The following is a 70,553-nucleotide window of genomic DNA, read 5'->3' as shown; positions in this document are numbered from 1 at the left end:
ATGTACATTGCAATAATTAAAAATACAAATGATAAGCATTATATCAAAATATAATCAAAATTACAATCAGATAACTAAAATCACAGCAGCAGTGACTTAAAACCACATTGTTTGTTTTGACTTATTTATGTTTTCCATCTCTGGGTGGCCCACAATAAAATTCAATTTACAACAAAATAAAAAGGCTAAAACCACAATAATTTCAAAACAGTATCTAACAGTATTTAATTTAAGAGCCAGTGTGGTATAGTGGTTAGAGTGCTGTACTAGGACCAAGGAGACCCGAGTTCAAATCCCCATTCAGCCATGAAACTAGCTGGGTGACTCTGGGCCAGTCACTTCTCTCTCAGCCTAACCTACTTCACAGGGTTGTTGTAAGGAGAAACTCAAGTATGTAGTACACTGCTCTGGGCTCCTTGGAGGAACAGCGGGATATAAATGTTATTATTATTATTAAAAAGCTGGGTTAACAAATCTGCCTTGGCCGCCTTTTAAAAAGTTGTCAGAGATGTGGAGGCTCTTATTTCTCACTAGTGTTTTTTAGCCCGTTACAATAATGGGCGCTAGCGTTTCTCCCCCCCCCACCTCCCATTCCCTCCGTCTCTGGCCAGCGGGCCAGGCCCAGTCCTCTCCCGCCTCCGCCGCCATTGGCCCCAGTCGCCCTGCAAGCGGCCACCGCTGCCAGCAGGGCCAGTCTTCCCGCCGGCGGCCGCCAGCGGGCTCAGTTTCCCCGCCGCCAGCGGGCCCAGTCTCGCGGCCGCTCGGCCGTAGGCTTCCCCCGCCGCCGCCTCCTCCCCCCCGGCCCAAACAATTGCCTCCGCGGCCGCCACCGCCTGCCCGCCCTCCCAGCTGCCCGAGACCTCCTCTGCCCTCGCCCGCATCAGTCGGGCGATCTAAAAGCATATTTTGAGAAGGAGAGAGGAGCTCACCAACAGAGCTCCTCTCTCTGCAAAGGCTCTTCCCGAACTGGTGCTTTGGGCGCAAAGGACGCCTATTGTGTCCTTTACGTCCATAGCGCCAGTTCGGGCAGAGCCTTTGCACAGAGAGGAGCATTGTTGGTGAGCTCCTCTCTCCTCCTCAAAATATGCTTTTAGATCAGCCGACTGTCTTGCGGGCCTAATCGGGTAAGGAGGTCTCGGGCAGCTGGGACGGCGGGCAGGTGGGCGGCGGCGGCGGCCGCGGAGGCAATTGCATGGGCCATTTTGGCCCTTAATCATGGGGGGGGAGCGGGGAAGGAGGAATTGGACAGCTGGGAGGGTGGGTGGACGGTCGGTGGCAGTGGCTGCGGCGACAATTGTTTGGGCCCTTAAAAGGGGGGGAGTTGAGGCAGACTTGGGCAGCTGGGAGGGCGGGAGGGCTGTTTGGGGAAACATGGCCGCATGTGTCTGGGCGGCCGTATCTTTCACAGCAGTTCTGGGCATGCGCTTTGCACATGCCCAGAACTGCCGAGAAAGACATGGGCAGCACGGGCGCACACTTTACCTCTTTATTATAGAGGATGTACAGGTGAAACTCAGAAAATTAGAATATCGTGCAAAAGTCCATTAATTTCAGTAATGCAAATTAAAAGATGAAACTGATATATGAGACAGACGCATTACATGCAAAGTGAGATAAGTCAAGCCTTAATTTGTTATAATTGTGATGATCATGGCGTACAGCTCATGAAAACCCCAAATCCACAATCCCAGAAAATTAGAATATTACATGGAACCAAGAAGACAAGGATTGTAGAATAGAACAATATCGGACCTCTGAAAAGTATAAGCATGCATATGTATTCAGTACTTGGGTTGGGCCCCTTTTGCAGCAATTACTGCCTCAATGTGGCGTGGCATGGATGCTATCAGCCTGTGGCACTGATGAGGTATTATGGAAGACCAGGATGCTTCATTAGCGGCCTACAGCTCTTCTGCATTGTTTGGTCTCATGTCTCTCATCCTTCTCTTGGCAATGCCCCATAGATTCTCTATGGGGTCAGGTCAGGCGGGTTTGCTGGCCAATCAAGCACAGTACACTGTATACTTTTCAGAGGTCCGATATTGTTCTATTCTACAATCCTTGTCTTCTTGGTTCCATGTAATATTCTAATTTTCTGGGATTGTGGATTTGGGGTTTTCATGAGCTGTACGCCATGATCATCACAATTATAACAAATTAAGGATTGACTTATCTTGCTTTGCATGTAATGCGTCTGTCTCATATATCAGTTTCACCTTTTAATTTGCATTTCTGAAATTAATGGACTTTTGCACGATATTCTAATTTTCCGAGTTTCACCTGGCAAGTTAAAAGGTTGCTTACAAAGCATTCAAAGTTATTTTTCCTGTCACTGCTGCAGTGTTAACCTTTTTGTACGATATAGTAGAGCACATGAGTTATTATAACAGCATGGACTGTGGTGTCAGGATGACTCAGAAGGTACTTCTTGACTCAAGCATTGGAAAGAAACTTTGCTGTGGCAGGACAAAAGCTAAAAGTCTGGTAAAATATGTGCTTGCCCCCAAAGCTGTAAAATGTGTTGTAAACACCTTATCATGCAGTAGGAAGCCTCTACCATTTGCTATACAAATAGATGTTTCAAACAAAGGGAACAGAAAAATGTTCCCTTTTGCAGTCCAATACTTTACTGCTGAGGATGGTTTAGTAAATAGATAGAATGCTAGATTTTGTGGAAAGTCCTGATGAAACAGTTGATGGGATAGCAAAACACTTAATTCACCCAAGCTTTTTCAGTTCTTTAAAATTTTAAGGTTTTAATTTGTGGGTGATCTTTAAATTGTTAAATTGTTTTAAGTTTTTGTATATATTTTAACTTGTTTTATGCTATTGTTAACTGCCCAGAGATGAAAGTTTGGGGCAGTGTCCAAATATGATAGATAGATAGATAGATAGATAGATAGATAGATAGATAAGTTCACTGGAGAGCTTAGAATTGTCCTCAGATTCAGTATCAGCTTTCAGTGCAGACAATGTAAATGTCAACTATGGGGTCCATCACTCTGTGTACATTGACTTACATAAACAAAATCCTCATCTTCTGCATGGAAATTGCCCTGAACATATAGTACATAATGCTGTCAAGCATGCTATAGATTAGCTCTCAGTAGACACTGAAAACATAGTTCTGAAAGTACATTTTTTTCACAATATCTGCACAGAGAAGAGAAAATTTAAAGACATTTTAGCCTACTTTCCAGTAGGCTTATGAGATCATCTGGCATTCTGTGTGTGTGTCCCCACTATCAACTTTGCAATGCCTAGACCAATATGAACCAAATTGAGTACAGTAATAGGGACACCTCGACAGAGTTGTTTGTGATGATGTCATCCACCCCAGTTCAGGATGGTGGAATGTAAACATATGAGGCACAAGTGGGCTAACTTGTGGACCGTCTAACTGATTTGAACCAAATTTGGTAAAGTTGTAGTGCGTGACACATAGGGACACCTCAATGGTGTAGTTTGTAATGAAGTCATCCACTCTGATCCAAGATGGCGGATGCCTGAACTTTGTGGTGCAAGAGGGCTAACATGGGCTGCCTAAACAATTTGAACTAAATTTGGTACTATGTGATTGACACATAGGGACACCTCAGTGGTGTGGTGTGAGATGATGTCATCCACCCCAATTCAAGATGGTGGACACGAATAACATTTGAGGTGCAAGTGAACTAACTTGTGAACTGTCTAACCGATTTGAACCAAATTTGCTACAGCTGTAGGAAAACATAGGGACAGCTGAAGGGCATAGTTTGTAATGATGTCATCCACCCTGATTCAAGATGGTGGACATGTGAACGTTTGGACTAAATTTGGTCCAAATCTGTTCCCACTTGCACCTCAATTGTAGTGAAAGGAAAGTAGGCAGATTAGTTCTTACTAGAACAACTTGTTTGATTATGTGGAATGGAAAGAAATTATTTGGTATATCACCACCAGATGGCAATCTCTAAACCCTGCTATCACTAGAATGTTGCAGAATTGGACAGCCAACGTCTTATTTCATCAGTATTGATTGTTGTCCATAGCAGATCAAGAAACTTCTGAAACTGCCTGACAATGCACATAGAGTGCAAGAAGATGACTCACAAGATGCTGTGGAAGTGTACCTGTTTTTTGCAACAACATTCTGCTTATTTTTGAGGAGGCAGTTAAAAACCTTGAAAGAAATCACATAAATGCACCTGAAATATATTCCACAATGCAATCTCTATGAGAAGATCTGATCCAAAGAAATGAGGAAGCATTCCATGGATACTTTACAAATGCGAAAATAAAAGGCCTTTTAAAATCGAATGCTGCAACAGCAAAGAGAGATTTTCAAGCATTCCTAAACTGTGTACAATTGCATACCTGGAAAAATGGTTCAAATTTTCAAAAGTAAATTCCCCCACTCCCCTTCAGCCTCTGTCACTTCAGACTACTGGTTTGATGTGACAGAGGCTGAAAAGAAAAAAGCCCATTTTCTTTTGAAAATTTTAACCATTTTTCCAGATTCAGATATGGAAATGGTGGTTGAAAAACTTAATATTTTCAACAAGTTACAGCTGGATATGGATCTACTGTATGATGAGATTGCAGTACTCAGAGCAATTCTGACAAATTAAAAATGATTGAGGACTGGAAATGTAGGAGCATATTTCAAGCCTCTGATGTTCTTCCTAACATGTTTTCTGTGGTCTCTTCCATACTGAGCCTCCCTGCATCAACTGGATATGTTGAACACAGATTTCCCTACATTAAAAACAAGTGGAATGAAAACTGCAGTCGGAGTTCTGTAGAACTGATAAAGAGTGAGCGGCTTGTAAGTATGAATTTTGATCTGTCATGTGCTGACTTCCACATGATGGTCATGAATGACAGGCCTCTTCTCACTGCTGCAAGGAGTAACCAAAAATACACATGGAAGAGATGCACTCTAAGAGCAAAAAGCAACTTTAACCTGCTATCTGTTTAAATGGGTTGAGATTGCATTGTTATCAACTATGTTGTTTTCTTTTAATGCTGCTTTTAAAAATTGCTATTGTTTGTCATGGGGTTGCATTCCAAAGTTACTCATGACAAGCACCATTGAAATCACTGAGTTATCTTTAACTCAGGCCCATAAATTTCAATGGAACTAGGGATGTGCATGAATATCTTCGGCGCTGGCAGGAGTAGTACTTTAAGGGTGGGGGAGGATGTACTCACCCCTTCTGCCACATTTCCCCCACCGGCGCTCTGTTATTTTTAAGCCCCTCAGGGCGGCAGCGTTCCTCCCTGCCATCCCGTTTCCCCCATCGGCTGGAAGTGGCCGGAAGTAGCGAGCGCGTGTGTGCCTGTTGCGTGCGCACACCCGTCTGCCATGCATGACGGGTGCACGCGCGCTCACTACTTCCAGCCACTTCCAGCCGATGAGGGAAACGGGGTGGCAGGGAGGAATGCTGCCGCCCCGAGGGACTTAAAAATAACAGAGTGCCGGCAGGGGGAATGCGGCGGGAGGGGTGAGTACACCCTCCCCCACCCTTAAAGAACCACCCCCTCCAGCACCGAAATGCCAACCCCCGCCCCCCAACATGGTGTAGCGTAGTGGTGTAGTGGTTAGAGTGCTGGAATAGGGTCAGGGAGACCTGAGTTCAAATCCCCATTCAGCCATGATACTAGCTGGGTGACTCTGGGCCAGTCACTTCTCTCTCAGCCTAACCTACTTCACAGGGTTGTTGTGAGGAGAAACTCAAGAAGGTAGTACACCGCTCTGGGCTCCTTGGAGGAAGAGCGGGATATAAAATGTAATAAATAAATAAATAAATAAATAAAACTTTTCGGAGGCCTTTATAATGGCCTCCGAAACATTTCGGGCACATGCCTAAATGGAACTATGGTTAACTTAGTGTGAATGCTACCCATAAATTCTAGAACAACTGGCTTAGAAAAGCAGCATGTAAATATATTAGATAAATTTAATACATTACACTACTAGTAATTTATTGTTTATGTTCTGACAGACACATAATGTCATTGCATTGAGGTCTTAAAATATGTTCTTTATTTCGGAGCTCTTCAGGTGGCAAGCTAGAGATATGAGAAGGTTTGTGTGGAGTTTGAAATAATTCGTCAAATATTTTACTGCGACATTAACACACTTTTTCACAATAAAAATGGTGAATATATTGCAAGGAGAAAACAAGGGAAAGTGTAGACATCATGATAAATTCCTTTAGAATGGAAACATGTGGCTGTTTCTATGAGAATTACCAGATCTGCATCCTGAGATCTGCACCTTTAAGAGCTGCAAAGAATGCAGAATTTCACAAGGTGATACTTCTCATATTGCTGCCACATTTTTAAAAAAGATAGATGAAATTGTGCTCTGTGTGCGCCAGGAGTCAAAATCAACTTGACGGCACACTTTACCTTTATGCAACTCTGGATCTGGCAACCTTGCTTTATAGAAGTCATCAAATAGAGAGAGTAATGCAGCATCTATCCAGCAGGTGGTGGTCTCAACCATATAAAGTCCAGAACTCTATGGTCTCTCCCCTCCATGCATTTGGCTAGCCACTATATAACCTTGACATTACTTATCCTGTGACTCATGTATCTTTTTTCACTGAAAAGCAGCAATGTGACAGACATGCTTCCCATGTTTCATACTTCATGATATATGCTGGACACTGTGGTTTTGTTGAGACTCCATACTTAGAACATTTAGCTTTTACCTGTACAATTAAGGAGGGGCCCAGTCTTAGCATGCTCTCTGCTCACATTTTAAAAGGTAAAGCTGTGCTTTATACATAAGTGTGCCTTTCAAAAATGATGTGTGTGTGTGTGTGTTATACCCTGGAATCTGTAAAACACCTCCTAAGAAGTTGCCAGTGCCACTTAGGCTACTCATTTCCTTAAAATGCTGTTGTTTTTATTATTAATTATTATCACCATCATCATTATCAACTAGGATGACAGAACCAACAAAGTACATTCACGCTAAAGATGTTTTAGTGCTTTTAAATGGCGTGTATTGTCATTACATCAATATACTCACTCTTATTGAGGTTTTTTTGTTGTTGTTTTTTAATTATTCAGAGTGATTGGATTTGGTCTTCTGAGGGTATATGTCCTGTTAATTACATCATTAATATGCACAAGTAAGTACATGAAGTTATTTAGGAGCACTATGATCTAAAATGTTATAAAAGCACAGCATGAAGGAACTTGTAGAAATCAGAAGAGCATTGCAATTATTCTGTCTCAGACCTGTACTATGATTGATGATTGAATAAGTGCCATCAAGTTAGTGTCAACTCTTAGCAACCACATAGAGAGCCAGTGTGGTGTAGTGGCTAGAGTGCTGGACTAGCACCGGGGAGACCTGAGTTCAAATCCCCATTCAGCCATGAAACTAGCTGGGTGACTCTGGGCCAGTCACTTCTCTCTCAGCCTAACCTACTTCACAGGGTTGTTGTGAAAGAGAAACTCAAGTATGTAGTGCACCGCTCTGGGCTCCTTGGAAGGAAGTTGAAGCTCCTTCTTCATCTTGGCCTTTAAGGTCTCTCAGTGGTGCATTCATTCCTGTTGTAATTGAGTCCATCCACCTTGCTGCTGGTTGTCCTCTTCTTCTCTTTCCTTCAACTTTCCCCAGCATTATAGACTTCTCAAGGGAGCTGGATCTTTGCATAATGTGTCCAAAGTATGATAGTCTGAGCCTGGTCATTTGTGCCTTGAGTGAAAATTCTCGATTGATTTGTTCTATGATCCATTTGTTTGTTTTCCTGGCTGTCCATGGTATCCTCAAAAGTCTTCTCCAGCACCAAAGTTCAAAAGCATAAATGCTTTTTCTATCTTGCTTCTTCAAAGTCCAGCTTTCACATCCATAGAGTGTCACAGGAAAAACCATTGTCCAAACGATTCTAATCTTTGTAGGTATATACACGTCACGGCATCTAAATATCCTTTCCAAGGCCTTCATTGCAACCCTACCAAATGCTAGTCTGCAGCATTTTTCTTGACTGCTGGATCCTTTACTGTTGAAGGTCAATCCTAAAAGGCAGAAGCTATGCACCACTTCAATATCTTCATTGTCAATTCTGAGGCTGGTAGCTGCTGTACCCGTTGTCATTAGTTTAGTCTTCTTAACATTTCGTTGTAGTCCTATCTTTTCACTGTGCGCCTTGACTTTCATTACTAGAGCTTGCAGATCATCCACATTCTCAGCTATCAGAGTGGTGTCATCAGCGTAACACAAGTTATTGATGTTTCTTCCTCCAAGTTTAAAACCACGCTCATCTTCTTCCAATCCATCTTCTCTTAGTATATGTTCAGCATATAAATGGAATAAAGAGGGAGAAAGTAGACAGCCATGTCTTACTCCTTTGCCCATCTGGAACCAGTCTGTTTCACCATGTTCTGTCTGGACTGTGGCTTCCTGTCCTGTGTATAGGTTTCTCATGAGAAAATGAGATGTTCTGGGACACCCATTTTCCTAAGGATATTCCACAACTTGACATGGTTGATGCAATCAAAGGCTTTTCTGTAGTCAATAAAGCACATATTGACTTCTTTCTGGTATTCTTTGGCTTTCTCAACTATACAGTGTGCATCAGCAACGATGTCTCTTGTTCCTCTGCCTTTTCTGAAACCAGATTGAAAATCCGGCATTTCCCTCTCCACGTAAGGCTCTTATCTGTGTTGGGTGATCCTGAGCATTATCTTGCTAGCATGTGAAATTAAGGATACTGTGCGATGGTTTGCACAATCTGTTAAGTCTCCTTTCTTTGGTATAAGTATGTAGACTGAGCTCTTCCAATCTGTTGGCCACTCTGTCGTTCTCCAAATTTGCTGGCATAGTTTGGTTAGAGCTTTGACTGATTCTTCTTCTGTTGCCTGCCAAATTTCTGTAGCTATACCATCAATTCCTGTAGCCTTCCAACTTGGTAATGACCGGAGTGCTATCTAACTTCATCTTCCCGTACTAGAGGTTTTTGCAAGTAGGTAATATCTTCTAGAGCAGGGATTCTCAATGCTGGGTCCCCAGATGCTACTGGACTTCAACTCCCATAATCCCCAGCCCCCATGTCATTTGGTTGGGGATTATGGGAGTTGAAGTCCAGTAACATCTGGGGACCCACCATTGAGAATCCCTGTTCTAGACTAGAGTATCTTGGATGTTGATGTCCCTGTTGTACAGATTTTCAGTATACTCCTTCAATCTCTGTTTGATCTTCTCTGAATCAGTTACTATCTGTCCTTTGGCATCCCTTAACATACCAATTGGAGGTTGGAACTTCCCTCTGAGTTCAGAGATCTTTTGGAAAACTTTCCTTGTTTTTCCATGTCTATTTCCATCCTCAAGGTCTTTACAGGTGTGATTGTAGTACTGCTCCTTGTCTCTTCTAACAGCTTTCTGAAACTCCCTGTTGTTCCTTCTTGAGGCCTTTATCTTTCTTGACTTTGGCTTCTCTCCTCCTCTTGGCAATTTCCACTGACTGTTCTGACATCCATTTTGCTTTCTTCTGTTTCTTGGTCTTGTATTCTCGTTTCACATTCATGCTTAACAACTTCTTTGATTTCATTCCACAGTTCCTCTGGTTCCCTATCAATGAGGTTCAGAACTTCAAAGCGGTTCCTGATGTTCTCCTTGAAAGTGGTGGGTACATTCTCAAGATCATATCGTGGAAGCTGGATAGCTTTGTTTTTTCGCTTTAGCTTGACTTGGAACTTGCACATGAGCAGTTCATGATTGGTTCCACAGTCGGCCCCTGCCACATCTTTGCTGTTATAACTGAGCTCTTCCACCTCATTGCACCAATAATGTAATCAATTTGATTTCTGTGTACTCCATCTGGTGATGTCCATGTGTATAGGTGCCGCTTTGGTTGTTTGAAGAATGTGTTAATCTTTTGATCATTGGCTTGGCAGAAACTTATAAGTTGTTCTCCTGCTTCGTTTCTGTTTCCTAGGCCATATAAGCTGACTGTGTTTTCCTCGTTACCTTTTCCAACTTTGGCATTCCAGTCTCCAACCACCAGCATCACATCTTGCTTGCATGTTCTGTCAATTTCAGACTAGACTTGAGCATAAAACTCATCAACTTCTTCTTCTGCATCAGTCATTTGGGCATAGATTTGAAGAACTGTCATGTTAAAAGGGTTGCCCGTGAAATCTAATTGATATTAGTCGGTCACTGAACACATTGTACCCAAGTACTGTCATTGCTATATCCTTCCTGACTATGAAAGCAACACCGTTCCTTGTTTCTTGTTTCCCGAGTAGTAAATGGTATGATTTTCTGATTGAAAGTGTCCCATTCCAGTCCATTTTAATTCACTGGTGCCCAAGATGTCAATCTGTAGTCCAGGGGCGTAGCAAGGTTGAAGTGGGCCCGGAGACAAGATTTTAAAATGCCCCCCCCCACTGAAGCTCAGCTCATGAAGTAAAGAAATCTTAAATGAGGCTGAATAGTGGTGAATATATATATATATATATATATATATATATATATACACACACATATACACACACACACAATCTTCTATGTACCACAATAGAAAATCATCCTAAACTATTTTAAAGGTTTTGTAAATTGTGGACGATGCAAGTCATTTAATGGTTCTAGAGAAAGACATGCTGTTCTGGTAGCTCCAGGTCTTAACACTCACATCAATTTCAGAGGATGAATACAACTGAAGGAAGCCCTGGAGGGGGCATGGCTGGGAGAGTCAGTCCTGTGACTTGCCTCTTGGGGCCCCCCAAAGCAGTGGGCCTCCAGACAACTGTCTCCCCTTGCCCTATTATAGTTACGCCCCTGCTGTAGTCAATTCATTTCATCTTTCTCTGTGTCAAGCTTTCCCATATTCATGCTTCTTACGTTCCACGTTCCCATTATAATTCTGTCTTTGCAGCTTCAGATTTTCTTTTCCCACACAGCAACATCAGCTGCTAGATGTCCAAAAGGCTTTAGTCTAACCGCGTCATAAATTGGTACTCTGGGAGATCCTCAGCTCGTCCTCAGTAGCATGTTGAGTACCATCCAACCTGAGGGGCCCATCATCTGGCACTACATCGACAATCATTCCATGTGGTTTTCTTGGTAAAATACAGGAGTGGTTTACCTGTGCCTTCTCCCACGCAGTATGAAATGATACCTTTGTCGTTGTCACTGAAGTGATCGTCTGCCTCCAGCATCTTCCTATACCGCTGCTGCCCAATATAGATGCCTGCTTGCTTTAGCTGGGATGACCTTTGCGCTTTGGGTGACCCTACTGGGAGAATACCTCCCAGCATACTTCGCTCATTCCTCCCAGGAACACCCCCCCCCCACACACACACACTGCCACGATGAGGCAGCATATCAGGACTTGCGGGCAGGGAGGGGGGAGATTTGTACCATACCATACCATGCTTTTAATTCAGTTGTAAATGTGCTATTAATGACACAATAAATGGGTGTTTATTGTAATTAGTAATTCAATGTGCAATATATTTGTAGCTCAGTACCACATCCCACTCTTGCAGCATCACTTATATATTTGCCTGGGGAAAAACCAGGACTTGCTGGGTTTCAACATTGTTCTGAGAATGCAGGACATCCCACTTGTTCTAAACTGGGACTGGCAATTTAATATATCCTTTACTAAACTGTGCATGAGGGGAAATGGAGCGCATGATGTAAGCCCAAAGCTTGTAAATTTTGCAAGGCATCAGGATTAAACCAGGGTTCCACATGAACCACACCATAGACTCCAAGGCATTTACTGTTTAAAAAACTCCGTCCAAATTATGTACGTGTAACCTCTGTATTAAAACCAAAGGCAGGGTACAAGGGGCGAGGGGTTGCCTTCTTTCTTCTAACCCTTATTTCCTCAATCCCCACCCAGGAAACATGGGGCCCTCGTTGGTTCGCCTGGATAAATGCTTCGTCCGGACAACTGAGTCACCTCTCAGCACAACAATTTAAAGTCTGCTGCGTGACACAGTATTTATCGGGGTGGGACTCCATGTACTCTAGTATGGTCTTAGATACGTGGTGCTGCAGCACAACGCTCTACATCTTTATGCTGAAATTAAGAGCCACTAAGTTAAAGGAGACCGCCTCCGCATCAGCTGCAAGGTAACATTCATCTTAGGCAACGCTGTGAGGTCCCACGCCCTTTGCCCCCTTCCTTTCTCCTACGTGCCTTAAGCCCATACTCGATGGATTGAGTAACGAGCTCGTTCCACTTCTGGGGAACTGTATTCCGCTCCTCAAACTCGCCAGCGCCGCCCGCCCGCCTTGGAAGCTGGGAGTTGTGGTCTGAACGTCTCCCGGCAGCGACACGCGTGGCTGACGAGGGGACTACATTTCCCAACAGCCTTTGCCCTGCACTGCCCCGCCATCTGTCGCGGCTGCGGCGAGGGGGTGTGTGTGAGCTGCTGCTCTGTCAGAACCGGCGGCGGCGGTGTGGGTGCCCGCTCGCCGGTGGCCGCTCTTGTTATGTCCCGTCTGCTGCGCGGGGTTTGCGCCGTGGGCCCGCGGGGAATGCCGCAAGGCCCCGGGCCCCGCTGCTGCAGGAGTTTCTCCTCAGGCGAGTGGGAGCCGCCACCTCCGGGAAGAGGCGACTGGGCTGGCCGTCGGCGGTGGTCGGCGCTAGCCTGGGCTGCGGGCGGCGCGGTGGCGGCGGTCGTGGCGGGGCTGGGGCTGGCCCGGCAGGCGGAGATGAAACAGCAGCAGGCGCACTGGCAGCCCCGGGGAGAGCCCGCCGTGGCGGCGGCAGAGGACGAGCTGGCGCGCCGCTGCGAGCGCTTCATGGCGCCCCCGGTGAGCGGGCTGCGCGAGCTGCGGGAGCAGCGCGGGGAAATGCGGGGCCGCATGGAGCTGCTCATCATGGAGACGCAGAGCCAGGTGTGCCGCGCCCTGGCCCAGGTCGACCGCGGGGCCGCCTTCACCGTGGACCGCTGGGAGAGGAAGGAAGGTAGGTAACCGAGGGAGGGGAAGGCGAGTCCTCCTCCCCGCCTAGCGCCATCACCTTTGTCCTCCGTCCGGGGTCGTGAGACCGGGCTGCGCCTTTCCTGGCTGCCCTCCAGGACTGGAGTCTATTAGGTTTGTAATCCGCTCGTGTGCGCCCTTCCCGAGCAGTAGTGGCTCCCACACTGTGGGTGGGCTGCCTTCGGAATGGAGATGCACACTGTGCATCTTCATTCTGATTCATTAATAAGAAGACCCACGGCGGGGTACACTGCTCGGTGAGGCCGCGCTGGATCGCGAACACCTTGAATGTATCTCTCTCCACTATACCTTGGAAAACTCTAGGCGGCTCACACACACCAAAACAAAACCATAGAGGGGCTAGCTTGGATTAGAAACTCCCCCTACACCCCCGCCCCGTTTCACCTGTCAGCACATGCTGACAGGGTTGAAGGACTTGGAGTGGGCTCTTATGGTAGGTTGGTTTAAAAGTACTGAGCTGTGCTAAGAGTCCCGGAGTATGTGCCCTGTATGTATAATTGGCCGAACTGGTGTATGGTGCAACAGTGACAGGGGGGTAGGCTGTATATGCATTGGAGCTGCCACAGTATAGGAATGTGTAAGGGTGGAAAGTTTCAAGCTGAAGATTAGTTGCTCCTTCATGCCCCTCAATAGGCTTGTCATACTTAACAGTTTGGGAAGTTAGAGTGCCCCCCCCCCAACCTTCCAACTCTTTGCTGTGTGTTTGGGAGTGAATTCTAATCCGTTTGCAATTGTGACTGCTGAGCCAGGATGCAGTAGCTATTATGTAGTACAAAGACAGCACTTTAAAGACTGCCATAAGTTTTGGTGGACTACAGTCCTGTTCACCAAATGCATGAAGTGTCATCCTCAGTAGGCAGATCACAAGGCCGGCCCCTAGCATTTCCACTGGCTTGATACCTGGTTGGAATTTCTCTTGATTCTCCCCCCCCCCCGCCCCCCGCTTTGTATATATCCCTGTCTGCCTATTGGGAAGAACACTTGGTGCATCAGAAATGGAATGTTGATCATTAAGGTTCATGCTACAGTACATTTGTTAGTTTCTAAGGTGCAACAAGACTCCTCATAATTTGCTGCTATAGACTAACATGGTTATCCCACTAGAGTATAAGAACACAGTCTTTGTGTATATGTGGTGAAAAATGTAAAATAAGGACATCACAAGTGGGAAGCAGGCTCAAAATAACTTATATTTAGCACCCATGTAGTTCATGTTCTCTATGTGAGATAAGGACTGGGCATTTATAAGAGTCTGTGAACAAGATGACTCAGCCTTCCATCCTTCCGAGGTCGGTAAAATGAGTACCCAGAATGTTGGGGGCAATATGCTAAATCATTGTAAACCGCTTAGAGAGCTTCCAGCTATAGAGCAGTATATAAATGTAAGTGCTATTGCTATTGCTAAGATGGAAATCCCATAGGAATCTGTGTGAGTGCTATATAGTACTGGAGCTGTTGAGTGATGTCCCCTATAGTAGTACAGAGAATGTATTAACTCCCTAAAGGAATGCACGCAGGGGCAGAAGATTAACAAAAGGGTCAGCAGGATGCCTTGCCCAATGGAGGTCCAATCCAGACTTCTCCCAAAGCACTGTGGAAAATCATCTGGGAAGTATGTGCATTTAGAATATTTTGGATAATATTTCTAATAGATACCATAACGTTAGCTATATAATATACAATTTTCTATTGGTGTGTGTAGACCCCACAAAAGTTAACTTGCACTTCCACATATCTTAGTAATATTTATCTGGGAGTACTGGAGTGGAGATGTTGCCAAACCTGTAACATGTGGTGATTAAGTAATGGGAGCAGAAGGGTTATGGAGGTTATGATTGTTTCAATTTGCTGTTTCTAGAGGCAAAATATCCTGAAATGATTCTGCATCAGTTCAACAACTGGGTGTTGACTTTCATGATAAGAATTCCTCTGCTCATGGCAGGACTTTGTGTGACAGCCCTGTTTTGTGTGCATGTGTGAGGCAGGAAGGATAAGTAAGGAGGATCCCGCTTTGAGGTCCTATCTATTCATAACAGATAATGGAGAGCTCCACCTCTTTAAAGAAGAAATGTGGAAGTGCAGGTTAACTTTTGTGGGGTCTACACACACCAATAGAACATTGTATATTATATAGCTAACGTTATGGTATCTATTAGAAATATTATCCAAAATATTCTAAATGCACATACTTCCCAGATGGTTTTCCACAGTGCTTTGGGAGAAGTCTGGATTGGACCTCCATTGGGCAAGGCATCCTGCTGACCCTTTTGTTAATCTTCTGTACTACTATAGGGGACATCACTCAACAGCTCCAGTACTATATAGCACTCACACAGATTCCTATGGGATTTTCATCTTGTACACAGACTCCTATAAATGCCATAATAAATGTATTAACTCCCTAAAGGAATGCACACAGGGGCAGAAGATACACATTTATTATGGGAGGAAGATAGATGAAACCGTGTGTGTGTGTGTGTGTGTGTGTGTGTACACACACACACACACACATATTTATTTATTTATTTATTTCCTGAAATCAAGAGAGCTGACCATTTGAATGTTTCTGCTTACATGAGTAGCAGGTGACTCTGAATACAGTCTTGCAGTAAATGTCTGAAACCTCCAGGGTTTCAAACCAGTTTATTTCCCATCTCTTCCGGGAGATACCAGGGACTGAACCTGGCACTCACTGCATGTGCTCTAGTATCACCGTGCTACACTCCTTCCCTGCCATCATCATCAAATCCTTTCTTCTTCTTCTTCCTCCATGAGCAATTCTACCAATTGTCTAGGCTTATTACTGGAGATACAAGACTCTGGGTAACTATCTTTATGAGCAGGTTTTATTCGAATAGCAGGTGCTACTATTTAAAACCTGGCTAACAGCAGGAAAAAACTCTAATTCTGGTATTTAACAGGTGGTGGAGGCATTAGCTGTGTACTTCAGGATGGTGAAATCTTTGAGAAGGCTGGAGTCAATGTTTCTGTAGTTTTTGGGAACCTTTCTGAAGAAGCAGCACAGCAGATGAGAAGCAGGGGAAAAGTTCTGAAGGCTAAAAATGGTAAGGCTTCTTTCTTGAAATGTGCTGAATCAAAACAATAATCGAACAAATGTCCAGCTTCCTGTTTCTCACACTAGCCAGCCAAGTGCTTCCAGGAAGTTCACAATCAGTGCTTTACAGCTTTAGGAACATATATTGTATATCTTCTAAAAAAAATTCAGCCCACAGTTGCTCTGACCAGAGGCATATCTAGGGAAAATAGCGCCTAGGGCAAGCACTGAATTGTGCCCCCTGTCCAAACATCTGACACCCATCTTTCAGATAACTTTACCATAATAATAGCTCAAAAATACAAGGCAAGCTTGTTAATCTTTTAGTATTTCAAAAACTATTTAGCAGTGGACGTAACCAGACCAAAAAAATGCTGGAAAACTACAAATTTCAGTATGCTGGGGCTCATGAAATACCCAAAAACTATGTAGAGGTATACATGGAAAACTAAACAGAAGTGCCTGTCTAATTCTTTACTATGCATTGTAGCATCACTATTACATAAGCTGTAAAAATAAATGGAGATTTTGACTTTTCCCAGATACTCTGAAAATAATTAAAGTATATGCAGAGTAAACTGTGTCACTGCTTGGAATATATTCTAGTATTTCAGAAAGACAGTTAAAATGAGAGAAAGAGAGCAAGAAACTCCCAGTGGGCCTTAATACTAAGGATTTCACACTGATTCAAAGACAAACTCACCATTAATAGTCATATTATTAAGACATCACATTTAACTCACTTATAACAAGAAGCAAAGTAAGAGGAAATGAATACAATCCTAGCTCATAAGCTTCAGCTCACTATTCACAAGCCCTGATTCTCTGTACATAGTGCCAAACTAAATATGTGTACAATGACTTATATTATATTGTATTAATTTTTTGTAACTTGTAGCCCCTTCGGGGGGCTTCCTAAAGGCCGTGGGGGGGGGTCTGCAAAGGTCCCCCCTCCCCCTGCTGGCCTCTAGGGCCTCACAGGGACCATTTGAGCATGTGTGGTGGCCATTTTTTATTTTTATTTCTTTTAATGGACGCTGAAAACAAAATGACCACTGTGCATGCTCAAATGGCCTCTGTGAATCCTGGCATGGCCTAGGGCCTCACAGATGCCATTTGAACATGTGTGGTGGCCATTTTGTTTTCAGCAGCCATTAAAAAAAAAACAAATTTTAGAGAATGGCACCCCCTTCAAGTGCTGCCCGGGGCATGTGCCCTGCCTGCCCCACCCTAGATACACCCCTGGCTCTGACTGTGTAGAGAGCCAGTTGTTTGTAGCCTCTAGGACACAGTGAGCCAAGTGGTGTTGTGCTGCTGCAAATGCTTGGGAATCCATAGTGTAGCCACAACATTTGGCTCACTCTGGCTGCAGTTTGCAAACAACCAGTACTCTGCATGACTAGAACTGCTATAAGATGAGGGTGTTAACTGGTTCCCGAGAAGCTGTTTATGAGAACCCACCCATGTGGGTTAGAGAGTGTGGACCCACTAATGTTGTCGGACTGAAAGCTGTGAGGTTTCCTACTGCAGCCACCAGAATTAGGTTTCTGCCTACTCTCTAAAAAGCTATGCATCTTGGTCTCTTTCCAAAATCGAAACTCCTTACTGTCAGCAAGGAAAAGACATGAAATCCAGAATGCTTGCATTCTTTAGTCCAGTTCTCCATTTGTCTAATGTCTTTTGATAGGTATATCATAAATCCCTTTAGTTTGGTTTCTCCAGCTCTCTGTGTAACATGTTCTTTTATTATTAAGTAAGCCAATACTATCTTACCAATACAACTTAAGTAAGAATTCATTTTTTAATTAGGAGGTCGCAGGTTCAGGTGCATTGCTTTGTGAGATGCAAGTTACTGAATCGGAGGCACAGTTAGGGCGCTTTTAGCCTTAAAAAAACATGCATAATGTTCCTATTACTAAGATTTCTCTTTTTCTTTTTTCTTTGGTCATTTAGGAAAGCTACCTTTTTGTGCAATGGGAGTAAGTTCTGTAATTCATCCAAAGAACCCTTATGTTCCTACTATACACTTCAACTACAGATACTTTGAAATTGAGGAGGCAGATGGTAAGAGCTGTAATGATCCAGAATAGAGGAGAGTGTGTGTCTGAATTATTCTTACACAAACATTAGAAAGAGATGATCTTGTGCCGCAACCGTGGATTAAGAATTGTTCTAGGGTTCTCTGCGATCTGTCAAAACCCTTTATGTAGCATTTCTCAAGGTAATCAGTAGTACTATGAATCTCTACAGTATTAGGCTGTCATCTGTCCCATAAATTTGAGGAAAGCTAACCCAGATAGCCATTTGGAGAGGCAATAAAGAGGGGACTAATATCTGTAAAATCCCTTTTACGGGATTTTACGGGAGCCCTTTTATGGCTCTCCAAACAGGTTCGAACACCAGTGGGGGTTCAAAGTCCGAGGCCTGGGGGTAGGGTGCCACTTTAAGGCAGTGGAGGGTGTACTTCCAGTCTGGCCACTTCTGGCCGAAGAGGGGGAAGGGGCGGTAGGGAGTACACTGCCGCCCCGAAGGCTTTTACAGGCAACAAGTGCTGGCGGGGGGAAAGTGGGGGGAGGGCTAAGTGCACCCTCCCCTGTCCTTAAAGTGGCACCCCCTCCTGGCCTCAAGCCACCCCCTCCCGGTTCCGTGCATATCCTTAATAGCCATCAAGATGATCAAGCATTTTGGTTCCACTGCGTGTTCTGGCATGTATGCATCCGCTGAAACTGTGGCATGCCTTGGTGACATGCCTTTTATCTGAAGTTAAGTTTTTTACCTCCTCCCAACAGATTGTGAGAAATTTGCAGAGATAGGTTTCTGTGCCTTTTGGGTTAGGGTTTATCTAAATTCTCAGTATTGTTTCAGTTCCTGGTTAGCTGTTGGGTGGTGGCTGCTGGGTGGTAAAGATGTTTAAGGTGTTTCCTCTGATACAAAGACAGCATATTGTTGATTAAAAGGTACATGAGGTACATCCCTGACAACTCTATGTAAAGCTTAGAATGTATCTATGATGAGCACAGTGGCTATTTAAAGCAGTAACTGATGATGTAAACTTCTTAGCCTCTCTAAATACCAATAGAATAAGAAGAAAAGTTATTTTAAGTCTGAATTGATACATTCAGACTTGCTCAAATTCTAAGCCAGCAGTTTGATGCTAGACTAGTCTCTCTCTGAAGTTCCTTTGTTGAAGAATGGAGACTTTAAGATCAGCAGCAGAATGCCCTCGTTTCATAAGTAATAGGCAAATGCTTTGTTTTCTGTAGGTACAAAACATTGGTGGTTTGGTGGTGGAACAGACCTCACTCCAACTTACTTGAACAAAGAGGATGCTGTTCACTTTCACAAAACTCTGAAGGAAGCGTGTGATGAGCATAATCCAGAGCTGTACCCTAAGTTTAAGAAATGGTATGCAGCAAGCCTTAATCAAAACTTTGCTAAGGAAAGATGCAATTGTCATAAAACATCTTGGAATTTTTATCCTGTATTTTTAAGCCTGCCTCTTATTTCACAAATCGGTATTGTGAATGAGGATAGTCCTTCAGAACTAACTTACACGTGAGAGTTCTCGGTGAATATCAGCTATGGATTTGTCTTGGTCCAGTGAAGAAAATACCTGAAGTATCTATGAAAGTCTAAGATTTGTTGCTTAAATCTGCCCTGTGTTTCAGCAATTGCTTTAAAATCAGGGGACCAAATCATGCAGTGCCATGTTAATAAGGAATTCATGTAATCTAGCTTCCCTCCATATATATTAGCCTCTGTAAAAAGGGGATAGGTGCTGTTCACTGGTAACACAAGTGGTAGTGGCTGGAAACAGTTTCCAAGCACAATTGCTGTGCCTTTGTCTTGTCTAGCGCTGCTGGCATGGATAACTTTTCGGCTACTATTATGCCTGCTTGTTCATCATGAACTTAGTTCCATTCGTTTCCTATTCATTGTGGCAATGGCTGCTCTTCCCTAAGCAAATGTGTGAGTGCTTCTCCCAAAAGCTTGTGAGAAGCTTCTTGCAGAGACAGCTTTCTGCATTGTTTGCCTTCTCTAGATTCTCAGCATTATTTCAGTTTCTGGTTAACTGAGAGGTATGGTGGCTAAAGTTTTCAGTTATGTTTCTGAGGCATCTGCTCTGAGATTAAATCACTATTAAAATATAGTGACAGAAAATCAACTAAGAATTCTTATTCTCCATAGAAGGGACTTTACTTGTTGTAGAAGCTTGTGATATCAAACTATTAGTGCTTTCTCTGAAACATATTTTATGCTCAGTTTCCCAGGTTCCAGAACACATGACTTAAAATTTATTCCTTATAACGTTTTTTTAAAAAGCATAGTTTGTATGTCCACCATGGCTAGCATGTGCAGTCGCTTGCTTGTTGCTGTGCAGCATTTCCCTGTTGGAATTGACCGGAGAGATTTTACTTAAAAATGAAAAAGACCTTCCTGTAACATAGAAGGTGAAAGTTGTGGGCCTGTGCTCTTTAAAATATTTTTGTTTTAAAGAGTGCATAGCAGTGTATTTCAAAGCCTGGGCAAAAGGTTTCTGTTTTGCCTAAACGCTGGTTTTACACCTAAGGCTTTTTACCAAAGGAAGAAGCATTTGCCACTTGATGATGTCTGATTCTTTGTGTTTTATTAGCATAATATCCTCTCCAATATACATTTTGGGGATTTTAGACTTCTGTATTTGTGTCAAATATACGACTTGGGTTGTTGGTGTTCCAGGTGTGATGATTATTTCTACATCAAGCACCGTGGAGAACGGCGAGGGATTGGAGGCATATTTTTTGACGATCTAGACTCTCCTTCGAAAGAAGAAGTCTTTCAGTTTGTCCAGAGCTGTGCCAAAGCCATTGTGCCTTGCTACATTCCCATTGTAAAGAAACACTGCCATGATAAGTTCACACCAGAGGAAAAGTTGTGGCAGCAGATTCGTAGAGGGAGGTGAGTGATGAGGTACAAAGCCTTCAAAGTATCTGGGAAGTTGGGAGGTTTGTCAGAGGGCAATGCCACAGAAGAAAAGAGGATGGTTAGTGGGAAAGGCATCCTGAGGAAAAGTCCCCTTCACTAGAAAACTGTGAAAGTAATCTAGTATAAGTGAAAATTTCCTCTGTGGTATAAGGATGCTATTTTAGTGCAGAGGAGGCCTTTGTAGCTGTCTTGGATGTTGAAATGACAAAATTAAGCCAAGAGCTCAAAGTAGTTTTCAGTCTATTGTAGCTAGGCTTTTAAGTGCGTGCTTAAGTCCATTCAGTCTACATGTTTGGAAACCCTCCTTTTGCAAGCTGAATGCTTTTTTGTGCTTCCTTTTGTTTCATTCATTATTGTGCAGATGCTGGAGTCAGTCACAGACTGTTGTTCTCTGATCTAAAACAAATGAAAATCCACTTTCATTTGCAACAGTCTTTTTTGGGGCAGTTCTTTATGTTGCTGGTGTATTCCAGGATTCTGTGCAAGCATCGAAATCTGATATTGGGTGCAGAATTCAGTTGTTTGAGAGCCTTGGCTAAAAATGACTGCCTGTGAAGACAGGCTTAAAAATGTGTGAGTGGTGCCTAGAACAGGGACTGATCAAGATTTTCATGTTCCTCCAGGACTGGGCTTCAGTGATCTGTGTAGCTCGTGGCCATTCTCTGTGATTAATAAAACTGAAAAAAATTAGACAGATTAAGGAAACCAGTGAAAATATATGTAATTGTTCCTAGTTGTTATATTTAATAACAGCTCTGTTGGAAAAACTAACATACTAGCTGGGAATTCTCCAGCAGGAGCTAGAATGTTAATTACAAAATATTGGAGAAAAGCAGAACTATAGCCTGTAGATGTATTTTGTAGGAAAAGACAAGTCATGTTTATGATGAAATTGACAGTAATTTTGAAAGGGATTATGGGCCAACACTAAACTCTTGTTTAAACAACATGGGGAAAGTTTGGTACTTGATATCTCACAGAATTGTTGCATACAGAAATTTCTGTTACTATCTTGACTCAAGCAATTGTATTGGTTTAACACATTTATATACCACCTGCAATTAGGTCTCAAGCCAGTTTACAATTGATTACAAACCCTAAACATTAAAACCAACAGTTAAAACAAATGAAATCTGACAAGTCTATATTAGTATTTATATGTGTGTATTTGTATTTTTAAAATAAAAAGAATGTACCTAGTTATCCAAGTTTAAGATAGTAACTTCCTTTTCACAAAGACCTGGGTTTCCATGGCTCAGTGTCTTGGTTTTTAGGGCAGGATATAAGTACCCCTGATGCTATGATAGTAAACTGCTTCTGTTTCTAGCCTATTCCCCCACACTGTGTTCTCCCAACAGGTATGTAGAATTCAATCTTGTATATGACAGAGGTACAAAGTTTGGTCTTGCGACACCAGGATCTAGAATTGAAAGTATACTTATGTCTCTGCCACTCACTGCTAGGTAAGAGCATAACGGATCTCTCCGGTGTTCCTTGGTAGGTTCTGTTGGTTTTTGTTGTAATTGACACCATTACGGTGGCATTAAAAGCAGGGGTCTGATCCAACTCTAAATGCATGCAACTAATCTTGTGAAGTGAGTAGTGGCTTTGATGGGAGGATGCACCTTCCCATCCATACAAGCGGCATATTTTGCTAGTTTAATTGACCCAGTTGAGCATTGCAATATGGTTTGCTTTGACATCTGTTAGCATAAACATGATTCTACATATGAATCATTTTTGCTGAATTGGGGTGAACAATATATTGTGTTAGCTCTGAGGGCTTTTTAGTTACACACACAAGTCATTGTGATGACTAGTGCAAGGATGCTGTGCAAAGTCAATCACCTCTGTTCTTGTGCTAACAGAAGATGTTGCACTGCCTGTAACACAACGTGGGGCAATAGCTAATTATTGCACAGCACATTTCATAATCTCATATTTGCCCTGGTAAAGATCTTCCACTAGTAGTTGTACAACAGAGTGGAATAGTACAAGCCACTTAGAGGCACGTATTTTCTTGCATTTTACAAGTGCAACACTAATCTGGATCCTGCCCATTGTTCCTAAGAAAAAGGACACATTATTATTGATATGATTGTTATAGAAAAATTGGTATTGGCAACAGTTTGGAAGTGGAACAAGACAAATCGGGGTATGCCGAGAAATGGGGGGGAAGAGATAGAAATTCTCTTTCCCAGCACAGTAGCATGAAACTACTGAGCTCAGAGGCTAAATATGTCACTTTTTGCTCACCTAATTCACTGCTGTAGCACATTTGCCTCATGGCTCATGTCCCAGACCCAATCAATCAATCTTTTATTATGGTCCTTGACCAGCACATATCCCAGACCCTAATTTCACTACTTATTCCAGGAACATTAGGGGCTGTGCCTCCTTTACTGCTTAAAGAGTCAGTTATTTAGTGCTTTTCCCCAATCCTGTTAAAGCCCCATCCCAGACTTTTAGCTTCAAAGAGGTGGGAGCCTCTGAAAGCTCATAGAATCTTGAAAGCAGTAGAGTCGATCACTTCCAAATGACTGAGGCTCATGGTGTGGGGCTTGATCCAGAGTACCAGAAACTGTCTAGTATGGACAGTGCCTCCTTAAAGTAATATCTGAGTAAAAGAGAAAATGAGAGAAGAAATCATCCATGGATCCTATTCATGAATAGGACAAACAAAACATAACAGTAAATGTTTGGTAAGTTATCAAAATAATGAAACTGTATTGTCTAGTTCATACCTTCTGTTTGATATGTGGAAGTAAGTGTTATAGTTTTCAGTTTTAAAATACTGAAGTGAGAAAAAACTGACAGCTGTTTTTCTGCTGCTGTTGTATACAGATGGGAATATATGCACGCGCCTCCAGTGGATTCCAGAGAAGCAGAAATCCTAGAAGTCTTACGCAATCCAAAAGACTGGGTACACTGACAGAGTATGGCTGTGCCCTATCAGCCATGATGGAAGAATATGAACTCCTGCTTGCTCTTCAAACTGTCGTCATGTGACAGTTGACTTCTGTCTACTTACTCTCTTATCATGTGCCTTAGAAATAGTGTTACATTTTGTCATATGTACATGTTCACTATAAAAGCCACAAGCTGCCACATTTACAGTTTCTTTGTGGGGGATTCACTGGCCATTTGTATCGGTATGTTACTGCTGACGTGTAAAGGGCTTGGTGAAAGTGACAACAGGACTAGCTGAGGTGTACTCAAAACATTGTCAGTGCAGATTGATAGCAAATGCCGTGAGCTGCTTAGATGCAAAGCCTTTTTTCAGATCTAGCAGTTATTCTGGGGACCTATCCTTATTTACCCTGCTAACTGATGCAATATTTACAGGATGTTTTCACCTGTTTCAGCAAATAAACTGCCTGTTGGTCATTGTCACACCTCTTCAAATTCAGTTTCTGATCTGTTGAATCATGTATTAAATTGAGTTGGTCACCTATTTCACCTGTGATAATTTGAATATATTGTGTGACAAAATTCTGCAGTAAAGACATTGTAAAGGAAATTCTTCAGCTTGTTGAGCATCTTGCTGGGTAATTTATCTCTGTGAACCATGGTAGCACAGTTCAGCCTCAGAAAGCTTAGGAACAGGAGTCTGTAACCATTCACAAATTGTCTTGACTCTGTATGAGATATTTTGATCTGAGGTGGTCCTTTCCAGTTTTCTTGGCTTGGAGCACTTTCAGTATCTGGCACAGAATTGTTTTGCACCTGCAGAATTAGCTTTTGTTAGAAGTAGTTTTCTATTGGCCTGGAAAGTCCTGGCAAAGTAAAGTAGCCGGGATGTGCATGAAATGGATTTTGTGTTTTGTTCCAAGCTCGAAACAAAGACAGCTGAAACATTTTGTCGAAACAGTGTTCGACTTGGTTGTTTCAACAGAACAAAACTTGAAATGTTTTGGGTGTTTCAGCCATAGGGAACAATGGGGAAACTCAAAACAACCCATTGTTCCCCATGGTAACTCCTGGGAACATCAAATTGGGTTGGGTGGTAGGACATAATGGGTGCTACCTACCACACAAACCACAAAAGAAATGGGCAAGCAGGTGATTTTTAACAAATTTTTAACTTTTCCTCAAAACCTCCCTAGCATTGGCCAAAAAAGAATTGCTGACCCACAATCCACTGCCAGCCGCAGTGCTTGAAACAGCCCCTTTATTAAAAGGGTATTTTGTTTCGAGCTCAAAACACGCCAAATGGCGCATTTCAAGTCAAAATGTTTTGCATATCCCTATAAAGTAGGCCTGGAAAGTAAATGCTGTACTTGTTAACACTCCAGCTTTATTACGCAGTTTAACTGAATATATAGGGAGAATATTCCAAACCTGCACCTTCAGAGATAGCACTTCTGACACCTCGCCACTGACTGTCGGCACAATATCTATGGATAAAGGCAAGTTTAGCTGCTTGTAAGATGTCTTCATTGCTACTGCAGTGAATTTACATCTAAACTATATATGCACAAATGCATGGTGTGTTTCCACAAATACAAGTAGAATGGGAGCTTATTTAACCACTAAGGCCTGCACTGTCCTGATTAAATGTTTGAGCCCTGTCACCTATGAATCTTTAATCTAGAACAGGCTTTCCTGCAGTGGTGGATTTCTTGGCTTTCAAGACCTGAAGTGCACAAATGTTGGGAGTGCAGGACAGGGAAAACTTGGACCAGTTTCACAAGCTACAGGGTTTTTTAAAATTCCACCTGTAAATCAAATGAAAAAGCTGCATTGACTAGAATGAGCACATTCAATTTTAAGATTCTTTTTAATTTTCTGATCTTTTTTTAACATTCACAAGTGATTCCTTCAAAATCAAAAGGAATTTTTAATGATGCTTTGTAAGCACCCATAGAAATGTGAGGTGGGGGAAATAAACTGATCTATGTGAGTGGTCAAAATGCACTGTAAGGATTGTATGGTAGAGCTCTCTCCAGGGAAACGGAACTTCTGAAGAAGTGTCAAACATTTAGGAATCTAGCACAAGGGCAAAAACAAAAAAACAACCCTTTGACAAAGCACACTTATGAGCAAAGGATTCTCTGATTTTTATCTCAGGTTTATTGAAATTATAATTTTCAGTTGCAGCTCTTTCATCATGAATGGTTTATTCAAAACCTTGGAGTCTACATATGGAAATACCCTGTGGTATATTCTAGCACTTATTGGGTTGTACTGAAGATAACTGAGGTTGGCTGTCTTTTAAAATCAGAAATTCTAGATAGGTGACATTAACTTTTTCATAGGTATTCAGAATATCAAAACAGCTTTCAACTCTCCTCTGTAGAATCCAGGAGTAAAAGTTAAGATTTCTGGAAATTTTGAAGCCATTTGCACCTGGGGGGCGGGTGGGGGAGGTTCTCCCCCACCCAACCTGGAAATTTTGGGAAAACTGAAATATATACAATATGGTTGATAAATACTGCATAGATTTCCGATTTTACATTGGCACATGAGGTTTTTTTGTACTGTTTGGTATATGTACAACATTGACAATTATAAATGCCTTAATTTATTCCTACAATAGTTACAAATCCAGTGCTAGAGATGGATCTGCAAGCTACTGCACAGATTTATGTAACTGTCAGTAGCCCCACTGAACTCAAGTGTGACACTTCTGAGTAAATATGCATACGATATTTCTCTCTGAGCTTCATTGATTAAGAAAATTAAGCATTTACATGAAGCGAGCTTTTAAAATCTTGCACATTTTAGTTTGTTCCTTAACTGTATCTGTGTGTATCTTCAAACATTCCTCCCTTTCTTTCACTGGAGAGCATGGGGGAGTCTGAAGCAAGGAAGAAGCAAGAAGAGCTGGAAGACTGTGTTAGTTAAAAGAGGAAGTTGGTGGCAAGACCTCTTCATGATTTGTCTGAAGATGTCTCAACAGCTGATTTCCCGCCTGCCACCCAGTATTGTGTCCTAAGAGTGGCTGCATTAATTCAAATGCAGTAACAGTGCTATTAGCACTGGCATTGACTGTCTTTTTAATCCGAGAGATTTGCAGCAGCATTGATTGGCTATGACCGTTTAAAAACACTTAAAAAAAATTTCATCATGCTGAAATTTTCCCAAGTTTTCCATTTTGTTTTTTCTCATGCAAGGCCTGACACATTATGGCAGATCCAGATCCCTTGAAAAGTCCATAATGCTGGGGAAAACTGAAGGAAAGAGAAGAGGATGACCAGCAGCAAGGTGGATAGACTTGATTACGACAGCAATGAATGTACCACTGAGAGACCTTAAAGGCCAAGTTGAAGACAGATCATCCTGGAGATAATCTATGCTATGCGGTCGCTAAGAGTCCACACCAACTTGATGGCACTTAATCAATCAAAGGCCTGCTAGCAAGGGAATGGGTTTTCTACTCGGAACTTCTTTTTCCTGGGCCTTCTAAACTCTACCAGAAGGCTGAAAAACAACATTTATTCTGTGCGATTGCAAAGTGCTGTTGACTTGTATGTTCTGTTTGCTAGTGGGGCTTATTCTTCTCAACTGTGAAATGGAAACTGAATAAAGTGGCTGGGGCTACAAATTAGTCTTGTGGTGTTTAATTTTCCTTCAGGCTGCAGGAATCTGCAGCCTGGTAATTATTTCTGGTAATTATTATGGCAATCAATGCAAAACTAGTTTTTCTTGTGGGAGTCACATTCCATTTATAAAATGAATTTTGTTTTTGTAGCTGCTGAATTCCAAAGAGTTAGATGTATAGTGCTCTCAGTCACAAAGGCTTGGGATGGGTAAACGGGCAGAAAAATGCCACTATTAAGTGTCCTTAATCTTGACATCTGAAAGCCAGCCCAACAGCCCACTCCAAAAGGGTTTGGCCTTTGAATCTGCAGGGGGTGGGAAGAAGCACTTGTGAAAGCTCTTAGTACTCTTATTGTTTGAACTTGATACCAGAGGTTTAGGTTTATTTTCTCATCTGAAAATGAAATTACTGAATACTGTAGTGTGCCTCTCTACCCTTTTGTGTTCTAAACTGCAGTGGACAAATTGTGTGAGAGAAATGTATGAGGAGAGCTCAAAATGCCACTTCCCATGTTACTGCTTCTTATCTTGGAACAGTATCTCCATGTGATAAAATATTAATATGGGAAAGAGTTCTATATCTGTCCAGTCCCTCACCTGCTGGCTGTGCCCAAAAATCTTCCTCTGTCTAAAGGTCCAGAACTTGACGGATATTTCAGAGTACACGGAAAACTGTGACCTAGGAAGCAGCCCTTTGTAACGCCAAGGACTCGATTCTGTTGCAGGGAGGAGGAGGAGACGGGGGTGTGGATACAGTTGAGCAAAGGGGTACAAATAGCGGGGAGCGGGGGGCTGCTAGTCGAGTGACAGTTTGCCTTTTGCTCCCTCTTGCACTTCTTCTGGGGCGGGGCCCATCTTCACTATTCGCCTCAGGGCTCACTCCAGCCTTGCTGCAGCACCCCTGGGAGGAAACTATTTTTTCTTGAAGATGATCCATATTAATCGAATTTCAGTGAATGGACCTGCTTTTTTACGATCCCTGACTGGGCTGAGGAAGCAAGTGGCTAGAACAAATATATGATTGGAAGTGGGGGGGGGGGACCCGTGGCGCCTTAAAGACGAATATCTATTGCAGCCGAGTTTTCCGGGGACGACAATCGGCTGCATCAGATACGCGATCTGAACAGGAGAGTTTCCACTCAGATGGGAAGTGTATGTATGGCGGGGTGGCTGGGTTTCGCTCAGCATTAACTTGCTCAAAAGAATGCATTCAGACCTGCGTGTGATGTGTGTGATTCTGTAGGCTGTTACCCGGCGAGAGACTGATACAAATCTCTCTGCCTGGTTAATAGTAATTAAATTTAAAGTAACTCCTGCAAAAGCTCAAGGTTTTGAAAGTCCTGAATGGTGGATGAGGCAGTTTTTCTGGCAATAAATTAAGCTAAGTTAAACGGGGTAGTCTGCAGTCTTTCTCTGATTCTTTGTCTCATACACATTTACCCTGAGCCAGGCTTTGGTAGAGTAATTGATCACAGTGAATCGAGCAAGAACTGAGCTGTAAGCAGATGGGTGAACTTGTACTTACATTTACATTTGTTTTTTCTTTTTTCCGTGCTCTCTCTTTAAGATGCATGACAGTTACCAGGACCAAAATTAATTACAGAGAAGACTATGTTTAAGTAGAGCATCAGAGCTGATTTCTTTTTTCCCAGAAGGATCAAGGCATTCAAATAAAACGTTTAAATAATTTCTGGATAGAAACAGTATGATCATTTTCAAAAGTTTTCTTACTGCTAGGTGGTGGCGTGCCGTGATCGTATAGTGGTTAGTACTCTGCGTTGTGGCCGCAGCAACCTCGGTTCGAATCCGAGTCACGGCAAGTTCTTTTTGAATGATTAATTTTCTAGATCAAATTTAAGCAAATTAAAAGGAAAAAAAATGTAGAGTCACATTTTAATGTCAATAATATGGACAATTTCAAGATAATTTTCATCCTTCAATGGTGGCGTGCCGTGATCGTATAGTGGTTAGTACTCTGCGTTGTGGCCGCAGCAACCTCGGTTCGAATCCGAGTCACGGCAGGTTTTTCCCATCGTTTTTCTGAATCTAATTTAATTAGAAACAAAGAAAAATTATGTCACTTTTTGTTTACTGTCTTTCCTTTAGAGGTATAATTTTCAGAAGATATATTGGAAGCTAATCCATTTTACCACCGATATTTTGTCACACACTTCCAGGATCAGCAACAGACATTAAATTAAAGGACTCATATAAAACATTCAGTACATAAAGACAGGATGAAGACGAGGGTTTACTTTTACTATTTAGAAATTTTTATTTTATTTATTTATTTTTGCATTTATATACCGCCTTTCGTTAAAAAGATAACCCCAAGGCGGTTTACAAAAGTTAAAAACATACAATAAAGACAATAAAAACATCATGTTAAAAATATAAAAACATAAAAACAGGCATAAAAACAATACAACAAATACAACAAATAAAAACACAAAGAAGCTGCAGTAGAAAACGATCATGTAAAAGCCTGGGTAAAAGCCAAGTCTTTAAAAGCTTTCTAAAAGCCGTGATGGAGTCCGAGGAACGAATGGCCACTGGGAGAGCATTCCAGAGTCTGGGGGCAGCCGCAATACACAATTGCAATACACAATTAGTCTTGCAAAGTATCAGCTGCAATACACAATTAGTCTTGCAAAGTAAAGCAGAAAACCCGGGGGGGGGGGAATCCCCGAAACCAACTTGTCTGTCCTCAATTTTTGTCTAAAGAGAGACAAAAATATCAACTTGACTTTACATTCGGGACTTACTTGTTCAAAAAATATTTGGCCCGTACGGGGATCGAACCCGCGACCTTGGCGTTATTAGCACCACGCTCTAACCAACTGAGCTAACCGGCCATTTCTGTAAAAGGGCTTTGTATTTCCCCCCTTCGAGAAAATCAGTTTCAAATGACTGTCATTTTCGATTCCGAGACGTATATTTGTTTAATTTTAACGACGTTTTCAAACCGAAAATAATAGGGGCCCCGTCCCCCCGCGGTTAAAGAAAACTGACACTGTTGTCCAGGTGGTCTGGACGGTGAGCTCCACAAGAGAGAGGAAGAAACGTCCTAGTAGCTGCGTGGCTGAGACGTCGCTTTCTGCTAATAAGGGCCCCTTTGGCCAGCGGCGTCACTCAGGGAGGTGGCGAACAGGACGAGGACGAGCTTCCTTCCCCTGGCTTAAGCGGAGGGCGAGTGTCACCATCCCATTATTTACTTATTTATTTGTACTGTCTTCAAGGTACGGCTCAGATGAGCATTACACTGGAGACAAAACCGGCAGCATCCCACTTCCTGCAAGATCTGCGAGAGAGCCAGCAGGGATGGTCTTCTCTTTGGAATCTGGCGAAGGGGCTGTGCAAGAGAGAGCCTGAGCGGTAATAGACCCAACCGAATCCTATAGAGTCTTGTCATAGAGGGAGGGAGCCGCATGTGTGTTGTGTACGCGCGCGCGCGCACACACACACATGCATGCAGCAAAAATGAAAAAGAAAAAAAGCAACAAAAGCCCAGATATGCGAACGTATGTTTTATAGTGCATCCACCACCAGTACTAGGATGTTTCACAGTGGAGAAAACAAAACCCTTTCGGGCCTACGATGGGGGCACCGGCCAAAATCTGAGAGTAAAAACTTAAAAAGTACTCCAGAGAGGGGGAGCCTTCATTAGCTGAAAGCAGCAGCGAAAGTCAAATATTTAGCACTCCTCTAGCGGCTTGCGGCGTGAAGGGCGACCTTCTACACTGCTTTAAAGTAAAGCGACACGGTTCCTCGCTGGGAAGGGAATAGGAACCGCTCAGAATCAGAAATTCTTCCATCATGAAATGTGTCGTTTATTCTTAGAGAGTGCTCTTGCGAAATCATGATGCAACCTTAGGCGCCGTGGCTTAGCTGGTTAAAGCGCCTGTCTAGTAAACAGGAGATCCTGGGTTCGAATCCCAGCGGTGCCTCGAGTTTCTTTCGTTCGTCTTTTTCTTACTAAAGTATTACCACCGCCTTACGAAGCGCAAAACAGGTTCCCTGGCCTATACCCATTGTCACAGTATTCTATACTGGTATGGTGGCACCCAAACTGTTCATACAGTTGCTGAGCTACAGCAAATGTGGCAGGAAGAAATTCGTACAATACAGGCCCAATTTTAACTTCGTATACAGGACAGAACCGTCGCAAAAACCAAAGCCAAGAGCCTCTTCAACCACAATAAATAAGTCGATTGTGGAGTTTTTCTTATATTTGGCCGGCGGAGAGCATCTCAGCAAAGCATCCCTCCCCGTGAGGAATATCCTAAATGTCTCCGTATGCTTTCTCCTTCCCAAACTGTAACCAGGTTTCAGCCCAGAAGAACCTACTTTCTGCCTCTGCGCCAGTCTGCATGACCTGATACAGTCCCCCTGTGCATTTAGTTATCTTGCAAGAAGCCTATTTGCATTAGAAATGCTTTTGAAATGAAAATACATTGTGTAACAATTGAAATGGTCATTTTTTAAAAACTGAGAGGCCCCTCAAAATGTGAGACAGACTAATCTGTCCTTAACTTATGTCTAAATGCGGCACAGACTACAAATCCCATCATCCTTAGCCGCAAGTGATGGTTGGACAGCTTCGAGCTGGTGGCAGCCAGCCGTGCTTTAAAGGGTTACTAAACCAGTAGGAGTCAGGTATGGCTACTTCAATAACATTTCGCTTCGTGCCTCCGCTTGCTGCTTCCGCTGCAGCGTGACAGGGACATGCTAAAGACAGTCCTGAAGCGGCAGCCCCACTTTCCACCCCCCGTACCCGCGTCCTCTGTCTTCCATGGGATTCCGTACTAGTGAAACCGTTTCTCTCCTTCGTCGTCTTGTTTCATACCACCCGCCAAACTCCAGTCGCTAAATGAAGCACGGTACCTAGGGATTACACATAGGAACAGGGCAGAAAATACAGGAAGAAAATGTCATGCCTAAGAAGGAGCCTTCTCATTAGCCAAAACGTTCCAGCTTTAAAAATGATGTTGGGACTGCTGGTTCATAGCAATTTAGAAATAAGACAAAAATATCAATTTGTCAGAAGTGGGATTCGAACCCACGCCTCCAGGGGAGACTGCGACCTGAACGCAGCGCCTTAGACCGCTCGGCCATCCTGACAACTGAAAGCAAGGGGCCTTCATACTAATACTAGCTATTACATTTTGTATAGTTTTTCACATCAATGCTAAAATTTAAAAAGAACATTTCTTTTCTTGCTCAGCTTTCTCCTTCCTAACATGCAAGTCACCTTTCCACAGACTATTGCCCTCTTGTGGTTTGGTTTGATCTTAAAACCTAAGTCTCAGTTTAATAATTATGAAATAAGTTCATTCTTTCCACCTTTTATTTGTATGATGTTTATTTCTATATTTTGTCTGTAGGAGTTTGTACTGTTTGTGTCCAGCAAATGCTGAAGAAGGAAGGAACAGAAAATAAAATTGGAAGTATGGGGGGCGGGTTTGCTCCATTAAAATATATATATATATATATATATATATATATATATATATATATATATATATAAAATTTTAATTTATATTTTTGAAATTTTATGTTGATGCCATTTTCGTGCAGGCGCCATGCAAGGACTGCTGGGAGCAGCACCCCGTCGCTGCAGTAGGGCACTTTACAGGAGCCAGCAGCACAGGCTGCTGCTTTCATTGAGGGGTTTTCAGAAGGACAGCTCTGCAAGGCTTGCAGGGGGGGCAGGCAGGACCTGCTTGCCTCCTCTTAAAGGCATGCCTCACCAAAACATTTTGGCTAAAGAAAGGCGAATCATTTTGGCACCTCTTCTAAGAGGCACCAAAATGATTTAGGCATACCCCAAATAGCTATATTGGTAGGATGTTCAAGAACATTCCAGGACTTGCCTAAACAAGGTATATACTTGACTACATATTTTTTTATTTACAATATACATACATGAATATGACTTAGGATTAAAAAGGTTGGGAAACACTGCACTAAGATGATGATGAGTTCCTTCCTTCCATTTGTAAATATAGTCAACCTGCAAGACATATCTGTTATTTTGAGTAGAAAAAACAATGCATAAGTTTGTATTGTGTATTTGTCTGTTTTGGGGTGGGAAGGATGTCAATAGCCTCTTTCAAATTTATCCAGAGATAAATTTGTCTGTGGATCTGAAGGAACTGTTTCATACTCCTGGACGCCTTCCTGTCAAAGTTCCCTCAGATGAGCCCTGATTTGGACAGCAATTTATATCAGTGGATTGGGATGACAGTTGAACTAACATACAATTGACCATACTGGGGAGGTGGAAGAAACAAAACTAACAATTCCTGCAGTAGTCATATTGGGGCAGTCCTTTCATTAGGTGAGATGAGGTGGTCACCTCAGGCAACAGGTAACTGGGGTGCCAGCAGGGCAACAAGATGCCCCCAAGCGCCAGTGCTGCCACCACTACCACCAGAGCAGCTCTTTGAGACCGATCGGACCCTGCAAGTTTTGCAAGGAGTGCCTTTAACACGCCTTGCAAAGCTCAGAGGAAACACAAGGAGAGAAGAGGAGGGAGGCTGTTGACGTCCTCCTCACCGGGAGCCACTTCCCAAGGCAGCAAGGGTCCGTTTTGAAAGGGGCCTCCCCCACCCACCGCCATGTGGTGCCTCGCCTAGGCATGGCAGTACCTTGGGCCCTGTGGTGACAGTTGGAGCATTTCCCCACATTACAGGGTCTCTTGGGCCATGTCTCTCCTGGTGGCTAAATCCTTCACTTGAGTGCACAAACTTTTCCTCTTACAGAATGGGATGCCTAAAATGAACGAGAACCAAGACAACAACAGAGTAGTTCTAATTTGACTTAAGATACTTTATTAATATAGCATGATGAGTTTTTAAAAGGCACATGTCGATTTCTGTCTATAAAGGAACTAGCCTGGTTAAATGCCAAAAAGAAGCTTGAGGTCTGCCAGGGTGAGCTTTGTGAAGGAGTCTCCTCTTCCTGACAGCACTTTCTGGGCTAACTCTTTTTTCTTGGCTTGCAGCTCGGAGATATTTTCTTCCACTGTTCCTTCACAGACAAACCTAAAAACAAAGCCACATGGCATTCATCCACAGTTTTTGCCAAACTCCACCAATCCAACAACGACAACAGATATTTATATACTGCTTTCCAACAAAAGCTTCCAAAGTGGTTAACAGAGAGAAATAATCAGCAACAGTCACTGGAGGTACTGTGCTGGGGGTAGATAGGGCCACCAAGCTGTTAATCATTGGAGCAGAACTAAGCTGGGTGATCAGTTAAGAAGCTCACAGTGAAGGATCAGGACGACAGTCTGGAAAATGTCTTCCGTACAGTTTCAGCTTTTTTTGCAGAGCACCTGGACACTGTTGTGGGTTTTACATATCCAGCTCCCAGCCACGCTGGAGGAAGGAAGATCTAGCCACCATCACAGCCAAGACACTACAGCAAAGCAGTGGCCAAAGCTGCTTCAGTTTCCCTGGCAATGGCAGAACTTCAGGAAAGCATAGCTGAAGATAGCCAAGAGGGAAGGGCCATAGTTCAGTGGTAGATCATCTGCTTGGCATGCAGAAGCGCCCAGGAAAGACTCCTGCTTGAAACCTTGGAGAAGCTGCTAGACAGACCAATTGTTTGGCTCGGCATAATGCAGCTTCCTATGTAACAGCGGCACAGTTCTCTGAGCCACGAGGCTCAAATGTCTTTTGAGGACTTGGGGCCATCACTGCCAAGTCTGCCTGAAGGCTTTAGAACAAGCTTTGAGTGCTGTTCTTTGGATCTAAGAACCAGCTCAAAGATTTAGGAGCCAGATACTGGACACTTGACAAAGTTACCCAACTTAGGGATGGACACTATGGGAGAGGGAGGGCAAATGGGCTTCTCTTTATCCTCTTTACTAGTAACATACTTACAGCAGAAACAAGACTGCCAGGGACAAATGAAGATTGTATTCAATAACTCTGCCTCTGCATGTCCTAGGCTAGGCACCATGGGCTAAATTTCTAGGCACCATGGCTCCCTGGGGCCTGGGATTTGTCAAGCCCTGCTTTAGAAGCAGGCCAGAAACAGTTGAGGACTCCCTCCTCCTGTAGCTGACTGTATCAGAAGCACAAGGAAGAGGACGATGATGACCACTATGAGGGGGGAAACCCACTGAGGAGCCTGAGGGCAAGAGCTAGCTGATCTCACAGCAGCAGGGGAGTGGGAAAGCAGCCTGGCAGGGTACAAGGCCTGAGCCCCTGCCGCTGACAGATAATGACATGAAACATTTAAGCAAAGTATGACCTGTGGATCATGACATTGTTTCGCTGCCCCACACGGTAAATGCGGTCACAGGCTTGGTCTTCCAATGCAGGATTCCTGAAAGGGAAGAAAACTGCTCTGTTCTGCTGTTGAAGCTAAAGTCACAATTTAACTGTTAAGCTAAGCACATAGGATTGTCAGGTACGTTACAGCCCCCAATTCCCCCCCTTCCCCATTAAATCTAGTCGCTGGCTTGAGAGATGAGGCACACACCGCCGGACCCCTCCCCCGCTTTGCCCAACATCTCTTTATCCATGGTCTCCTCTATCTGTTATGTGGCACACCTGGAAATTTGCTCACTACCCTGAGTAGGGGAGAGCTGGCAGATGAAGTTAGTCACTGCTCCCTCATCCTCCCGAGGGAACAGCAAAAAGATAATCTAGAATGGGATGAGCTAGTGTGGGGAGAAATAAGCTTATTGCATTAGCCAGCCAGCCAGCAGCCATAACACAGTATGTAAGATCTGTTAAATTGCATTACAATTACAGTTCAGCATGTCGTTACTTGATCTTTGTAATCAACTGAGACCCGATTCTTGCAGCTGTAAACACAAAATAAACTGTGAGGAATTTTTGTAATGGAAGGTAAAAAGCCACCATTTCTTTACCAATGCATGTCAAAGAGGAAGAGATGGTTTCCTCCAATCAGGTTAAGGCCAACGCCACCAGCCAAGAGTGAAATTAACATCACCTGAGACAAAATAATGACAATGCAGTTAATTATCTCCCAACACTTTAATAAAAGAAACCCAAAGGAAATGGCACAACTTCACACAAATATCCTAAACAGCTTGCCATCTTTGTTTCAGGCAAATAAACTACCAGAATTACACCCTTAGAGAGTAAGTCCCTCTGCATACAGATGTATTATAGATTTACAAAGAACACACACTGAATGAGGAGAATTCACCCTCCACAATGAATTGTTCTTAACCTTTTCCCATAGGAATTCATACGATAATGAGCTAATTAATATCCTGTTTAGAATGAGCAGATGGAAAAAACAGTGCCCTCATAAGTATAATGGAAGTGCAGAAGAAGCAATTTCAGCAGATGCAGCTTGTAAAGCAGAGGAGTAGCTCTAAGACTGCAAATGTATGCCTACTGACTTGGGAGTAGAACATGCATATGATTGGACTATTAACGGGTAGGAAACCTGTCTGGCCTTGCATGTCTCCATCTCTCTAACACAGTAAGGGGAAAAGTTGATTTATGCAGCCTATTCTCTTATTTTATATAATATGTGTACTAGTGAAGGAGCTATGCAGTACACTGGAGCCTTGTTCCCTGAACCACTGACAATCTGACTTGGCCACCAGTTATGGCTTCTGACATTTTGTCACTTGACACTGTCTACACATTTTCAAGTCTAACCTCAGAAGAAGCTCAAAAAAAAGAGAAACAATAGAGATTCCCAGAATTCTGAATTCGGTTGGCCAGTATTAAAACGACATGATTGCAGGAAATCTACAAAGCCAGGGCCATGACAAGTATCAGCACTAGATAGCACTTTTGTCTTGCAGTCTGGAGCATAGTTTCATCTTGCAAATGTAATTCACTAAGGTCATACGATGAAAAAACAATATTGTCACAATTTAAGAATCTGTGCCCCTCAGAATTAAGACATTTCAGTCTCCCAAGTGAAAGGCAGAGGGAATGGACAGGGGAAGGTGTGATGGATAAAATATGCTGGCCCACGTGATCCACTGTGTAATGCAGGTAGTGCAAACCCACCCATGCTGCTGCAACCTCTCAGAGGAGCTGTCTATACTTCTTCTAATGGAGAATTGATGGTGTTGCAGTTTTGAGGAAGAGCTCTAATTTGTCAGGCAGTATGCCCACTTCAAAAGCGCTACTTAGATGAGAAACACGTCCCCAAAAGTCAAGTGATGTGCTTCCAATCTAAGTAGTGCTTCCAGAGCAAAGGCACACTACTTGAAGTACTGGCTCTCTTGCGCAAAAGTGCCACACCATCAGTACTTCATTAGGAGTCTGCAATAGCATGAATAGATCTTCCAAGAGCCTGTAGCAGCACGGGCAGATCTGCACTGCCTGCGTCAGCTGTGGAACATGCCCGTTACTGTGTGAAATGTTCCAGTTCTCTCTTGAGCAGAATTTTAATTCAACAAGCACGGCTCAAACGTGGAAGCTGGGCAATGTTAACAGGGTCTGGATCAAGCTCAAGACAGGCAGAGAGATTGGGTTATCTGTTTATTTAGCATATTTGTATACTGACCCAAACTTGCATCTCTGGGAGGTTTACAACTGTTACAGTTTAGAGGGTCATTACCAAATCATTGTGTGTTCATGAGTCAAGTATTTTATTTTTGTTCAGTTTATAATCCTTGATTCGGACTGGAGACAAGGCTAGCAAGTGGTCATGAGAATATTGGGCTCAAAATGAGCTAAAAATGAGCTAAATGAGTGAATCCTATCTAGCAATTAAGGACAGAGGACAGCACAACTAGTCTTAATGATGACTAGCTACAAAACTCATCATCAGCTGCACTGAGAACAGCTTTTCTGAATTCTTTCCATACCTGAGGTCCTTTAGGATTATTGTTGAATTCCTCAACCACATCCATCCTCTGCTTAGGATTCACAGAGCCATCCACTGTGGCATATCTCAGGCCAAGCTTCTTAAGGTGGAGGGCCACAACCTTCAACATGCTAGTCCATTGAGAAACAATGACACTAGAAAGAGAGAGAAAATGGGGCTTCTGGTTCCTAGTTCAAATACCACCTCAGCTACAAATTCATCAGGTGGCTTTAGGCAAGCTATTATTGTCTCCAACTCCACACTCCCTCCCATCTGGAGTAGGCAGATACTACCAGCCTCCCTTACAAGGCTGTTGAAAAATCACATACTGTCAGGTCCAGCCCAAGGCTCAGAGGCGCCCCAGGAGAAGCCCATCCAGGTGTCACCCCCAGCCACTGCTGTTGCTTGCCAGGGTGCCCTCCTGTCCATAATGGACGCTCCCCATCAACCACCCTTCTCACCACTGCAAAGTGGCAGGTAGCAGCAGCAGCAGGCAGGTACACATCCCCCATTGCCCACCAACACTCCTGCCTGCTGTGGCCATGAGGGCATCCGGGCAGGTGACAAGGGTCACCGCCTTTGCTGGCTTTGTGTCCTAAGCAGGCACTTAGCCGACTTTAATGGGCAGGCTGGCCCTACATACTGTGACAAGATGGAGGCGGTTTTGTGTGCATTTACTAAGGTTTCTTTACAGTTTTTTACGTTCTAATCTTCCCAACAGGATCTTGTTTTGCTGCCACCATATGTGCCCTCATCATAATCAAGAACTCTCTTTATAGGAGTCTTCCGGTTTGGTCATGTGGTGATGTAGGCGTGAGGGTACAGACAGACACACACTCCTTTGTTATTTCACAGAGCAAATAAAGACTTCTTCATTTACAGTTGCTGAAGACTGCTTGTTTTTCTACTTAATAAGTAGGGTAGTTCCTTGCTTGGTTACAGAACAGTTTCTTTGATAATAGTTTACTTCCAGATACTTCTGGTATAAATAGTTCTAGTGTCTGGTCTTACACTCCCTTTCATCCCAGAGCTCATATATTAGAATTAAAACTGTGTTTATTTTTTACAGACCCTTCCCTAGTTCTCCTTAACCCATCCTTCTCCCAGGCTATATCTCAGACACAGAGGACCTTCACACAACCAGGCGGGCAGGCAAGGCTGGGTCCAACTCACTTCCCCCTAAGACAATTCAGTAAATGTTGCTGGGGGTGCAGATCGGGCTCTTAGATGATCTTCACTGCGCCAAGCAGCAGAGATCTTCCGAGGCTGGGACAATGTATCCCGACCTCCAGATATCCCTCAATGTACCACATGATGAGCACAGAGCATTGGGGGATTCCCATGGGAGATGGCCGCCTGTGTCTGCCTGGGCTGCAAGCAACCCAAGCAGACACACGGTCTCAGCAGCTAGGTTAAAGGCATGCTTGCACCCTTAACCCTGGCTAAGAGCGGGGCTACGAAGCCAGGTTTGGTGGTGCGGCAGTGCCGAGATCCACGTGGATCCTGGCAGTTCTCAAGGGCAGCTGAGCCTGGACTTGGCTGCTTGTGAGAACAGCCTTACTCTGTGTCTTTGCAGTACACATTCCAAATGACATTCACTAACTGAATTCTAACTCTTCTCCGCAAGGGGGTTTCCCAGACACAGCTGCGGGGCTTGTCTCTACCAGGCACACTTAGTATGGGATTTAACCCTTTCCAACCCAGTTCTCCAATCTCATTTCATCACAGTAAAGTGTGCTGAAACACTTCAAGTGTGCTATATAAATGATAAAGTACATATGAAGCTGCCTTCTCCAGAGTCAGACTGTTGGTCCATATCGCTCTGTCTTCTCGACAGTGACTGGCAGCTGTTCTCCAGTGTTTGAGACAGAGGGTGTCCTTCCCACCTGGAGATGTCAGGGACTGAGCACAGAAACGTCTGCATGCAAAGCATGTGCCTGGGATTCAGCCGCAGCCCCCGATAACAAGTATCGTGTTTCTAAGGTGGATGAATATGCTGCATCAACATCCTAAAGCAGAGATCTTTATGAATGCTAAGCTCTTCTTGAATAAGGCTCCAGAGAGGGGTGCCCATTTCCATCAGGTATTGGGCCATTAACTATGGCTATTCCTCTGTCCCTAACTAGTCGAGAAATAAAGAGAGGAATACAAACCATAAGGTTCACCCTTCACATGCCATCAACACTTTTATTTGAAGTCTATGAACAGTCCTAGATCCCAATGGATTTGGAATCCTCAGGTTGGAATTTCAGAGTGTTTAGATACACTGCACCATGGAATGGAAACCCCATTTCAATTGCTCCATTTGTATCTGATCCTGATGCTGGCCCAGCCCATATTTGCTTTGCTTGAGGAGGCACACGAGCATCAGGTGCTCCCCCACCATTCCCTGCACTTTTCTATTGCACAGCACTCCAAAGCCACAACACTCCCCAGAAAGTGACCTGATGTGGCAATACTCACCTTTTCTGGGAGAGACCTTGGATGGTCTTTAGCTCTTCCAGGAGATGCAACAGCTAGAAGGGGGAGGGAAAGTACATTTAAAGCCCAATTCTAAGCATTTTGTAGAGAAAGATGTCACACCTGCAGTTGTGCAATTTCAAGTAGTAGTAGAACAGCCCTGCTCCCTAACACCATGGGTGTTGTTTTAGATGCCCATGTTCGCCTGTGCTGAACTCACCACTGAATTATAGCTTTTGCTTGTAAAATGGTAATTGCTTTAAAATAAAAAAGGCAGCGCGGGGGGTGGGACGTGAATGATGGTATTAAAAAGTGTAAGCAGCGGGGGAGGGTTTCTTAGAAAGGATTGACACAATTTTTGTACCTTGGTGCTCTGTCTGGTGCTTTCAAAGAGATCCACACTGAATGCTGTCCCAAAAAGGTACACCATAGACTGAGTGTCACTGCTCTCAGGTTCAGACAAGGTCAAAGCACTGAGCTGCTCCTCCAGGGAGAGAGAGATGCCTTCACTGCTCAGGTTAGCTTGGTCCAGAGCCTGCAACAAAAGGCAACACAGTCCACATTTGGCAACTTCTGCACCCAGATACGTCATCTCGGAACAGGCCAACAATCCTCATACATCGTACCACTTTCAGTAAGGAAAGGTGGCAGCAGCACTGACGGAGCCTCAGCAACAGGGACAAGATGTGCACAGTAGTGGAGACAGGAGGGGCATCTTTGTCAGCCTTTCCCAAGGAGCCCTGTTGACCAACTCTGAACTGCTGCGCTACTGTCAAGAGAAGAAAACACTTACACGTTGGATGAACAAGAAACAGCTTTCATTCAAAGTTCATTGCAGAAGCATTACACACCAAGAAGGCAGGTACAAAACTACTCTAGGAATGTGCTAAACTAGGGGAAAGGGTGACACTAACACACCTCTGGAGGGAAGACCATCTTTTATAGTGGGTGGGTAGACAGTAGAATAAGTGAACATGACAGCACAACAGGGGGGAAATTTGTCTCTAAGGTCCATGGCAGATTCCTCTACACATTTCTTCAAACGACAGCGCTTTGAATTCTAACCTTTGTCGAATGGGTTGTCCCCACTGTTCTCTGTAGATTGAGTTTCCTGGCGTTTGAGATAGGACTGTAGTGTAGACCTGGTTAAAGACAAGGCAAAATAATTAAAAAACACATAGATTTGTTTCAAAGTTTTCATTCTAAACATTTACACTGAGAAATGTAGACTGGTAGGGATAGCTTTAGCTGGAAGAAAACAACTCGCTTTTAGTACGAAGAGAGCAGAAGCATGTCATCATGACAGCATGTCATCAAATGAAGCTGTAACTCAATGGCAGAGCATCTGCTGGGCATGCAGAAGGACCCAGGTTCAATCCCTGGCATCTCCAGGTAGGGCTGGGAAAGATGCTTGCCTGAAACCTTAGAGAGCTGCTGCCATCCGCGTAGACAATACTGAGCTAGACAGATCAATGGTCTGGCTCAATACAAGGCATATACATACTTAACAGAAAACACCACTCTCAAATTCTAAGAGCCCAATCAGACAGGCATATACCACCTTTCATTAATATAATCTCAAGGTGGTTTACAATAAATTGAAAAACTAGAAAACTATTCAAGCATTAAAAAAACAAACTGGAATAGAAGAAAAAAATACAAATATTTTTTAAAAGTTAAAAACACACACAATAAAACCATAAAACACAGCACAGAAGCAGCAGCAACACTCATATGCAAAGCCTGGTTAAAAAACTATGATCTTACTTACTTTTTAAAAGCTAGAATGGAATGGAATCTTTTCATGAAGAAAAGATGCTCTTCATATGCTCAGGCAACATGCAACTGCATGTTACAGAAGTGTGCTTCCAAGTGGAGGCACCCAATTCTTGCCAAAAACAGCCTCACAGGGATGGACTTTGGTTGGGACTGGGGTGCACAAGCTAAGGGAAGTTAACATTACCCCCCTCATCCCCAGATACACCACCCTGAAATGGTAATTTTCTCCAGAGAGATAGTTGGAACCAGAATGAATATCAAATCTGATTCTAAGCTTGATCAAAAACTTAGAACTAAAGTAGGCTGCAGAAACACGTTACCAAAGTGGTCACTTCTACAACACAGAAAGCTGGATTATCAGTAAATTTAGGGAAAGTGATGAGAGCAAAGCAGAAATCAGCAACAGAAGGAAGCAGATGATCAGGAAGGGATCTGGTATATGGTGTCCTTTATATGTGGCTTCAAGGGAGGAGAGCACTAAGAATGCTAGCTGCAGTCAAGGTAGAATCAGTCACTAAACTGACTTCATTTCAGTGCCACCACAGACATTTGTCATACTTTGATCTTGCGAACAGCACGTCATACACCGACCGTTCTTCATCTGAAAGTTTCAATCTGTGCAATCGAGTGAGACGTTGAGGCAATGATACCTGGACAGAGGAACCACCAGATGGATAAAAAAGTGAGTCACCATTAGCGACAATATAGTGATTTCAAGCAAGTAGCAGAATCACTTCTAAGGAAAGTCCACATGCCTTTAAAAAAAACCACAACCTTTACTATACGTGCAAAGAAGCCTGGATGCTACATAAATTGAGGATTGGCTCCATTTATGTTTCTTGGGATTAAAGAAAAGATGGCAAAAGTGTCAAGGACATGTACTCTAAAGTTCAAAATCAAAGAAAAATTTCCAACAGCCAAAACTCAGCCTCAGTAAGTGCAAATAGACACAATTTGACTGAAATTTAAAATTCCAATGGTTAGAATCTTCTCCCTCCATAGGTCTAAACAAGCAAGTCAACCGGTCATGCAGAAAGAACCAGATGCCTTTGTTCAGAAACAAACTCATCTCATCTAAGCTGGCTCCACTTAATTGGCAATTAGAAGGCCCAGTTTTCAGTTTTACTGCATTTTCAGCTTACTTTCCAATGGGAAAAAGGCTTATAAGATGCGTGCACGTGCACACACGTGTATAACAACTTTTGCGTTTACAATCTGACAGAAACCAAAATTCACAGCACGTGGGAGGGAAGTCCTAGAGGACTCTGACAGGGATATTTTTCTGCCCATCCCCCATGTTGTTTCAAAATGACCGCCACTCAAAGTATAGGCAACAGCCCTTTGTAAACCATGTGCTGACAGCTGGATACAAACCAAGTTCACATAGAAGGGGGCCCTAAATGTCACCATGTTAAAACAAGCTAAAAATAGAACTACTTGTTTCTTTCCCCTCCAATGCAAAGCACTAGTAGGTTTCTTCATTTTTAAGATCTAACTAACTGGCCATTTCTGAAGGGATTGCAGGGTTGTCAATGCTCAGGAAAAAGCTACAGATCAGTTCTTACCAGAGGCTTGCCGGAGGAGTCTAGCTGGTTCTTTGTTCGCCGCAATAAGAGGCTCTTGGTTAAAATGGTCAGTCTCTCCCCTCCTTTTCTTGTATTATTATCCACCTGGCTCTTCCATACCTTGAATTCATCAAAAGGAGAGCAGCGAAGGAACCTTTGGAGACAAAAGGCAGTAGTGATCAATTACTGTCACTGGGTATCATGGAATCAGGCGGGAAAATAGTCTCCACCTAACCCTATAGGGCTTAAGTTTAACATCCCCCCCCCCCCGATTTCTCTCTGTTTTAGGTATACATCTCTCCTCTCCCTGAGTTTCTGCATTAGACACACACTAGGCAAACAGGAATTTGCCTTTCCTGTAATGCATGAAGGATTCTCCATGTAACTAGCTCACTTTAAGATGCTTCACTTAACAAGGCCTGTGCTCTTGCATGTTCCCAAGAGTGATCACCTCACCTGAGCAGACTGTACATATCCAAGAGGTTGTTTTGAATGGGGGTCCCAGTGACAGCCCACCTGGAAGTAGCTCTTAGTTTACAGGTAGCTATTGAGGCCTGGACTTTGGGGTTTTTGATGTTGTGGGCCTCATCCAGTATAATACGAGCCCACTTTATCCAGAGTAGGGGAGAGAAGGGAACCGACTTATCCTAGAGCAGAAAAAAAGACTTGCATTTAAACTGCTGAAATGAGGGAGACTGAAATGAAGGACACATATTAAAATCTGCTACAAATTAGGATAATTTGGCAAGGGGGGGGAACTCACCTTGAGTTCCTGCATTCTATTATGACTCATTCCATAATACTTTGCACAAAAACAAAAATCCCAACAACTTCATATATTACAGGTTTAGAGACTCAAATTCTGTGCCAAATACTCCCAAGCACTGCAATTACAGAATGTGCATACTGAGAGTAGAACTAAATATGCAGATTTAACAAAATATACACATTTAATTTGCATAGTCAATTTGCATGTGTATATATATATTTATTTGATTTCTATACCGCCCTTCCAAAAGTGGCTCAGGGTGGTTTACATAGCTCTTTTTGGTTGAAGATGTGGCGGAGATGTAAATTCAGTACTTGGAATTCAGTTGCAGATATATCTGGTGAAAGTCAAAGCAGTGACCTTTACTGAAAACTGAAGAGGGTAGGGAAACAGATTGGAGGAAGCAAGGAAATGATCTGGTTGATACAGAAAATGAAGAATACTATGTCCTGGCCAGTGGATCTCTTCCACATCGTTTGTTGTCTATGTCTGAACAAAAATTAAGAGCCATCCATGTATATGGTACTTTACAAATTTTTATTTATTTTATTTATTTTACATTTTATATCCCGCTATTCCTCCAAGGAGCCCAGAGTGGTGTACTACATACTTAAGTTTCTCCTCACAACAACCGTGTGAAGTAGGTTAGGCTGAGAGAGAAGTGACTGGCCCAGAGTCACCCAGCAAGTATCATGGCTGAATGGGGATCTGAACTCGGGTCTCCCCGGTCCTAGTCCAGCACTCTAACCACTACACCATGCTGGCTCGTGGTGTAAATAATAATAATAATAATGAATAAATAAATAATGAATGATGAGAGGACAGGTCACTGCCCCAAGGGGCTTATAGTCTAAATACCAATACAAGGAGACAAGTGAAGGGAAATGGAGGTAATATGCTGATGATCAGACACAGGGAATTCCACAGCAGAGAGGTCAGATAAAGAACAGTTCTAGGGGAAGATAAGATCAAAGAGCAACCAAGGCTCTTTGCAAGGGAGTATCTCTGGACAAAGTTCAAAGGCAGAGGCCACAGGAGGGGTAGGCAATCTTGGCTGCCCAGTTGTTTTTGAACTGTAACTCCCATCATTGCAAGGGATATTGTGGCTGGGGATGATGGGAGTTGTAGTTCAACAACAGCTGGAGCCAAGATTGTCTATCCTTGGGCTAGAGAGAGGAGACCAGACCAACAGCAGCAGTTGGGCGGGGGGGGGGGGGGGTCATCCACATGAATGTGGGAAGTGCTGAGGAGCAAATTAGGGGTATTAAAGGTTAAGCTAGGCCATCAAGGACTGAAAAGAAGGCTGAGGGGGAGCCATTAGGGCGATCCAAAGTAGCAATGGAGATGCAGAGGGGATGAGCTTCACAGAATGCACTTGAAGAAATATATAAAGTAAGCAGTGTGTGATGGTGGGGTGGGCAGGAGCTGAAATTGGCAGGATTTAGAAAGGAGGTCAACATCATCACCATGACCCTCTGGGTGAGAAGAAAAACCCTCCAAAGGGGAAGACAGAAAGTGTTAGAGAGGACAAGTAACTTGAGGAACTGAGGGAGGGGGGATCACAGCGATGGCCAACATTATCAATGTACTTTCCAAATTCTCTTTTCCCTCAGTTGACAGGACACTGATCTAACCACAAGAAACATGGAAACGCTTCTTTCATTCAGTACGAACCCATACAGAATGATTTGTAAATCTGAAATGTGGTGTCCAATAAATGAAAGATTTATGAAAATTTTTACTATTTCCCACCACAGTCCAGTTAAGGCTGCCCTGAGATCATCTTCTGGCTACCGAAGACAGGTTACACTGGCACAACCCTACACGCTGGGCATACTCCAATTCACTCCAGTTATAATAGGATTACAAAGGAAAGGCAACACAGCACGATTGGCATTTTCCTGTATCTGATGCTCCAGTATCTATCCTGGGATTAGGGATGTGCTTGAAATGCGATTCAGAAGCCGAATCACAGCACAATCACTTTAAAATTGAGGGCTTACCCAGCCCCTTTAACTGAGCATGCATGGAAGCTATGTGCCTGCTGGCACCATGCGGGGTCAGCTGGGGGAGAGCGCCACCAGTGCACGCGGATAGCTGGGGGAGCACCACCAGTATGGCAACGGCAGCTAGTGGAGGAAGAGCAGGGATGGACCTGCTCTCCTCCACGAGACTAAGTAAGCCCTCGATTTTAAAGAGATTGTGCCGTGATTTGGTTTCTGAATTGCATTTTGAGCACATCCCTGCCTGGGACAAGTCACCCTGAGCCAAAGCTAGACATACATGCATTACTTGAAAAATTATATGCACCTTAGTATTCAAAGTGTATAATATGTTTTTAAAAAAAAATCTCAGCATATCCTAAGAACAAGGCTACACATTTCAGTCACCTGTACTTCATGATCTTCAGCAGCAACTTCTGCTTCTTCTTTTTGTGTAGGAATTTCCTTGGCTAGAATGCTATAGGTAGTGACGACAATGTCATATTCAGAGAGGCTATGAAGAAAGTGAGAGACAGCTGGTGAGCATGATGCCTCAGATCTCCAACTGGAAGGTTGTTATTTTTTAAGTGATGAGGGAGGATCAGTATGGCTGCTTTCCCAGAACTAAAGCACAACACTAAGAACCTGGCTAAGGCAGCGTTTAGTTAAAAGGGACAAAAAAAACTGGCAAATGGAAATCTGGTTTTTGAGACAAAAGCATGCATTTCCACTCACCCTTCCGAGACTGCTTTTCAGAGGTGGAGAGAGGGGGAGACAAAACAGCGCAGCCTGTGGAACAATCTTGGCTCCAAGCCCACTGTGCACAGTGTGAGAACATGTTTTTTACAAGCACTGCTGCCACTTTTATTCATTCATTCATTCATTCACTCGATTTCTATACTGCCCTTCCAAAAATGGCTCAGGGCAGTTCACACAGAGAAATAATAAATAAATAAGATAGTTCCCTGTCCCCAAAGGGCTCACAATCTAAAAAGAAACATAAGATAGACACCAGCAACAGTCACTGGAGGTACTGTGCTGGGGGTGGATAGGGCCAGTTACTCTCCCCCTGCTAAATAAAGAGTATCACCATGTTAAAAGGTGCCTCTTTGCCAAGTTAGCAAGGGATATTCACTTTTAAAAGTGAAGTTGGATTCACCTTTAAAAGATATTCACTTTTAAAAGTGAAGTTGGATTCATCTATTTTATAAAGATAAGCAGTATTGCCAATAGAAGCTAGAAAAATGAGAGGAGACTAAAGCTGTCTTGATATTACAAATTCAGATTGCGAGTTGAGCCAATTTCTTCACTGGAATTGTTGAGGGGATAAGAAAGTAGCATCATCCATTAATACTAACTTATATAGTCTATTTCAACTCGTACACGTTATCTGAGAAAGCCTCACAATACAGGCCAGTATTATTCCCATACAAGTGAATTTTGGCCCGTTGAATAACGGGCGCTAGTAACGGCGCTCCTGGCCCCCCGCCGCCATTCCCCCTCCCTCCGCCGTTCCCCCCTACCTTTAAGGGCCAAATCGGCCCAGGCACTTGCCCCGCCAGGCCGGGGAGACGGAGACCGGGGGCGGAGCGGAGGCCATGTAACTTTTAAAAAAAAATTTACTCCCGCGGCCGACGCCGCCGACCGCCCACCCTCCCTCCCAGCTGCCGAGTCCCCCTTACCCTGTCTGACTGCTGTCGGCCGTAGACAGCCCTCAATTTAAGAGGCAGAGAGGAGCTCGCAAGCAGAGCTCCTCTCTGTGCAAAGCCTCTTGCCGAACTGCCGCTTTGGGCGCAAGGGACGCAAGCGCCCAAAGCGGCAGTTCGGCAAGAGGCTTTGCACAGAGAGGAGCTCTGCTTGCGAGCTCCTCTCTGCCTCTTAAATTGAGGGCTGTGTACGGCCGACAGCAGTCAGACAGGGTAAGGGGGACTCGGCAGCTGGGAGGGAGGGTGGGCGGTTGGCGGCGTCGGCTGCGGGAGTAAATTTTTTTTTAAGGTTACATGGCCTCCGCTCCGCCCCCGGCCTCCATCTATTTTGGCCGAGGCGGCGGCTCCGCCGCCGCCGCCTCGGTCACTTTCCCGCCGCCTCCTCTCCAGCTTCTTCGGGGCGGCCGCTTCTGGCCGCCCAAGATGGCTGCCGGGTGCCGGCGAGCTTGTCTCCCTTGCCCTGTTCTGCGCCTGCGCTTCGCGCAGGCGCAGAACAGGGCAGGGAGGCACGGACACACGCTTGGTGTCCGTCCACGGACGGACACCAAGCGTTTTATTAGAGAGGATTGCAACTGGAAGCTGAGGATTATCAGGGAGGTCATGCTAAAGTGAGATTTGAACTGGGGACTCAGCTTGTGCTTAAGTCTTGTACAACAGCTGCTCTCTGGGCCCATCCTTCTGCTTCAGCATCCCAACCACCCAGCATGCCTCAGCACTAGACCAGGGCCAGGCTTCCTCAGCTTCTAGTAATATGCCGCTTATACTGGCATTTCTCACGGCTTTGCACTTACACGGCAGCATTCTTATTTCGGTTGGCTCCATGGTACAGGCAGACTTTCAGCTTGCCACTTCTTACATGCCTCTCCACCTCCTTTTTCCAGTGATGGATCAGAGATGCAGGACAGACAATGAGGGTGCCGCGGGAATCAACAACAGATGGATCTTGAAATACAAAGATTAATAGGCAACACGTTGCACAGCATCACTTGCCAGAGAGAAGATCCCAACAGCGCAGCCGCAGCCACATCTTTTGATACCAGTACAAGATTATTCTTCCAGTGTTACTGGACTGTATAAGTAACAGCACTATTTAAAATGTGCAACCAGACAAAAATGTGTTAGTCCCCCTCCTGCAAAAGCACAGTTCTAAAAGAACATTTGTGCAGTTCAAACGTTCACGTCATGAAAAAGTTGTGTTATGGAGATAATGTAAAAAGGGACTTATGAACAATGAGAAAAAGTAATGTTGAGTACTCCAGGCTCCTCTAGAACACAGACCCTGATCAAGCATACTCATTTCTTCTCTCTGCCAAAGATACTTCCCAGGGTCTTCACTGACTACCATAACACGCTTCCGTAATAGTGCTGTCAAATTCCCAGTTCTGAGGATTTTCTCCCATTCTGGGCAAGCTTCTAAAAGTCAAGGAAAGTGACTCTAGGCAGTAAAGTACGCGCGCGCACACAAAGAAAATGCAGAGATGGGTGTTGTAGCGACACACAAAAATTAAACTCACAGATCATTGTGCAGTTTGAATTCTCTGTTTTAAAAGCCCTGATAAGTAAAACAGTAGCAGAAAGTGGCCATATTGACTTAATTCTGTACCTTGTTTTGACATCCAAATTTCTAGTTTCTTCTCTTTTCCTTTCTCTTTCTCTAACAATTTCTGAGCCAGGAGAAGAGCAATCATTGTCAAAGTCTTTCCTAAGCCCATATCATCCGCTGGGAAGAAAAAGCATAGGACAAAGCAGAAATCAGAGAGTGATCGGTGTGATGGTTCCTTTATCTGCTGCCCCATTTATCTTCAATAGTCTTCTCTTATAATATCTATTACCCTTGATAGCAAAGGAATGCTTTAGGCATAGGGTGTTACTCCAATAGAGAAAGTCCAAATATTTTAAAAACCAGGAGGATTTATTATTTGGCGCAGAGAAACAAACACAGGAAACAGAAGATGGTCCTTTCCCAGAAAAACATTGTTCAAAGCACAACCAGTTACAGTTCTTACAGTCCCGGCAGTCTGAGTGCCGTTCTGACATCTCCCCACTTGGCAGTTAACTTCCAACTGACTCTGCTTCTTCAGTTCTGAGATCCATAGAACTCTCCCTGTCAGTCTCAGCACCTAGCAACAGTTGCCATGCTTACCTCACCAAGCAGCAAAGCTTAAACCTCTAATCAGGAATCTTAGACCTAGAAATACTTAATCGTGATTCTGTGATACCCTACCAGTCAGATGAGAGGAATATGTATTTGCTACACAGAACAAGCTGCATGTTCAGTCTCATAAGTAGGCCAAAAAGAACATCAGAGCACTTATGACTTGAAGCAACTCAAGTCACGAAGTCAGAGTCACAGGAATATAGGAAGTTGCCTTGCACCCAAGTCAGACTATCGGTCCATTTAGCTCAATCCTGTTTACACTGACTGGCATTGGCACTGACTCTCCAAGGTTTCAGGCAGGATTAAATCTGGGACCTTCTGCAGGCAAGCAGATGCTCCACCTATGAGCTACGACCCCATCCCCTAAGGGGGATATCTTACAACAGACTGTGTTCACATGCAGTCACCCATCCAAATACAAACCAAGTTGAACCCTGCTTAGCAAATGGGACCATTCATGTTTGCTACCGCTCTCCACCCCAGTCAGTGTCATCAGGACTTATCCAAGCTATGAGCAAAACAGCTTGAGAAAGCTCCTGGCTCTACCGTTTGAGGCTGTTCTGGATAGGAGAGCAATTGGGAAGTAATTCAGAAGAAACAGCTCTCAAACCTTTCCATCTTGCTGGAGGCATCTCCAGCTACAGAAACACGCTGCCCAAAAGGTCACAGGAACATAGTCAGACCACTGGTCTATCTAGCTCAGTATTGTCTTCACAGACTGGCAGAGGCTTCTCCAAGGCGGCAGGCAAGAATCTCTCTCAGCCCTATCTTGGAGAAGCCAGGGAGAAACTTGAAACCTTCTACTCTTCCCAGAGCAGCTCCATCCCCTGAGGGAAATATCTTCCAGTGCTCACACTTCTAGTCTCCCATTCATATGCAACCAGGGCAGACCCTGCTTAGCTAAGGGGACAAGTCATGCTTGCTACCACAAGACCAGCTCTTCTCCCCAAAGAGAGAGTTTAGTGTAGCTACATTTCCATCCCATACAGTCCTTTAGCTTAGCCCAGGGGTTTCCAACCTTGGGACAACAGATATTATGGGAACTTTGATCACTGTGGCTGAGGATGATGGGAGCTGTAGGCCAGCAACCTCTGGAGACCCAAGTCCGAGAACTGCTGGACTAAGCCCAAAGGGGCTCTAAATGAAATTTAATTCCATTGATCCTCAGCAATAGCCTTCCTCTATCGCAGGCTTCCCCAAACTGCAGCCCTCCAGATGTTGCTGAACTACAACTCCCAGCATCCCTAGCCACAATCTATTGTGGCTAGGGATGCTGGGAGTTGTAGTTCAGCAACATCTGGAGGGCCGCAGTTTGGGGAAGCCTGCTCTATCCCACAGAGGACTTTTGTAAGCCTCTCAAGGGCTTGGGGGCCAATATGTGCCCAACTCAAGGCCCTCGCTCGAGTGATGTGCACAGAACTGCGGAGGCGTGGTTCGACACTGGCGGGGGCTTCCCTTTAAGGGTGGGGGGTTGGACTTACCCCTCTCCCCACTTTCCCCCCACCAGCGCTTCGTTTTTAAAAAAGGTTTTCGGGGAGGCAGTGTTTCTCCCTGCCACCCCTGCCCTGTTGTTGGCCGGAAATACTGGAAGTACGGGCTGCACGTGTGCTTGCTGCCCTGTGAGTGTGCCCGCTGCGCACATCACATGTTGCGTGTGCATGTGTGTGGCAGGTGCGCATGGCGGTGGCGAACACACACGCAGCCCACACTTCTGGTATTTCCGGCCAACAAAAGGGGCAGGGGTGGCAGGGAGAAACACTGCCGCCCCCAAAAACCTTTTTACAAAACGAAGCGCTGGCAGGGGGAAAGTGGCGGGAGGAGTAAGTGCAACCCTCCCCCCCGCCCTTAAAGGGAGACCCTCCGCTGGCATCGAACTGTGAACCAGCACCAGCACGAACCGGTTTGCAGGCCTCTTGCATTGCACATAAATCTCTAGGCCAACACAGACCTTAAACAAACAGTTTCAGGATAATTCATTACAACTGCTTCTTAAATAAGGTAAAGTGTGCTGTCAAATCAATTTTCATTCCTGGCGCCCACAGAGCCCTGTGGTTTTCTTTGGCAGAATACAGAGGAGGTTTACCATTGCCTCCTCCTGCGCAGTATGAGATGATGCCTTTCAGCATCTTCCTATATCGCTGCTGGCCGATATAGGTGTTTCTCATAGTTTGAGAAACATACCAGCAGGGATTTGAACCAGCAACCTTCTGCTTGTTAGTCAAGCATTTCCCCGCTGTGCCACTTAAGGTGACTGCTTCTTAAATACTCCTCTGAAGTCACACATGGCCTAATAGTTCCTTACCCAGAATTCCTCCACACGGTTTCTGATTCTCCCGCCATAAGAGCCAAGCAAGTGCCTGCTTCTGGTGCAGCAACAGGGAGACCTGACAAAGTCAATGAGAAGATGGGGAATTGCTATTTGCAGTGGACTTCAGAACAAGTCATTTTATGTATTTATATTTTATATTGATAGAATTACACTGGCTGCCAATAGATTTCCGGGCAAAATACAAAGTGCTGGTTATAACCTATAAAGCCCTAAACAGCTTGGGCCCTGGGTATTTAAGAGAACGTCTTCTTCGTCATGAACCCCACCGCCCATTGAGATCATCAGGAGAGGTCCGTCTGCATTTACCACCGGCTCGTATGGTGGCTACCCGGGGACAGGCCTTCTCCGCCACTGCCCCAAAGCTTTGGAACGCGCTCCCTGCTGAAATAAGAGCCTCGCCATCTCTGACAATTTTTAAAAAGCACTTGAAAACCCATCTCTTCAGCCAAGCTTTTTCAGCTTTTTAAATTTTTAAGTTTTAATCTGTTTTTAATTTTTAGATTGCCTACATTGTTTTAAGATTTTTTTGTATGTTTAACTTGTTTTATGTTGTTGTTAACCACTCAAAGACAAAAGTTTGGGGCAGTGCACAAATTTGACTAACAAACAAACAAACAAACAAACAAACATTTTGTTCCCCACTTTCTTGAACAGCATCCAGTCTCTTGATGGGAGGCTTCTGGGACGTAGTCTCCCATCCAGGCATGGATGACATCCACATCTGCTTCAGCAAAGACACAACATCGCTCCCAGGACCCAAACTTCTGAAACTATGGTCTGATTCACACAGAGCAAGAAACCGGCAGTTCAGCCAATCCCCCATTGCACGTGTGAGTCCTACTTCTATCTCCAGAAGGATATACTGAAATTGAGTGTGTTGTACTTGTGGTCTGGAACTGGATATCTGTTCCATACTTCAAATCTTAGTTATAGACATCAGGTTCCATACCACAAGTAGCACAGAATATGCTGAGACTACTGGATTCATACGGCATGCCTAATCTTGGAATCGCCTTCCTGAGACTGGAGCAGGGCTCCTGCATGCACCAAGAGCTCTAGCAAACCCTTTGCACAAAATCACTCAAAATCTAAAGACATTCTGTTACTGCATTTAACTTAAGTGAAGTAGGAAGCATGCTGGAGAGACTGGATTACAGTCTGCCAAGTCGTACAATGGTCTTTCTTTGCCTCAGCTCACCTTCAGCCCAGGTGGGTCCTCAGCGACTGTCTCCTCTGTGGGGCAGGAGTCAAGGGATTCATGGAGCTGGTTAATTGCATCACTTGTGGCATTATATACAGCTCTGAGACGATCTTCAGTCATCCGGCCACCATAGAGGGCTTGAGTATGGGAATCCCCTAGAAGACAGGATCAAAGAATTAAAGGATGAATGTTAGTTTCTTAAGCAGCGTCTGAAAGCAGTTTAGTCTGCTTTTTATGCTATCATATATACCAAGGTCGAGTCTCCATTGCCCAACCACGGATACACGAAACTGCAGTGGTCGGGACTGTGTGTAACGAGAACCACCTATGCTAACCTAATGAAATTAAAGGGATTTATGAGTCAACAAGAGATAGGAACATAGGAAGCTGCCATATACGGTATCAGACCATAGGTCCATCTAGATCAGTATTGTCTACCCAGACTGGCTGCAGCTTCTCCAAGGTTGCAGGCAAGAATCTCTCTCAGCCCTATCTTGGAAATGCTGCCAGGGAGGGAACTTGGAACCTTCTGCTCTTTTCAGAGTGGCTCCATCCCCTGAGGGGACTATCTTACAGTGCTCTCACTTCTAGTCTCCCATTCATATGCAACCAGGTGGAACCTGCTTAGCTAAGAGGACATGTCATGCTTGCTACCAGACCAGCTCTCCTCTCCTAAAGACCAGCTCTCAAAGACCAAATCCTCTTTAGTGTCCCAGCACATAAACTAAGCTCCCACCTCTCAATATGGGAACTCATTCACAGCAAAAATTCTTTTTTGGGGTAGAAAAATTATCCTGATAATTATCCTGGGTTTGCATGTCAGCAAAGTGGATGCATGTCAGCTTCTGACAGGTACTTCGAATGCAACTAATCTCCTCAATTAATACTGTACACTTTCAGGCATGTATTCTCTTCCCTGCCCCTAAGTAAAGAAACCCACTATTAAGTCCAAAGAGAATATTTGGAATCTTCTGCAGTATAAGTTTTACTTCATCAGGTTACACTTATTTCAATAGGCTTTTCAGCATGCATAATCTGTTTGTATTTGGCCTCACAAAGCTCTTAATTAAAATTGTGTTGTCACAAGCACTTTAAATTAAACTAGCTGGGCCAGGCGCAGAGCATCTGTGCCTCGAGTCTGCTGCCCTGCCTGCCGCTGCCTTTTTCACCCATCTACCTGGAGGCTGAGCCGCCTCCTTCTCCGCCCAGAGCTGCCGCCTTCTCCCCCTGCCCGCCCACAGCTGCCTTCTTCCTCTTCTCTGCCCACCCTCATCATCTTCTTTCCTGCTGCCTGCCCCCGCCCCCGTTTTCTGGCTGTATCTAGCTGCCGCTTGCGGCCCCCTCCCACCCACGGTTTTCTTCAGCTGTCGCCACCGTCACCATATTCTACCTCTTGCCTGTTCCTGTTGCTATCGGCAGCTGCTCGCAAACTCTCGCAAGAGCTGCCACACATGGGATTTCTGGCAGGTACGTTTAAGAGAATTATATATAGAGAAGAGATGGATCAGCAAATGTAGTAATAGTGGTAGGTGGTCTAACATTCTATTCATTATGTACCAATTAAACAAATCTTACACACAATTTAGCAGGCTTCCTCTAGATACGGACAAATACCAAACTAGGTTTTTCGCACGAAAGAATGCTTTCTCCCCTTGAAACCAAACCAAACCAAAACCCAAGCCCTCAAATCTTGTACTGTCATCTGGTGATGCAAGTTAGGCAACTGACTAGGTAACGATTTTTGCTAAATTGGAAGGCGACAACTGAATATCCATTTATTGTATGTTAGATGTCTACTTATGGTCATTACAGCTTCCCTTTTAGTTCTTGTAAATAGCTATGGGGATACATTTCAGAAGTCTTCCCACTAGTAAACAAAAGGACCCAACAACCACGTTCATAAAGTTATTTGGTATATGATAGAAGTAACAAACACATGTTTTCCCCATCCCAACCCCTTCTCACAACCACATACACAAGCTTTGTTAGTGCCTACCCTCACCTCGGCTACCCTTTCTCTGCTACTTACCTTTGTAAGTGCTACTGCAATACTGAGCAGATCCCAGAGGAGGATGGTGCTCAATGGTGTTCACTGCACGATGCTCCTGGAGTGGCTGTGGCCTTTTACCCATCACAGTACTTGGCAGGTCTATCATAGTCTTGCTGAACGTATTGTCCTGCAACTCTTCATGCCTTCTGTTGCTCACATCTCCTGTGAAAAAGCCAGCTCAGACATGCAGAAATAGTAGGTGATACGGTCCTTCCTAGACAGTACTTCAGACTGCAAATGGGGGCATGTTTCATTGATCCTCCACGTGAAACAATGCCCTGCTTGCGGAAAACGACATGTTAAGGAGACTGTCATCTCTTCAACATGGTCATTTTCCATGAGCAGGGGGGATTTTTGGATTTAATATGGGGCAGCACACAGAAATATGATACCCCGACAGCAGTCTAAACTGCTATTTCTGTGTGGCCGAGAAAGGTTAAACACAAATGCACGGTGACGTTTCAGAGCAAGTGAGAGGAAGAGGAAGAGACAGAGGGACAAAGTGATTTAAAATCAAAGGAAGTGAGAGATCCATGGCAACTGGATCCACCTCTACCAATCTGAGGGCCAATAAATGGTCTATCTGATATTGGTACTGGGTATCTGTTTGAAGACCATATCCAGATCTTAGTCATCCAAACAAAGAATAGCTAGTGTTTCCACCTAATAGGCTGCTAGATCAAATCAAGTAGGTAGTGTCGGTTCTTTTCAGTAGATTCTTTGCAAGGAGAAACCACGCTGCTGTGTTCCTCCTTTCAATAAAACTCAAAAGAACAAAAGCTTCCTGCTCATGGAAGCATCAGAAGGGAACTTCATTACTTCCTGTAATCCACCAGTTATGTTGGCAGACAGTGAAGTTACCCAAGCTGCCACCCTCTTTTGCAACATGAATATCCATTCATACTAGGGGTCATGATAGAACCCTTTTCCATTAAAGCTGGTAGGTATGAGGCACGCTACCTCATTAGCATAAAAGCAATATTCATAATTGGACTAAATTGCCACTGACGTTTGTCAGGAAACTGGGCCACATAATGCCAGTTGTAATTACATTTCCTTGACAAATGTAATACAAGGAACAGGCAGAAAGCAAAAGAAAACACACTGGTGGCTAAGATAATCACAAGATTTGGGGAAGGGGTTGGGAGAGATTAAATCTTAGGGTACTGACAAGTTCTGAGGCTGCCTGTGTGCCACTTGCCAGCTGGGGACCCAGCTGAGAGATCTGGAGTACTAAATGATAAAGAACAGGCATCTAGAAATCCGCTTGCCAGAAGCAAGCATCTCCAGCCCTCTGGCAAGCAGGACACCCAGCAGCACACAGATCTCCACAGCAGGGGTCTTATTTCCACTGGCATTTTTCCAGTTAGAAACATCACAAATCCTCTGGGGCAGTAGGAGAGGGCTCCTACTGTTTCTTACCTTCTCCCAGTGCAGATCACTGTTCCCTCTAACAGGGATTCCCAGATGTTGTTGACTACAACTCCCAGCATCCCCAGCTGCAATGGCTTTTGTTTAGGGATTATGGGAGTTGTTTTGTTATGAGATTATGGGAATGACATATGGGAATCCCTGTTAGAGGGAACATTGGTGCAGATGCCAGAAGGCCTGTTTCTCTCTCTAAGCCCTCTGCCTGTGTGCCATAAAAGGATCTGAATGAAGAGAGGGAATTGACAATTTTAAAAACATATTTAAAAACCCATCTTTTTACTCAGGCTTTTTCAGCTTCTTAATCATGTATAGGTTTTAATTCTGTGATTGATTTTTAAATTGTTAGCTTTTAATTGTTTTTATGTGTTCTTATATGTGTTTTTAACGGTTTTATCATTGTGAACCGCCCAGAGACACAACAACGGTTTTATCATTGTGAACCGCCCAGAGACACAAGTGTGGGGCGGTATAAAAGTGTAATTAATTAATTAATTAATTAATTAATTGGTGGCAATCACAAATAACAGCTGGCTATTGAGCCAAGCTTAAATGTGTGGATCTCCAATAAAGAACAAGTGTTCCTAGATATGTGAAACATAATCTCCAAACGGAATGAACAAGTCTTACCTTCCTGGGCACTTTCTTCTGTCTTCAGGTTGAGAGAGCTAAGGACAGCTTCCAGCTCCTGCACCTGCTTTTGTAATCTCTCACCTTTATCTGGCAGGGCCTGCACATTCACCATTTTCAAAGTGCTCTACAGAAAAAGGGGCGGGGGGAGGGAAGAAGTTATTGGTGACTTTCGGGCTCTACCCCCTTTGACTAACATGGTCTCCACCACAGCTTGGAAATACTTAAAAGAGTTATATAGGACTGACTGGCAGGCAGCAACAACAACAGGAAGATGACCATGTGCCATAATCATTGTTAAATGTGCTCTAATGCTCATGCACAACCATATTTCCTTCCTGCCCTGCTCACCATGCCTATCAACCATCTTCCAAGAAAGAAGAGGAGCTGCTACTAGGATGTGAGAGACTGAGTGAAGCCCATACAGCTGAAGCCAGCAACCAGAGGAGACACCCTCTTAGGGGAGACGAGACGCTCATTGTATTCTGCTTTGCTGCTGCTCTTATCCCCCTCCCTCCATCCACCCAGGCAGTACTGATGGCATTCACTCTTACAGTCCTCAGAACATTTTCATAGGAATATTAGTTTTTAAATAAGTGTTGTAACTGCCAAAACAGCCTATTGGCTGCACAGAAATATTTTCACATAAGCACACATGCATTCATTCAAATAGTATTTAAACTCCATAGGAACACAGGAAGCCGCCTTATACCAAGTCAGACCATTGGTCTATCTAGCTCAGTACTGTCTACACAGACTGGTAGAAGCTCTCTACCATTTCAGGCAGGAGTCTTTCCCAGCCCTACCCGCTGGGATTGTACCTGGGACCTTCGGCATGCAAAGCAGATGTTCTATCATTGTCATGTCCCACTCCCCAACCTCAGCAGTGTCACCTACTCCATTTGAATCAAAGGGCTATGGGGGAGAACTATTACATGTAGGTGATGATGCTTATTTCTTACAGGCTTGCATGCTCTAACCACACAGCCAAAGTGTGTGGGGAACATTTTGTATGCCATTGACTTGAGGCAAAATCTGAACACAAAAGCCTAGTGGCCAGAATGCCTTTGGGCAAGGCTGCACAACTTTGTCCCGCCCCCCAGCTGTTGAAGGACTACAACTCCCAGCAGCCACAGCCACAGCGGCTTGACTACTGCAATGTGCTCTACGTGGGGCTGCCTTTGTACGTAGTTCAGAAACTTCAGTTAGTTCAGAATGCAGCAGCCAGACTGGTCTCTGGGGTAACCTAGAGAGACCATATTACGTCTATTTTGAAAGAATTGCACTGGCTGCCGATATGTTTCCGGGCAAAATACAAAGTGCTGGTTATTACCTTTAAAGCCCTGAACGGCTTAGGCCCGAGTTACCTCAGAGAGCTCCTTCTTCTGCGTGATCCCCACCGCACATTAAGGTCTTCTGATGAGGTTCGTCTCGTTACTACCAGCTCGTCTGGTGGCGACTCAGAGGCGGGCCTTCTCTATAGCTGCTCTGAGGCTGTGGAATGCACTCCCTGCAGAAATCCGTAATTTGAATTCTCTATTAGCTTTCAGCAGGGCCCTTAAAACATATTTGTTTGGCTTGGCTTTCAAGGGTTTTTTAAAAATCGGTTTTAATATTTTAACCCGGTTTTGGGGGTTTTAATTACTGCAATTGTTTAATTGTTTTAAAATGTTTTAAATTTGTTAACTGTTGTCATATTGTTTTTAATTTTTGTTTTAGCTCTTTATTGTTTTAGTGGTTTGTTTTTAATTGTAAACCGCCCTGAGCCATTTTGGAAGGGCGGTATACAAATTAAATAAATAGTCAAGGATGATGAAAGTTGTAGTCTAAAAACAGCTGGAGGGTTGCACTAGATTATGGTGCTCAGACTTTGCCTTAAGTTGTGCAGCTCTATCTTAGTGGTTTATAGAGGCAACTGATTTTTGCCTAGCTGAGCTTTAGAAACGCTCAAAGAGTTGTCACTTTGATCCCAGAAAGCTTTGGGTCCTGTTGCAAATGGGTACTCAGATCCAGGAAGCATAACTCCCTGCTAACTGGGCAAAGAGGCACCTTTTAACGTGGTGATTCTCTTTATTTAGCAGGGGGAGAGTAATAGGCCCTATCCACCCCCAGCACAGTACCTCCAGTGACTGTTGCTGGTGTCTATCTTATGTGTCTTTTTAGATTTTGAGCCCTTTGGGGACAGGGAGCCATCTTATTTATTTATTATTTCTCTGTGTAAACCACCCTGAGAAATTTTTGGAAGGGCAGTATAGAAATTGAATGAATGAATGAATAAAAAGCAAGCAGATGTAGAACAGCAAGAGAGACCTTTTTTTGCCTCAGCTGAGCTGAAAGTTGGCTGTGCAGAGCTTTGGAATCTACAGTTTCTGCATTCTGCAAAGAAGCTGTTTCTTGTGAGATGGAAGACTGATTCTTCTGACTGTGATTCTTTCCATGCTGAGAATCTAATACTAGCCCAACAGGCAATTTGGAAAGCTCAAGTACATCATGCTTATCACAACGAACATTTTTATGGGTATCGTTTTTCTCTTCTGGAACTTTACTAGTCTGTAACAGTGCCAACTGTTCCTCCGGATTTCCTTTAGGGGGCAATGTTGAGCATGCTGCACCTTCCTGAGCAACTACAAGTTCTCTGGGCATGATAATTTTCTGTTCAGGTTTCTCAACTGTTACGGCCTCAACTGTTAAGGTCTTCACTGTTACGGTTTTGTCGCTGCCAGTTTTAGATCCTCCCTTTTTGAGCTGATCCTCATTAAGGGACTTTGTGTTTAATATTTGGCTACTAAAGCTTGGCGATTCCTTTGGCCTTCCATTTTTTTGCACAATACCATCAATAAATCTCATTGATGAATCTTGTTTTGTGTGTCCAGAGAATGTCTCATACTTTTTGCTAGAGCCACATTCATCTGTATCTGAAGAAAATATTTTTTCAATTTCAGTTGCAGGCTTGCTTGATTTTGTGTGGGTTTCTATTCCTTTCTTAGATGAACTTTTATTTTTTTCTTCAAACTGTTTGTTCTTGATCTTCATTCCTGCTAGAAACTCTTTCCTCTCAGATTCAGATGAGAAATCCTGAAGATCCCCTTTTTCACAGCCCAAAGTCCCTCTTTTATCTTTTCTTTCTGAACTTTTGTTCTCACTTTCATTCATTTGTTTCAAAGAGAATGGCTCATGATTCTTGCTCGGAACTTTGAATGGGTTTCTCTGATCTCTGTGATTAAAGAGTAACTCTAAAGTGTGCTGAGTTTGTGGATTAGTTGACAGTCCAGTGTTTTTTGAATCCTGTAAAATATTCAGATGAAATCTTAGTCTTGTATACAAATGATACGTGATATATGATAAATAGAAGAGCTATGAGTGCCCCTGTGGAATGCTGCATATAAATTGATACACAGAATCATAGAAGTTCATATCCAAAGCCAGTCACTTCTCTCTCAGCCTAACCTACTTCACAGGGTTGTTGTGAGAAAAAACTTAAGTATGTAGTACACTGCTCTGGGCTCCTTGAAGGAAGAGCAGGATATAAAATGTAAAATAATTTTTAAAGGTTTCTAGCCTTCATGATTATGAAAACAAAGGTTGGACACACTTTTTTGCAAACAGTGAAGAATCAGGAACTACACAGATATTGGGTCAGGCTTTATTACTCGATACAGTTCCCTACCCACCCATGCATTCTGAAATTGTGAACATGTCCTGAAAGCTGTTTTAACTACTTTTGGGAGTTTATACTGAACATAAAGGTTGATGGGATTTTAGAGCAGCTAGACTGTGAAAAGCAAGCCTTTCTTTACTTCCAAAGTATATTGTGCTTCCTTATCCTAGATGATTCTACATTTCTGGAACTAGGTTTCATGTTATAAAACTTAGTCTTGATCCTGAAGATCTGTAGCTCACATAACAATGAATAACACAGGAAACTGCCATATGCTGAGTCAGACCATTGGTCCATCTAGCTCAATATTGCCTGCACAGACTGGCAGTGGCTTCTCCAAGGTTGCAGGCAAAAATCTCTCTCAGCCCTATCTTGGAGATGCCAGGGAAGGAACTTGTTTTCCTTCTGTTTGGCCCCATCCCCCTAAAGGGAATATCTCACAATGCTCACACACATAGTCTCCCTTTCATATGCAACCAGGGCAGACTGTGCTTAGTAAAGGGGACAATTCATGCTTGCTATCACAAGACCAGCTCTCCATACAGCAGGGGTTCTCAACCCTGGGTCCCCAGATGATGTTGGACAACAACTCCCATTAGTCCAAACCACAATGGTCAAGGAGTCTTCATCTAACAAGGGGGTCCAAGGTTGAGAAGCCTTGGCATACAGGAATCTGCAATTAACTGACTGGTTTTACAGCAGTTTTCCAAAAGCATAATGCCATTCTGCAGCAATAAAGCATTTGTACCTTCCATGGGACATTTCCACACCACGTCTTCCCTTCCAGTTTAGCTTTACTGCATCGATAGAAAAGTCTAGTAAAAAACAGAACACGAAGTGTTAGGCTGGCTGCTAATAGTTTGACACCATATCTTCCTGGAAAAAGAGCATCAACATAAGCGTTTGAAAATATATACCTGTATGCATCTGTCTCCTGTTGCTGCATCAAAATTTGCAACTCTACTACATATTCCTCATGCACCAAGCAGTGGGAAGGGCAAAGCCTGGGGATATATAGGAAAGATGGTTATTCACATAAGTAGGGCTCCTGGCAGAAACAGTTAAGGGAATACCTTGAAAGACCTTCAGAGCACTTAAGATTTCACTATCTTCCCAATTACCATAAAGCAGGGCTTCACAACTCAAATGCCCTGGTGGGCCAGAACCACCCACAACTTGGCGTACATGGGCCAAGGTCAAATCTTTAGCACATTATTACATTAAAAATAAAAATATTATTAGTTACTTGTGGATCTATTCCCCCTGTCAATGGACCACTGTCCCTTCTAACAGAGATTCCCTGCTCAATCAGTGGGGCTCCTAGAGTGAACGCCAGCCCCAAACAATTGTCTGGTCCTCTCCTATCCCTAAATTGTTGTTGCTTTCAGGCAGCAATGCTAGACATGCTTTCATGCAAGTAAGCCTCACTGGGCACACCATGGAGCATATTTCTGAGAAAGCATGCACAAGAAGGGGCTATAAGGCAGTTTCCAGGTTCGGTGGTGCTTCAGGATACCTGAGGGCCAGTAAAATAGACCCTGCGGGCCGAATCTGGTCCCCGGGCCGTATGTTGTAGAGGCCTGCCATAAAGCATATAAGGGTCCAGCACCCGCTGACATACTAGATATTTATTACTTACATAGATACTGGGCATTCATTCTTACACAGGTATTGATGGTTCACAATTTTGTTAAGAGTATTGTATAGACTGGAAAAGGTGCCCACCTTGTTGCAAATGTACAACAGAATCTGCTTTTCAGAATCAAACATTCCCCATCAGGTCTGTCATGCCAGCAGATGTACTTTACACATGCACTTAGCACAGATGCTAATGCTCTCTACTTTTCAAATAATGGAACATCAAGGTGGGTTTTGAGGAGGGATTTAAAGGAACAGAGGTTTAAAAGTAGTAACACAGATTCTGCGAAGTGCTTCTGAAGCTATCTCTCTCTGTATTTATCACCAGAACTCTAATTTAAAACATATAAAGCAATAGTTAAACAGAAATGCAAGCACATTCAACAAGCTAGAAACAGCTCTTGTACTCACAATTAGCTGCACTTTTGCAGGCAGTATTAATGCTATGCTATATTGCTACCTTCCTCTGAAGAAAACCAGGTGCCCTCATGTCCTTATATATCCCTGCCTTTACTTCTGTTTCACCATCCTCGTTAACCCAAATAAATCACATCAAATGCGATCAGCAAACTGGCACAGAAACATGAGTGCTAATCAAGTTAGAAGCTTTCAATATAAGCCAGAGCTCTAACCATAAAGTTGTATGACAAGGGGCACAATCAAGTGGGAAATTATCTTGTGTAAGCCCACCGAAATGAAAGGGAGCTATGCAAAAGCACAGTGGAAGGCCTTTCTACTAGACAGCACCCAAGAAACCCATCTAGTTCAGCCCCCCTGCCCCAAAGTCAGGACCATTTGCACAACATCTGACATGGTCAGGGCCACAGCAGTGTCACATTTTACCTAAATATATTTAAAATATTTAAAACTCTCAAGCAAATGAGATAAGCCACAGACTCCAAAGGGAGGTGATCCCCCTTCAAAACCAGACACTAGCCAAAATAAACATTTCCACCTGATGCCAGCCATTAAGTTGGTCCAACCCTGTGTACAAGGCAACACCCACACAAAGGAAATGCTACTAGGGCACGAGTCTGTCTTCCATAACATCCAATAGCTCCCCTCTTAAATACTGACTAAATAAATGCATGGCCATGTTCTTATTCTGAATGGAAGATGCTAAGCTGTACATATTTTTAAGACTTTCCCAGTGCAATAAGTGACAGAATGTTATTTTAATGTGAGAGCACTAGCAGGTAGCTGGTAATTCCCAGAGCTTAGACTTTAAGAAAGCCATGTGGAACAGAAAAGGTATTCAACCTACTCGGTGGGGAGCACAAATCCACAAGATGCCTGGCCCTGGACTCCGCACATGTAAAAGCTTTTGCCTTTGCAGGGTCCATCCCGGACACCAGTCTTCAAAATGCAGGGGAAACCTGAGAAAGAATAAATGATGTGAGAGATTAAGCAAGGCATCATGGAAATGATTCAGGCTTCAAAGAGCCACATGTCTCCACATACATGCCTCCACCATCCCATTCTCACTTCTGTAACCAGTCACTTCTACACCATGGGCATACATAAAGATCTGAGATTTCTTTCCTCTCCCCTTTAAAGTTTTGAACAAAAAAACCTCCACCCCATCCTATAATGCTGTGTTTTGTTTCTGTTCCATACAACACGTTTAAACATTATTTTAAACAATACATATTCTATTTTGACAATATTGCAGGCCACTTCATGAAGCTTATCTTTATCCCTTCCAGGCCACTGCTAAATGAAGAGAACTGGGAGCACATCACCCCAGTACCTAAACCCTGTGGAGCACACCTGAAGCAAAGCAGCATCTACCACTTGCCCTGAGTCTCCTGTCCTTGCTGCAGTTATCACCTTCTGCTCCTTAACCCTGCTGCACCCCTTGAAAGCATGAGGCCATGAGCTGATTGATGGCAGGCTGGCCCTGATCCCTGACAAATAATAATACAGAGCACAGTTCATGACTACTGATCACTTTTTTTGTTCAGCTCCTGTTGCGCTTGTTACCCTTCCCAAGCAAGATTTATTCTAAGTGTCATTCTCTACTCTACAAGTGGTGGATTCAGCTCACCCTCATCTACAAGCATCCCTTTACTCAGAATTTTGTAACAGGAGAAAGAAGGAAGGGAGATGATGTAACAGAAAAATAAAGAGGCAGGCAGAGAGGGAAAACCAAGGGAAGGAAAGATGAGAAAGACAAAGATACAAAGAAGATTTCCAGCAAAGAATGAGGGAGTAAAAGAAGGTTCAAGTACACTTTTTATAGAAGATTATGAAGACTGAAAGGAAATCGCATTCATCTTTATTTTCTGCTTCTTTTTCTTCTCTGTTTGAGAAATAACCTACTTCCTTCTTAAACCTCACAGGCCCAACTTCACAAAAACTTAGTTTTCACGGCCCGTTTTTTGTTGGCATTGCACAAAAGGTGCCCACCACCTGCACGTTAAGCTAAAGCTTGACGCTCCTGCCCGTTCCTCACCGTGCACGGTGCACAGCACCTTCTCCATAGTCAGCTACTAAGTGCCAGTCTCGTTTCTCAATCCGCCACAAGCCTTCTGAGCAGAAAGGAGAGCAGCCGAACTACGCCCAGACTGTCAAAGCAATCAGTTCTACGGTTTCCTTGCAAGCTAACTTTGGCGGAGCCAATCACAAAGAACAAATGGCAAAGTTCGCAAACAGCTATGCTACGCGCGCAACGCCCTGCCCAATCAATTAGAAGAAGAGGCCGCGGAGGAGGAAAGGAAATCCTATTGGTTGGAGAGGCAGCCAATACAGTTGTGTTCCTGAAGCCTGCGCTCTGGCTGCAGATGAAGAACAAGTTCGGGAAACTTTTAGTAACTAAGGGGAGGTAGGGTCTGGTGTTCACGTTAAGGGGAATGAGGAAGGGGTGCAGAGGGGATATACTTGTTTTAAAAGGTTGGAAACCTCTGGTCTAAGAGACAGACTAAATGTGCATCTAGTTGTGTTTTAAAAGAGGCATGATCAATCCCAGAAGTGAAGTCTCATTTGAAAGCCTCCATTAGATCCTGATTCATATTGGGACTATGGTACACGAGGAGGGAAAGGTTACACATTTCTCCTAGTTCTTTCCTGCTGAAAGTGGTCATTGAACCAGCCCCGCCCCACTCCCCAGTCAACTATTTGCTGGGGTGGTGGTGGTGTAGAGAGAAAGTTAACTTCTCCTGCGGACCACTATCTTGATCTGAGTAGTTCCCCCATGGTGAGGTGTTATTAAGGAGGTGCCACTCCAGCACTAAGCATATTTCTTTAAAACACAGCTGCATGTCTAGTTTGACCCTAAATAATAACTAAGTCTTCATAAATATTTATTTTTCAAAGCATTACTAAAGGAAATGATGAATCGTTGCTAACACTTGAGGGAATACAAAATGAACATGTAACAGTCTTTATGAGAATATTATTTAATATTCTCATTAATGTTGTGCTCAATAACAGTACTGTACCACAGACAGTACTAAAATATTACTATTTTACAGTTACTAAAATATTTTGCAATACAATAGCTGCAGTCAGTGTTTGCCTCTTCTGTTCCTCCACAGTACTGTATTGCTTTTGTTTTCAATTGACTTGGGGTATAAGCTTCTGATGCTTAGGACAAATAATGGCTGTGAAAAGGCAATTAAAGTGGTACAAGATGCCATTTTGTTGGTAGGCAAGGTTAAGATATTCTGAATAGCTATTTTGCATTGTGCTTATACTATAAGTTGTCAGCTATAGAAGCTTTCAACTGCTCTGATCTGGTTGATTTCCTCATATTTGGGCAGTATGGTTATTCTCTGTATACAGCTGTGGAAGGGCAAACCCAAATATAACAGTAGTATTTACACACATTGACCAAAGTTATTAAGAGCTGCTCTGTATTACAGAATTTGCATCCTATGCAAAGTATTAAGACATTTGAATGTTGTTAGTAGTCACAGAGTTGTAAACATAACTTGGGTATGATAGTAAGAGAAAAGCTCTGTGCAAAATTTCAAGTTTTTTCTTCACTACCCTGTTGGGGTATTCTGGAGTTTATTTTTTAAAAGAACTGTTAAGCCAAATGAGTTTTGTCATATGCTGACTTATAATATTGATTGGAGGGATATGAGTGGAAATCTCGCTCAAAATTACTGCCATTTCAGTTGGTGAAATTATTGCCACTTTTAAGAATGGACTGAAACCAAAGAGCCACCTGCAGTGTTCCACATACACTCCGAGGCTTTGCACTGAAGTTCCTCATAAAGGTAAAGTTGTGCCCTCAAGTCTGTGTTGACTCCTGGTGCCCACAGAGCCGTGGTTGTCTTTGGTAGAATACAGGAGGGGTTTACCATTGCCTCCTCCCGTGCAGTCTGAGATGATGCCTTTCAGCATCTTCCTATAACGCTGCTTCCCAATATAGGTGTTTCCCATATTCTGGGAAACATAAACATATTAGTAGGGATTCGAACCAGCAACTTCTTGCTTGCTAGGCAAGTCATTTCCTTGCTGTGCCAAAATCTACTCCTAAAGATCAAGGAACTCCCAGAGTGCATTAGTGTATGAGAAGCTGAATCCAGAAGAAAAAAGCAGCACCTTAAGTATGCCTGCTGGTCTCTCGGTAATCCTGTTTAAAGTAAAGTGTGCTGTGTCAAGTCGATTTCGACTCCTGGTGCCCACAGAGCCCTGTGGTTTTTCTTTGGTAGAATACAGGAGGGGTTTACCATTGCCTCCTCCCATGCAGTCTGAGATTATGCCTTTCAGCATCTTCCTATATCACTGCTGCCTGATATAGGTGTTTCCCATAGTTTGGGAAACATACCAGCGGGGATTTGAACTGGCAACCTTCTGCTTGTTAGTCAAGCATTTCCCCACTGCGCCACTTAGGAATAATTCCCACTGGTTTCAAATGAAATTCTCTTCCAAAACAGAGCAGGTTGGCAATTAATCTAGTTACCTATGGAGAAAATCTTAGCTTTCATGCTAGAATAAGTATATTGAAATGGAAAGAAATATTTGGAATAGAGCTTATTCTGTAAAATAAAATGTAAATATAAAAAAAATGTAAAAAATAAGATCATTTTATATAGCAAAAAAACAAAACCATATGGGATTTTCCTCCACAATTTCCCCCACTTTTGAAAGGAGTACACTCCTCCTCTTTGGAGGTCTTCAAGCAAAGGCTGAACAGTTATTGGCTGAGAATGCTACAGCTCTGGACTTTCTGCATTGAATAAGAGGCTGAACTAGATGTCCTCCAAGACCCCTTCCCACTCTTATGATTCTCCATCTTCTGCTGTTGCATTAAAAAAAGCAACATTGCTGTAGATGTGTACCTACCATTTTCATTCCTAAACTAAGCAAGTGGCACTTGAAAGTATTTGTACAATGTGGTGCAATAATTTAAGCAATTTTTGAGAGCTGTCCCATATGATTGGATGTTCAAACTGAGATTGAATCTGGGCAAAACAGAGGTACTGTTGGTCAGTAGGAGAGCCAGTCGGGATGAGGAGATTCTACAGGTGAAACTCGGAAAATTAGAATATCGTGCAAAAGTCCATTAATTTCAGTAATGCAAATTAAAAGGTGAAACTGATATAAGAGACAGACGCATTACATGCAAAGCGAGATAAGTCAAGCCTTAATTTGTTATAATTGTGATGATCATGGCGTACAGCTCATGAAAACCCCAAATCCACAATCCCAGAAAATTAGAATATTACATGGAACCAAGAAGACAAGGATTGTAGAATAGAACAATATCGGACATCTGAAAAGTATAAGCATGCATATATATGTATTCAGTACTTGGTTTGGGCCCCTTTTGCAGCAATTACTGCCTCAATGCGGCGTGGCATGGATGCTATCAGCCTGTGGCACTGATGAGGTGTTATGGAAGACCAGAATGCTTCATTAGTGGCCTTCAGCTCTTCTGCATTGTTTGGTCTCATGTCTCTCATCCTTCTCTTGACAATGCCCCATAGATTCTCTATGGGGTCAGGTCAGGTGAGTTTGCTGGCCAATCAAACACAGTACACTGTATACTTTTCAGAGGTCCGATATTGTTCTATTCTACAATCCTTGTCTTCTTGGTTCCATGTAATATTCTAATTTTCTGGGATTGTGGATTTGGGGTTTTCATGAGCTGTACGCCATGATCATCACAATTATAACAAATTAAGGCTTGACTTATCTCGCTTTGCATGTAATGCGCCTGTCTCATATATCAGTTTCACCTTTTAATTTGCATTACTGAAATTAATGGACTTTTTCACGATATTCTAATTTTCCGAGTTTCACCTGTACTGGTTCTGGATGGGGTTATATGCACTCCCCTTGAAAGAGCAAGTACATAGCTTGGGGGTACTGCTGGACCCGGCTCTGATTTTGGAAGCTCAGGTAGAGACGGTGGCCAGGGGTGCCTTTGCATGGCTTTGGCTAATGCGCCAGCTTCCTCACTTCCTCGAGAAGGCAGATCTGGCCACTGTTACCCACGTCTTAGTCATGTCATGGCTGGATTACTGTAACATCCTCTATGTGGGGCTGCCCTTGAAGAATATTCGGAATCTGTGGCTAGTGCAAAATGCAGCATCTAGGATGTTACCCAGAGCTGCCCACTGGGACCATATTACCCTCATTTTAGAAGAGCTACATTGGCTGCCAATCGGTTTTTCGGGTCCAATTCAAAGTGCTGGTTTTGGCCTTTAAAGCCATAAATGGTTTGGGCCCTGGCTACCTGAGGTACTGCCTTTTCCCAGGGGTTTCTGCCCACTCATTGAGGTCATCAGAGAGGGCCCTCCTCCATGTGCCAACAATGAGGGAGGTTCATCTGTTGTGTATGCGGGACAGGGCCTTCTCAGTCATTGCCCCCAGACTTTGGAATGCTCTCCCAGTGGG

The 70,553-nt window shown here is 43.6% G+C and overlaps 2 protein-coding genes and 5 non-coding genes across 10 annotated transcripts; 4 read left to right on the top strand and 3 right to left on the bottom strand.

Moving 5' to 3' along the window:
* Positions 1–12,260: 12,260 nt before the first annotated feature.
* Positions 12,261–27,534, top strand: CPOX (coproporphyrinogen oxidase). 2 transcript variants are annotated; one of them, XM_053311341.1, is made up of 7 exons: positions 12,302–12,929; positions 15,886–16,029; positions 17,973–18,083; positions 19,283–19,424; positions 20,739–20,957; positions 22,343–22,447; positions 23,829–27,534. In XM_053311341.1, the coding sequence occupies exons 1-7, from the start codon at positions 12,452–12,454 to the stop codon at positions 23,914–23,916; spliced, it is 1,287 nt and encodes a 428-aa protein (XP_053167316.1). In that variant the 5' UTR covers positions 12,302–12,451; the 3' UTR covers positions 23,917–27,534. The 2 variants fall into 2 exon arrangements, with proteins under 2 accessions (XP_053167317.1, XP_053167316.1); XM_053311342.1 differs by lacking the exon at positions 23,829–27,534 and having other exon boundaries at positions 12,261–12,929; positions 20,739–20,969.
* A 1,740-nt stretch (positions 27,535–29,274) lies between these two features.
* On the top strand, positions 29,275–29,346 carry TRNAH-GUG (transfer RNA histidin (anticodon GUG)). The gene has a single exon. It is a non-coding gene; the product is annotated as a tRNA-His (tRNA).
* Positions 29,347–29,476: 130 nt separating this feature from the next.
* On the top strand, positions 29,477–29,548 carry TRNAH-GUG (transfer RNA histidin (anticodon GUG)). Its single transcript has one exon. It is a non-coding gene; the product is annotated as a tRNA-His (tRNA).
* A 760-nt stretch (positions 29,549–30,308) lies between these two features.
* Positions 30,309–30,382, bottom strand: TRNAI-AAU (transfer RNA isoleucine (anticodon AAU)). Its single transcript has one exon. It is a non-coding gene; the product is annotated as a tRNA-Ile (tRNA).
* Positions 30,383–31,400: 1,018 nt separating this feature from the next.
* Positions 31,401–31,474, top strand: TRNAT-AGU (transfer RNA threonine (anticodon AGU)). The gene has a single exon. It is a non-coding gene; the product is annotated as a tRNA-Thr (tRNA).
* A 1,091-nt stretch (positions 31,475–32,565) lies between these two features.
* On the bottom strand, positions 32,566–32,648 carry TRNAL-CAG (transfer RNA leucine (anticodon CAG)). The gene has a single exon. It is a non-coding gene; the product is annotated as a tRNA-Leu (tRNA).
* A 1,689-nt stretch (positions 32,649–34,337) lies between these two features.
* TTF2 (transcription termination factor 2) lies at positions 34,338–66,317 on the bottom strand. 3 transcript variants are annotated; one of them, XM_053312298.1, is made up of 23 exons: positions 66,157–66,317; positions 64,966–65,077; positions 62,981–63,067; positions 62,812–62,878; positions 60,716–61,690; positions 58,406–58,532; positions 56,327–56,509; positions 54,295–54,452; positions 53,070–53,151; positions 50,213–50,329; positions 49,401–49,551; positions 47,312–47,417; positions 44,609–44,799; positions 44,153–44,306; positions 43,146–43,237; positions 41,874–41,950; positions 41,435–41,574; positions 41,173–41,343; positions 40,812–40,864; positions 38,350–38,503; positions 36,418–36,500; positions 35,793–35,867; positions 34,338–34,573 (listed from the first exon to the last, which is right to left on the bottom strand). In XM_053312298.1, the coding sequence occupies exons 1-23, from the start codon at positions 66,182–66,184 to the stop codon at positions 34,429–34,431; spliced, it is 3,528 nt and encodes a 1,175-aa protein (XP_053168273.1). In that variant the 5' UTR covers positions 66,185–66,317; the 3' UTR covers positions 34,338–34,428. The 3 variants fall into 3 exon arrangements, with proteins under 3 accessions (XP_053168273.1, XP_053168272.1, XP_053168271.1); XM_053312297.1 differs by having other exon boundaries at positions 41,435–41,577; positions 56,327–56,506; positions 66,157–66,316; XM_053312296.1 differs by having other exon boundaries at positions 41,435–41,577; positions 66,157–66,315.
* Positions 66,318–70,553: the final 4,236 nt, after the last annotated feature.

The sequence above is a fragment of the Hemicordylus capensis genome, chromosome 3, assembly GCF_027244095.1.
Source record: "Hemicordylus capensis ecotype Gifberg chromosome 3, rHemCap1.1.pri, whole genome shotgun sequence".
Classification (NCBI taxonomy): domain Eukaryota; kingdom Metazoa; phylum Chordata; class Lepidosauria; order Squamata; family Cordylidae; genus Hemicordylus; species Hemicordylus capensis.
The sequence above is the reverse complement of the archived record's forward strand: the minus strand, read 5'-3'. Positions and strand labels throughout refer to the sequence as shown.

What these genes read in the sequence shown, in the direction of transcription:
- CPOX (XM_053311341.1), top strand. Translation starts at nt 12,452, where the DNA reads ATGTCCCGTCTGCTGCGCGGGGTTTGCGCCGTGGGCCCGCGGGGAATG. An exon ending in CCGCTGGGAGAGGAAGGAAG is followed by an intron (nt 12,930 to 15,885) that starts GTAGGTAACCGA and finishes GGTATTTAACAG; the next exon opens with GTGGTGGAGGCATTAGCTGT. An exon ending in CAGCAGATTCGTAGAGGGAG is followed by an intron (nt 20,958 to 22,342) that starts GTGAGTGATGAG and finishes TTCTCCCAACAG; the next exon opens with GTATGTAGAATTCAATCTTG.
- TTF2 (XM_053312296.1), bottom strand. Translation starts at nt 66,184, where the DNA reads ATGGAGAAGGTGCTGTGCACCGTGCACG. An exon ending in AATTTGGATGTCAAAACAAG is followed by an intron (nt 49,552 to 50,212) that starts GTACAGAATTAA and finishes TTGTATTTCAAG; the next exon opens with ATCCATCTGTTGTTGATTCC. An exon ending in TTCCTCTTTGACATGCATTG is followed by an intron (nt 35,868 to 36,417) that starts GTAAAGAAATGG and finishes CTTCCCTTTCAG; the next exon opens with GAATCCTGCATTGGAAGACC.